Genomic DNA, 64643 nt, shown 5'->3' with positions numbered 1-64643 from the left:
AACCCCACATTAGAACTGAAGGGCAAGTCTGGACCACCCTAGATGACCCTGCCTAGCCACACCTGCAGACCATGGTCCAGATGGAGCTGGAACTTAAAAGGAAGCCACACAGCTCAGAAAGGGGCCTGACAAGGTAGGGAGAGGAAGCTGCCCTGGGAACTCCTTAGAAGGGACTCTGCAGCAGCCTTATCTTGGGAAAGAAGGGTCTGCCTGCTGGGCCCAGACTGACTGAAGGTGCAGTTAGTATTTTTTTCTATTATCATTTCACTACAGGCTGCAAAACTTGGACGATAGAGGGATGGTAAGAAGTGGCCCAACGAGGGCAGCCATAAGGTGCTCTGGGATGCTGGACCTTTGGTAGCCCTTACAGTGCCCTGGGCTGGAGCCTGGTGGAATGGGAAGACCCAGCCTCTCCTACCAATTCCCCTTTTTGCATTCAGAAGGGCTTGATCCACTAGGCAACACTTCCAGCGAGCACCAACCATCACATATCACTCCACTCATGTTTGCCGATGACACAGTGTTTTTATATTTTCTTCCAAATCATTGATAAAAATGTTGAATAGCATGAGGCTTAGAGCAGATCGCTGTGGGTGTCCACTAGAAATACCCCCCTAGAATGATAATTTCCCAGCATGGATTTATCAAGAACAAATCGTGTCAAATTAACTTAATAGCTTTCTTTGACAGGGTAACAAGCTTCATGGATGGGGGAAGTGGTAGATGTGGTATAGCTTGACTTTAATATGGCTTTTGATATTTTCTCACATGACCATCTCATAAACAAACTAGGGAAATACAACCTAGCTGAAGCTACTATATGGTGGGTACATAACTGGTTGGAAAGCCATTCCCAGAGAGTAGTTATCAGTGGTTCATAGTCAAGCTGGAAGGGCATAACGAGTAGGGTCCCGCCAGGATCAGTTCTCAGTCCGATTCTGTTCAATATCTTCATTAATGATTTAGATAATGGGATAGAAAGTACATATAAAGTTTGCAAACGATACCAAGCTGGGAGGTGTTGCAAGTGCTTGGGAGGGTAGGATTAACATTCAAAATGAGCTGGCCAAACTGAAGAAATGGTCTGAAGTAAATAAGATGAAATTCAATAAGGACAAATGCAAAGTACTCCACTTAGGAAGGAACAATCAGCTGCACACAGTGGTGAGTTGGAGCTGGTTCTCACCGGTTCGCGCGAACCGGTTGTTAAATTTTGAAGCCGGTTTAGAACCGGTTGTTAAAAGGTGGGCAAACTCCTGCCCACGGGCCACATCCGGCCCGCAGGACCATCCTGTCTGGCCCACCTGAGCTCCCGGCTGGGGAGGCTCCCCTGGCTGAGAATCCCTTTTTAATTTTTACTCACCCGGCGGCAGGTGCTCTGGGTCTTCGGCAGCACTTCGGCGACGGGTCCTTCAGTGCCACCGAAGACCCGGAGTGAGTGAAGGACCCGCTGCCGAAGACCCGGAGCGACTGAAGGAACCGGTTCTTCAGTTTTTGGCAGCTCATCACTGGTTTCACACATACAAAATGGGAAATGACTGCCAAAGAAGCAATACTGCAGAAAGGCATCTGGGGCCCTGTCATAAAGGGAAGGGTAACTGCCTTTCTGAATAGAGTGCTATAAAATCCCTCCTGGCCAGAGGCAAAACCCTTTTACCTGTAAAGGGTTAAGGAGCTAAGGTAACCTCGCTGGCACCTGACCCAAAACGACCAATGAGGGGACAAAATACTTTCAAATCTGGGGAGGGAGGAACAAAGGGTCTGTGTGTTGCTTTTGCCGGGACCAGATCAGGAGTGCAGCTTTACAACTCCTGTAAAGTTAGTAAATAATCTAGCTAGAACATGCGTTAGATTTTCTTTTGTTTAATGGCTGATAAAATAAGCTGTGTCTTTTTATAATTTAATTGCCTAGAGGGATTCTCTATGTTTTGAATCTGATTACCCTGTAAGGTATTTACCATCCTGATTTTACAGAGGTGATTCTTTTACCTTTTCTTTAATTAAAATTCTTCTTTTAAGATTGATTTTTCATCATTCTTAAGATCCAAGGGTTTAGGTCTGTGTTCACCTGTACCAATTGGTGAGGATTCTTATCAAGCCTTCCCCAGGAAAGGGGGTGTAGGGCTTGGGGGGGAAGACATCTCCAAGTGGGCTCTTTCCCTGTTCTTTGTTTAAAACGCTTGGTGGTGGCAGCATACGGTTCAAAGACAAGGCAAAGATTATACCTTGGGGAAGTTTTTAACCTAAACTGGTAAGAATAAGCTTAGGGGGTCTTTCATGCAGGTCCCCACATCTGTACCTTAGAGTTCAGAGTGGGGAAGGAACCTTGTGGATTACAAGTTAAATATGCGTGAATAATATAATACTGGAAAAAATAGAAAACCTCATTCTGGAACATATTAGCAGGAATGTTGTAAGCAAGACACAAGAAGTAATTCTTCCGCTCTACTCCATGCTACTATGGCCTTAAATGAAGTTCTGTGTCCAGTTCTGGGTGCCACATTTCAGGAAAGATGTGGACAAATTGGAGAAAGTCCAGAGAAGAAAAACAACAACGATTAAAGGTCTAGAAAACATGACCTATGAGGGAAGAATGAAAAATCTATGTTTGTTCAGTCTGGAAAAGAGAACTGCGCGGGGACATAACAGTTTTCAAGTACATAAAAGGTTGTTACAAGGAGGAGAGAGAAAAATTGTTCTCTTTAACCTCTGAGGATAGGACAAGAAGCAATGGGCTCAAATTGCAGAAAGGGTGGTTTAGGTTGGACATTAGGAAAAAGTTCCTAACTGTCAGGATGGCTAACCGCTGGAATAAATTGCCTAAAGAGGTTGTGGAATCTCCATCACTGGAGATTTTTGAGAGCAGGTTAGACAAACACCTGTCAGGAATAGTCTAGATCAAGGGTTCTCAAACTGGGGGTCATGACACCTCAGGGGGTCACAAGGTGCTAACATGGGGTCATGAGCTGTGAACTCTTCGGGGCTGACAGCTTCCAGCCCCCATTAAATTAAATTACCCCTCCCATTTTTAATGTATAAGGGGGGGAGGCGTGTCACACTCAGAAGCTTGCTGTGTGAAAGGGGTCACCAATACAAAAAGTTTGAAAACCATTGGTCTGCCATGAGTGCAGAGGACTGGACTAGATAACCTCTCGAGGTCCCTACCAGTTCTGATTCTACGATTGCAAAGTTCTTATATCAGGTTTGAAGCTGTGATGGAATAAACTGCTAGTTTGCAAAATCTCTCTGGAAATTACCCAAACAGCTTTGGGGTCATCAGTCTTTGTTTAGAGCTTCGTTTTTAGAAATCCAGTTCAGAGAAATGAAGCAGGATATGAAGACAAAATGGAGATGTTTCCAGGGTCTTTTATACCCTCTGCCACGTGGATGGAATTTTACTGTTCCAAACAAAGCCCACAGCATAGTTTGTGGAAAAGTACAGGCACAAGGTGGCGTCCACGGTCACATGAGCAAGTCACATGCACTTACATGGCTTTGATGACTCACAGGAGCAGCCAGTGCCAACTTGGAGGCTAAGGCGACCACAGGAAGACTTTCTGGGTGGGACAAGTTTCTTCTGGGGCCCATTGTGCAAGTAATTTGCCTTTGAGGAACCATCAACACAAAGCTGTCTTGCTTCAATGTAGATTTTTACCTGATGGGTGTTACCCCAGGAACAAACACATTTGGGATACAGATGTGTAGCCAATATTCATAACTTCAGATACATGCATATAAATAGAATAATCACACTTCGCAAATCATAACTTTTCCATTGACGCCTTACATGACATACTTTGTACAAGTTTTGTTGTAATTGTCTAACAGTGGTAGCAATAGTGATGTACACGGTCACATTTCAATCATACAGCATCGCAGTTGTCTGTAGGGTTCCATTGTTGAAGCTGATTTTGGTGTCCACGAAGTTGATACTAGTGTTCCAGAACAAACTTAATGGATGGGTGGTGGTGGTTGAAGTTGTGGTGGAAATCTATGAGGGAGTTTGTTGTCTGTCCAGAGGATGAAAATATCATTGATGTATTACAGGTATATCATTAGTTTTGTGGTGCGTTTGTCCAGAAATTCTTCTTCAAGGTGGCCCATGAAGAGTTGGCTTACTGGTCATCCTAGTTGGTCATCCTAGTATCCAGGGCTGTTCCCATGGTCTGGACAAAGTATTGTTGAATGTAAAATTGTTATGAGTGAGGATGAAAAGGATGAGTGTGGTGATGTGTTTGTGGGGGATGAATTTGTAGAGTTTGTTTTGGGGTTGTTTGGGGAAAGATTTGATGATATCCTCACATTTTCCTGGGTAAATTGTTTTGTGGTGTCATCTTTGAGGTCTTTATAGTAGGTGGTGTCAGAGAGTTGTTGGTTGGCCTCATTAACGTAATCATCACAGTTGAGGACTACAATGGTGCCCCCTTTGTCTGCTGGTTTGATCACTATCATGTAGTCAGACTTCAGGGACTGTATATCTGTCTTCTTGGTGGTGGAGAGATTGTGGTGGATGTGATGTTTAAGGATTTCACAGTCAATCAATGTAATGATTAAGAGTGTGCATTCATCTGCTCTTTGTTGTCCGGTCAGATGATTCTTTCTTCTTATGATTGTTGGTGGGATCGTGGTAGTTGTGAGTGGTGTCATCATTGTTATGAAAGAATTTGTTGAGGCTACACAATCTCTTTCACCTTGTATTTAGCAGTGAAACTCTGAGTTAGTTTCCCAGACCTGAAGAAGAGCTGTGTGTAAGCTCAAAAGCTTGTCTCTCTCACCAGCAGAAGTTGATCCAATAAAAGATATTACCTTACCCACCTCTCTAATATCCTGGAACCAACACAACTACAACAACACTGCAAATATAAAATAAACACACATTATTTAATGGTGAGCTGTAATCCTAAAATGAAATTTGAGTTAAACACAGAAATTTGTTCTATATGCCCCCACCAACCATGGTGTGGGGTCATCATAGAAGGTATCATAGAATATCAGGGTTGGAAGGGACCTCAGGAGGTCATCTAGTCCAACCCCCTGCTCAAAGCATGACCAATCCCCAATTTTTGCCCTATATCCCTAAATGGCCCCCTCAAGGATTGAACTCACAACCCTGGGTTTAGCAGGCCAAAGCTCAAACCACTGAGCTATCATTTAGCAGCTAAGTTTTAACTTACTTTTAAGAAGTTTACTTTCCCATTCTGTGAAATCCTTTTGAACATCCTGGTTTGGGAAATCCATCCTAACATTCATTTTTGCGATCAGAGATTTTACAGCTCTTGTGGGTTGCATGACTTTTCTAGTCCAATGCTGCTGCAGATTGATGCACCTTGGGCAAACTAGAAAGTCTTGGGCAAGCTAAGGAGTATCAGAGGATTTCCTAGGGGCAGAAAAGAATGTTGTAAAAATGTGTAGGCCTTTCTGTGGCCTTGTTACCACAGCATCTTAGCCCCTGACATAAATTCATGAATTTACCGATGTAACATCCTGCATTATTACCATCCCCATTTCTCAGATAAGAAACTGAGGCACAGTCAAGTACCTTTTCCAGGGTCACAAGGAAGTCTGTAGCAGATCCAGGAATATATCTCACACCTCTTGAGCCCCAGTCCAGTGCCTTAACCACAGCTTGTTCAATGCTAAATTTATCCACAGCCCGGTTCAAGTACAGCGTTGGTAGTCAGATGGCCATGAATGCTAATCCTGGCTCTGTCACTGGCTCACTCCGTGGCCTTGGTCAAGTCATGTCCATCTTATTGCTTCAGGTTCCCACTCTGCAAAACAGGGCTGATAACACCTCACTGGAGTGGTGTGAGCAGTGCTTAATTGGTTGTAAAGTGCTTTGAACATGTGAATCTGTGTATAATAAATGTTATTAATTATTTCTAATATTGACTCCATTTTACTGTTAATTTTGCAGTTTGCCTGTAACTGTAGAAGAAACCCTTTCCAGACCACTTCTTGCAGTGACCATCTTACTCACATTCAAGTCAAAATGATAGTATTGAATGGACACATTCTAAATTATGTGGTACTGAAATTTCTTTAACCCACAAACCAGACATGGTCACAAGAAGTCATCTAGCAAAGTAAAAATGTCTGCAGTTTGATGTCTCTTCCCTTCTCATAATAATGTAGTTCATTAATATTGTTACTATGCTGGTTGGATAAAGATTTAGTATTATCCTTCGGGGGGTGGGGTGGGGAGCCTCCAAAATGCTGGTTAAACTGTACCATATGGGACATTGTGATTCTTTTAGAAGTTTTTGATCTGAATTAAATGAGTCCTCCTTTCTCTATTTAAATTTCACCATCACTAGAAGGAAGATGCTACTGATAGTGGAAATAATCACAGTACCTGTGTCTGCTTTACAAGAAATGAATTTCTCGAGATATTTCATAGACCTCTAGGAGCTGAAACACCAGAAACACTATACTCAACTATACATCTGGTTAAGCTATGTGCTGGCGTGGGAAGGAGTGTTGGTAATTTTCCTTAAGAACAAAGACTAGGAAAGTTTAGATTCTTGTGTCAAAAACATCAATGTATGTGAAGATACCAATATTATTTGAGTACATATGTACATTTTAAAAATTTCTGGAAGACCAGCGGACAGGTATTTGAAAAATGTATGCACGTGGGTACATCCATTAATCTTTCTTAAGAATGTAGGTGGCTCCCATCACCATAGTGTGTGAGAACCTCATAATTTTTAATGTACTTATCCTCGCAACACCCCTTTGAGGCATGTTATCCCTATCTTACAAATTGGAAACTGAGGCACAGAGAGACTAAGTGACTTGCCCAAGGCGATACAGGAATATTGTGGCAGGCTAGGGAATTGAACCCACTTCTGCCAAGTTCCAGGCTAGTGCCCAACCCACTGGTGTAGTGTATCTATATGAAATGAGTTTGGTATCTTCAGTCCATTACCCAGTGAACATGGGTTTTGTGGTTTGGATGCACCAGCTGGCACTGATCATCATCATTGTTAGTAATTAAAGCAGAGAGGCCAAGGATCAAATGGGTACGATGGCTGAACTCTACTTCCTGCCAGGGGTGGTCCTGTGAGGGCAGGGTTGGACTAGATGACCTCCTGAGATCTCTTCCAACCCTAATCTTCTATGATTCTATACTGACACGTAAGTAGGGAAACTTGCATTGCCACTGTCTCTGCTGTACCTGCTCTTCATGTCACAAGACGGCTTCAGTCTCCAGGTCAACCTGGCACTTTTCAGAAGTACTAAACTGTCATCCCCACCCCCCAATATCTGGTAGCATTGCCCTAAGGTTCAGCATGTCTGGTCTGAGGTCTCTCAGCATATAAAATAACTAAGGGTGAACTGCCATGGGATACTAGATGTTACTTTTGAGGTTTCCACCACATGAAATCAGTAACAGTGAGGGGAGATCCTTTCTTTCATGTGTATAGGTAGCTGCCCACTATAATACCATAGCAGCATTCTGGGGAAGAAAGAAATCTCCTGAGAATGTGATCTGGCTAAACCAAATAGAGGAGACATTTGCTAAGGAGAAAAATACACAGGGGATCAGGGAGAGAAGTAGTTACATGGTCTGAGCCTTGAGGTGGTTCCTCTAGATCAGGGTGAGGTTCAGCATGGGAATACCTACACTGTCACTGTCTGTGCTGTATGTAAACCCTAAATAAGGTAAAGGCTTCTGTTTCCACAGCTGTCATCCAAGCACCTTTTACCAGCCCCAAACAAAAATACCTGCCCTTCTGCTGCGATGCCCTTTTATTTCATTTCTCCGAGGATGCAGGCAGTCAGGCAGCTACAAAAACACAATCACTCTTATCCCTCTTCTGGAAGCTCTCTGAATCTGAAAGAACACTCTCACCCTGGGGACATACACACTGAAATGAGATCCTGGCCTTCCCCTATAACTATCCCCCCCCTTATTCTTCTGCTATCATCTTCAGCTCGAATTTGATTTGTAGATGAACATGTTGCATTTAAATGATCAAGATCTCTTCCTGATCACTTTTTTATCTTATTACACTGCTCTGATATGGTTTGGGTTAGACATTCCATTCTGCAGGGCAAGTGGTGCCCAGCTTTTATCTGTTATCAGAGCTTTGGGCTGGTCATTTACTAATCTAAGACAAATGCATGTAATAACCTATTTGTCCACAAAGACGGGCACTACCCAGGCAATGTGTTTACATCTGAATTTTGTATACATTTTGAAATAATAAAAAAGCATGTAAGGAAACAGAAAAACCCCAAACAAACTGGCTCATGAATCTTTATTGCTAATCAAATATGAACAAAGACATTGAGACAGTTATAGGAGATTGCAGTATATATCTTAAATATCACTGCATCCAACCAAAGGAATTCATACCAGCAAGTACAATGCCTGTACATCCCTAGGAAAAGGATCAGATGCATTTCATTTTGGTGGAAAAAATTGTTTATTAATTACTATTAATCTATCTTTTTGGAGACCGCCAGGCTGTCAAACACAATTTCCAGTGCTGAAATAATGTATCTGAAACCCATTGGCTAGGCATGGACCCACAACAATATTATTCATATATATATATATATATATATATATATATATATATATATATATATATATATATATATATATATATATATATATATATGTTCTTGTACAGTACTCATTACTGTAGGATCTGCCACAGTGCAGTACTAGACATTGCAGACACTGCATTCCAGCAAAATAACATCACTCATCCTCCATGAGTTCTCAAAGATAACTAGCCGTTCTGAGATTGCTTCAGTTAGTTCCTTAAATACCTTAGGATGAATTTCATCAGGCTCTGCTGACTTTAATACATCTAAAGTAGCTAAATATTCTTTAATCTGTCCCTTGCCTATTTTGGCTTGTATTCCTTTGATCTTGTTGTTAATATTACTTGTGTTGAGTATCTGGACCCCCTTAACCTTTTCAATGATGACAAACAAAATAGGCATTAAACACCTCATCTTTCTCGATGTCAATTGGTTATTAGTTCTCCTTTTCTGCTAGATAGAGGACTTACACTTTCCTTCATCCTTTTCTTGCTCCTAGTGTATTTAAAGAACTCCTGTTTATTGCCTTTCATGTCCTTTGCTAGGTCTAACTCATAAGCATAAGAGTTTAACAAATCTTTTAACTGCAACTGATCAACCTTGGCATGAGACTCCTGCCCCCAGTGCTTTAGCTGTCTTCTCTCTTACTTGCTTGCAGATCATCCACAAAAGAGTGTAACCTGTGAGAACTAAGCCAGAGAAGGGGACACCTCATCAATGGTGGACAAAAAGAGTATTTTAATGTCCTGCCTGACCACTGAGGGAGTAGTCTATCAATAGAACAAAATGCTTCCTCAGAGCTCTCTGGAACCTTTCTAATTCCATTAATCTCCAAGGACGCATCATTAACACGAGTGTTTTGGATCAAACTGTGTTTTTACAGTGCCTAGGACAATAGGATCCTGATCCATGACTGGGGCCAGTTGGTGCTACCACAATACAAATAAATAATTAAACTTAAAAAATGGGGATTAAAATAAAAAACTAAAGAATTATTGCAGGAAAGGGCAGATGGAATATGATATCACTCCTATTAAATGTAGGTTAAGCACAGACACTTGCTCTTGCTTATATGGCTAAGTAAAAATGAGCCTGTATCCAAACACCACTGACTTTTGAGGAAGTTTGGATACAGCTCTGAACTTCACAACTGGTCCTTTTCTCTACAGTGAGCATAACCAAAACCTTGGATCCAAACACTCCTAAGCTTTGAAGATGTTTGGTTGAGAATCAGGTTATGAATCTGATATCTGGATATGAACTTTACTGCTTAGCCTACTTCTAGTTCTGAGTGATTAATGATTATGGCAGATTTAACATTAGGGATTTCAATTCTTTCAATTGCTTCTATGTTGTCTAATGTATCCCGTATGCACGAGGTAAAACATCTCCAGCACTGTGACAGCTATCTGGTATGTCCCTATTGAATGCTGAATATTGTTTCATCAATGTTAAAAATCTCGTAATTTTAAGAAAAGGAGTACTTGTGGCACCTTAGAGACTAACAAATAAATCTGTTAGTCTCGAAGGAGCCATAAGTCCTCCTTTTCTTTTTGCGGATACAAACTAACATGGCTGCTACTCTGAAACCTGTAATTTTAAGAGTAACTCTTTTTTGTGATGATATGAACAAGTATCTAAATTCATGGCAGTTTTCTGGGGCCAGCTCTGTGAACAACAGTATTTGGTAAATAATTAGCTATATGCTTTTCTTTAGTGATGATGTCATGCAGAAAGATAAGGGCATTTCTTAGCAGGGGAATATTAGGGCTGTCTTATTGTTACGAATTACACCTGGTAGGACACGTGCACAAGTGCTGCGAATTACACCTGGTAGGACACGCGCACAAGTGCTACGAATTACACCTGGTAGGACACGCGCACAAGTGCTATGAATTATACCTGATAGGTCACGCACACCAATGCTGCGAATTATACCTGGTAGGACACGCACAGTTTGAATCTAGGCTGAGGCACAGAAATAAAGTCCACAACTGCAGAGTTCCCAAAAAACACTAAATTTATTACGCTCGAGTGTGGTGCCCCCCTGCTAGCCAGGAGGGGACCCTGAATGCAGATTATACAAAGGTTATATACCTTTTAACAAAGCATGTTGCCCTCATGCATCAGAAACCTTAGCCAATAAACAAACCCTTGTCTTATCTACCACCTATCCCTGCTTGGTGCATTCCTCGTGCTATACCAGTATGTTAATTACACAGCATGGTCCTAAAGCCATGCATCAGTAACTTTTATTATCAGGATGGGAGGCCTCACATCAAGGCCAAGAGACAGGGAGTTACAGACTGACAAAAACCAGATACTGGGAGTCAAGGCAGGCTGGAGACAAGGAGGAGGATTTTCACAGGGATTCAGTATTTAAGGATTACTCCTCCTGGTGTATGATGTGCTGGCATTTAAACAATGGTGGGCCCCAAACCAAAATGGAGTCACATGTGCTAACTTTTCCTTAACACTTATCCAATGGGAGAAACAAGTCTGTTGTATATTATATGCAGGCTAAGATCTTGATCCTACAATCTTTGTTCATCCAAAGCTCCCCATGTAGTAATCGGTTTAAAGTAGGGCTGTTGATGAATCGCAGCTAACTCACATGATTATCTCAAAAAAATTACTTGTGATTAAAAATATTAATCATGATTAATCGCAGTTTTAATCGCACTGTTAAACAGTAGAATGCCAATTGAAATTTATTAAATATTTTTGATGTTTTTATATATTTTCATATATATTGTATTTTGTGTTGTAATTTATACCAAAGTGTATATTATTTTTATTACAAATATTTGCACTATAAAAATGATACACAAAACAGTATTTTTCAATTCACCTCATACAAGTACTGTAGTGCAATATCTTTGTCTTGAAATGCAACTTAAAAATACAGGATTTTTTTTTGTTATATAACTGCACTCAAAAACAAAACAATGTAAAACTTTGGAGCCTACAAGTCCACTCAGTCCTACTTCTTGTTCAGCCAATCACTAAGACAAACAAGGTTGCTTACATTTACAGGAGATAATTCTGCCCTCTTCTTATTTACAGTGTCACCAGAAAGTGAGAACAGGTATTTCCATGGTGCTTTTATAGCTGGCATTGCAAGGTTTTTACGTGCCAGATATGCTAAACATTCATATACTCCTTCATGCTTTGGCCACCATTCCAGAGGACATGCTTCCATGCTGATGAAGCTCATTAAAAAAATTTGTTAATTAAATTTGTGACCGAACTCCTTGGGGAAGAATTGTATATCCCCTGTTCTGTTTTACCCACATTCTGCCATATATTTATGTTATAGCAGTCTTGGATGATGACTCAGCACATGTTCATTTTAAGAACACTTTCACTGCAGATTTGACAAAACACAAAGAAGGTCCCAATGTGAGATTTCTAAAGATAGCTACAGTACTCAACCAAAGGTTTAAGAATCTGAAGTGCCTTCCAAAATCTGAGAGGGACCAGGTGTGGAGCACGCTTTCAGAAGTCTTAAAAGAGCAACACTCTGATGTGGAAACTACAGAACCCGAACCACCAAAAAAGAAAATCAACCGTCTGCTGGGGGCATCTGACTCAGATGACGAAAATGAACACGTGTCGGTCTGCACTGCTTTGGATTGTTATTGAGCAGAACCCATCATCAGCATGGATGTGGGTCCCCTGGAATGGTGGTTGAAGCATGAAGGGACATATGAATCTTTAGCGCATCTGGCACATAAATATCTTGCAACGCTGGCTACAACAGTGCCGTGAGAATGTCTGTTCTCACTTTCAGGTGACATTGTAAACAAGAAGCAGGCAGTATTATCTCCTGCAAATGTAAACAAACTTGTTTGTCTGAGTGATTGGCTGAACAAGAAGTAGGTCTGAGTGGACTTGCAGGGTCTAAAATTTTACATTGTTTTATTTTTGAATGCAGCGTTTTTTGTACATAATTCTACATTTGTGAATTCAACTTGCATGATAGAGATTGCACTACAGTACTTGTATTAGGTGAACTGAAAAATACTATTTCTTTTGGTTTTTTTACAGTGCAAATACTTGTAATCAAAGTAAATATAAAGTGAGCACTCTACACTTTGTATTCTATGTTGTAATCGAAATCAATATATTTAAAAATGTAGAAAACATCCAAAAATATTTAAATAAATGGTATTCTATTATTGTTTAACAGTGAGATTAATTGCGCAATTAATTACGATAATTTTTTTTAATCACTTGACAGCCCTAGTTTAAAGTTACAGGAGATCTGTACAGTTCATCCCGAATGAGTTACAGTAAAATCTCTATACCACCTTATGGTACCTTGTATTTTTTGTATCATATTGCAGAAAAGAGTTATTCAAGAACACTTTTTAGTTTTAAAATTATATTGAGACTATTTTTGTACCCTTTGGCCTTTTAAAATCATGTTTCTTAGTTACCATGTGCAATACTCTAAGTGACAGAAGCATTAGAACTGGCATACTCTAAATTGATCATAAGTGTTTTTTTTTTAATAAATCCAGGTGCCACAATATTATGGTATGGTATCTTGTGACCAGCTGGAGTTGAATAGTAGAGGCTTGGGTCCCAACTCCTCTGTGGAGGAAGTGGAAAGCAACCAAATACTAAGAAACATTCTTTTAGAAAATAACTGATTTTTTAGATAAGGGAAGTGCGGTAGATCTAATGTATTTGGATTTCAGTATATCATCTGACACAGTACCACATGGGAAGTTATTAGTTAAATTGGGGAAGACGAGGGTCAGGACAAGCATTGTAAAGGAATTGGTTAAAGGAGAGAAGGCAACGGGTTGTGCTGAAAGGTGAATTATCAGACTGGAAGGAGATTACTAGTGGATTTCCTCAGGGATTGGTCTTAGGACCAATCTTATTCAATATTTTTATTAATGACCTTGGTACCAAAAGTAGGAGTGTACTAATGAAATTGCCTGATGATACAAAGTTGGGAGGCATTGTCAATACAGAGGAGGATCAGAACATTATATAGGAAGATTTGAGTGACCTTGAAGATGGGAGTGACAGAAATTAAATGAAATTCAATTGTACAAAATGCAGTCATTTACTTAGGGTCTAATAATAAGAATTTCTGCTGCCAGCTGGGGAACCATCATTTGGAAGTGACAGAGCAGGAGAGAGAACTGGGTGTCTACGCTGATCACAGGATGAGTATGAGCCACCAATGTGATGTAGTTGTGGAAAAAAAGGCAAATGCGATCCTAGGATGTATTAGAGGTATTTCCAGTAGAGAGAGAGAGAAGTAATAATGCCATTGTACAAGGCACTGGTAAAGACCTCATCTGAAATACTGCATACAATTTTGCTCACCTGTGTTCAAGAAAGATTAATTGAAACTGGAACGGGTACAGAGAAGAGCTACTAGGATGATGGGGGAAAGAAGGGCCTATCTTATGAGAGGAGACTGGCAGAGCTTTGTTTGTTTAGTCTAGCAAAAAGAAGGCTGAAAAGGGATATGATTGCTCTTTATAAATACGTTAGGGGGAGTTAATACTAGGGATGGTAAAGAGCTATTTAAGCCTAAGGACAATGTCAGCACAAGACCAAGTGGATATAAACTGGCCATGAAAAAATTCAGGCTAAAAATTAGAAGGTTTCTAACTATCAGAGAGGTGAGGTTTTGGAACAGCCTCCCAATAGGAGGGGGAGGGGCAAAAAACTTAATTACTTTTAACTGAGAGCTGGACAAATGTATGAGTGTAATTGCATGGTGGGGGTTGCTTGTGATAATAGCGGGGAGGGCTCACTTCAGAGCTCAGGAGGCCAGACTAGATGTGGTGGTCCTCTCTGGCCTTAAACTCTGTGACTGTGTTGTATAACCATTGATGTTTTAAATGATGGACTTAAACAGCAATAATAACGAGCAGTCCTTGTGGCACCTTAGAAACTAACAAATTTATTTGGGCATAAGCTTTCGTGGCTTAGAACCCACTTCATCGGATGCATGGAGTGAAAATACAGGAGCAGGTATAAATACATGAAAGGATGGGGGTTGCTTTACCAAGTGGGAGCAAGTCTAACAGCAATGAAAGACTAGATGTGCAACGTGCAGTGATTTCAATGGGTCCAGGATTTCACCCTAGAGTTTTAGAAACCCTTGTCTAAACAGCATCCATAAAATCTGCATGTATTCCTACTATGCACCGATTTATCCACAGCTGCACCTGCAAAATAGGTCATTCCTTTAAGTCTGCAGAATGGCACAGCTGGTCATTCAGAATTCCCTGCTATATGTTTATAAATGACATGGTTCTTCATACATGGCAAGAGGTGCAATCATGCTAGATGCTCATCTAGCACACCTAGTGGGAGGTATTTAACACTTAAAAAACCCCAACCCCCCTAGCCTTGCTACCTGATCCAATGCACATTGCAAGGGTAGGGTGCAACTGGCAGGTCTTTACTGCCGTTTTAATACAACCCCAAAGAGGGTAGATTGCAGTCAGGTTTGTTTACCAGATAAAACACACAACAATGGTTGATTTCCATTTTCTCAAGCTAAAGCCTAAGCACGTGACCTGGTCCAGGCTAACTGTGCAATATAATTATAGCTTGGGGGGGGGGGGAATTAGCTATCAGAGCAGAAAGCTGCTTCCTCCCCCTGGAGAGTAAATCTTTCCAATCCAGCCATTACTCTGGATCCTCCCCCTCCGGCTAGCAGCACATGCCAGCATGTCCCTTGAGCTCTAGGTGAGTTTTGTCCTTTTCCTGTGACCTTCCCTAGCCCGCGCTGATGGGGAGAGCAGGGCAGCTCTCCGGAAGAGGCTGTCTGTGGGGGGCGGACAGGCAGGGGACAGGAGAGAGGGGTGTGATTTTTACTGCCCCGGTATTTTGGTGCTCCCAGGAGCAATGACATCACCCAGCCTCCTCGATGCGAAGAGACAAAGGCGAGAGGCAGCTGCAGAAGGAGGCGGCTGCTGCAGCGAGCACCACGGAGACCCAGCACCGCTGCTCCATCCCCTCCTGGCCCGCTGCTCAGCTGAGCGGCCCTTGCCCATGCGGACTGCCCCGGCGAGCGGCGGGGGGAAAGGGAGCCGCAGGCAACGCGCAGCATGCACTGGGGTGTTGGCTTTGCCCCCTCCAGGTCCTGTGTGGTTGCGCTGAGCCGGAATCAGAGCCTCACCCTCGGCTGGTGTGCAGGAGCCGAAGAGCACTTCTCCTTTTATGGGGACATCATCGCTTTCCCTTTGCAGGATTACGGTGGGATCATGGCAGGGCTGGGTTCGGATTCGTGGTGGAAGAAAACCCTGTATTTGACTGGGGGAGCCCTGCTCGCTGCCGCGGCGTATCTGCTCCATGAACTCCTGGCAATTAGGTGAGAGAGAGAGAGCGAGCCTGGGGCAGGCTGCAGCAGGGAGGATTTGGAATAGATGCTGCAATGGGAGTAGGAAATAATAAGACAGTACTGACCTGATGGGAATGCATGGTACTCGACCTTCACCCCTTGAGAAACTGACACAATAACAAGGAGCAAGGCAGAAATCGGGAGTCTTTTGTAATTGTTTTTGTTTATTAGGCATTTCAGAGCTTCACCTCTGTAAGGATTAATGTCGCACCAGTAGATACATCGTTCTTAAAACCCAAGTGTCATTGGTACTAGGGGGATCAACCATAGGGCTCTTTTCTGGGATGGATTTAGCCTTATCTGGAAACATCTAACTTGTCTGGCCTGTGTTTTAAGGACAGGGGCTCAGGATTAAACCAGTGGGCTTTAAAACAAGAGCAATCTTCATCATGGACCCATCTTACTCTTAGATCTTGCCATTTTAGATGCTTTGCAAAAAACATTGTTTAATAAATCTTCAGGTAATAACCCACCTCCGCCCAAATGACCAGTATGTTTAAATAAGACAACTCTGCAAAATAAACCTCAGTGTCAAATTGAACACACTGGTCAGTGCTATTTTGGGGTTGCTCAAAAATCTGATATGAAAATGCATATTTAAAATGATGCAGCAGCAACTGGTTATGCAAGAGCTCTTGAAAATAAGAAGAAGCCACAATTGTTTTCAGTGCAGTATTGTGCCTGGTTATGATCTCTAGCTTCATAATGGTGTGAGTAATAGGGAGCGTGAGAGCAGGAATAGACACAGGAGTATGTTTGTCATAGACTGAGATCTGAAGTGAACAGTTGCATATGGTGCTGCAGCTTGTTTACAAGGATAGTAAATCATCTCAGAAAATGGTGGCTTTAACTACTGATTTCCCAGGGATGTACCTGGAAATATAATATCCACAACAGAGGTGATATATTACTAGTACGCTGTTTTAAAGAACTCAGTGAGAACAATCTCAGGGCATTTTATATAAGTATACCATAGAAGTCTGGTGGAGACTAACATTATGAAAATGGAATGGAGATGAACTTCAGATTACTATGGGCCCAAACCTGCACTTCTTACTCAGCTAAGTCGCTCATTGATTTCAGTGAGGACTGCATAATTGGGTCCTAAACGGTTTCTACGATCATTGCATAAGACAGCTGATTGTGTAATATAAACAATGGCAAAATACAGAAGTTATTTCTGGGTACATTTACAGAGAAATAAAGGATCAAAGTAGCCCTGTACTAATGGGCTGCCATGCACAACATAAGGTAAACAAAGATAATGTTGCCATTGATAACCTTTTAATAACACTAGCACTGAGAGATATACTTGCCTTATATATTTTATGCACTTATTTTCATTCAGCTTACAATAAATACCAGTATAAACATAATTCTTGGAAAATACTTGAATTCAGAGATGTTTTTATAATTGAAATGTCATAGATTATCTTGCCTCTATCCTTAGGAGAGATTTACAGAATGAAATTACTTCATGTAGCCATATTGTAAAAGATATTAAATTTTCTGGAGGAATGTGCAGATGTGATTTACAGGCTCAGCAAACACGTGCCACCTCCGCAGGCTCCTAGCAATCTTAAATCTGTGTATGAATGTTTCAATATTAGTATATAATGGGATGCTATAAATGTATTAAATGATTTAAAATCAGACATTTTAAAATGTGTCAAATTTGGCAGTCAAATTGCAATGGCTAGTGGCCGGATTTTAAAAGCAAAGCAAGCTAACATCATCTCTGGCAGTTCAGAGCTCATTTTTGAGAGGTTAAAATCATCATCATCATGCTAACCAAAACTGCATGGGCTGCTCTCTGTGATGTGCAGTGCAACCCTATTCTGTACAGAATCTTTCATGGACAATATATCCCAAATGCTTCACAGACTGAAACTATTCAACACGATGTATTGTATCAAGATAGTGTGTGATGATTCAAGTAAGACCTGGAGTCATAAAGGGGGTGGTTTCCAAAGGCATAAAGAGCCAGTAAGCATCTCACTCCCTTTGACATATGTGCCTATGAAAATCTCCCTTAAACTCAATAACCAAAGGCAGTTCCTGTAAGAGAGGCCTGGGCCTGGGCAAAGAAGAACAGATATGTTTGGAGATAAGATATCAACAGAGATGAAGACTGCATGAGGTGGATGGATACTGAAACACTGTTTGAGATGGTAGAAGCATCAGAGCAGAAGGCACTTACACTAACAGTTGCAAACTTGTGCGAAGGCCCAGATAAGAGGCCAGTGCTAGACAAGTGCCAGAGGTGCAGGAGGGTGCGTAAGAGCCAACGGGCCTTCTTCTTACTCCTTTGACTTGCTGCAGTTTTATACCTGTACAGCTACATTGACCTGAATGGATCTCATGGAGTTTGGGTCAAATTCTACTCTCAGTTACACTAGTGTAAATCCTTTGGAATCCTCTTGATTTACCTCACTGTAATTGAGAGCAAAAGTTTGGTCCCAAGTCCAGGAGGTAGATTGGAGCAAGTCCAGGTGGGCTTTGAGAACCATGAATGGGACATTTTGAACTGGATCCTGAAATGAATGAATAGCCATTGGAGTTGTTTGACAGCAGAGGTGATGTGGCCGTGAGTCTTTGTACATGGGAGAAGGCAAGCAGCAGTCTCTTGGATATTCTGGAGTTAGGATGATAGGGATCTTGAGAGGCCATAGAGATGAGAGTTAAAATAGTTGAGGCGAGAAGGGATGAAGGCTTTGGCAGGGTGGAGTCAAGGCAGTGGTGTATTTGGGCAGCCAAGTGGAGAGGTGACAATGGACACGTACAATGGGAGGTGATACAAAGAACAGAGAACAAGGCCAAAGATAATGACAAGTTTACAGACAGTGGAAGTGAATGGCATTTCTGAGTCTGGAAGTGGGGATCGGAGAGCTGAAACTATGCTTGAGTTGCTCATGTTCTTCAAGAGAGTCTCTTTGTTCTTTAGGGCCCTTAATTGAAGGAAGTAGATTTGCAGGGCCTGATTTTCCATTGCCTCACCCCTTGTGTTGTCATTTATAACTGTGCAGTGTGGCTGAAAAACACTACCACAGCAAAGTCGGAGCATTTTACACTCACTTTGTCTAAGTGCTCCGTGAAAGACATAGACTGAAAACAGAATTCAACTATATATACAGACAATAGATTTCCAAAGGGGCCTGCACCTCTATTCGAAATTTCCAAAGGGGTCTTCACCTCCATTTGAAATTTTTTAGGGGTTCGCAAGTGAAAAAAGGTTGAGAACTCCTGCCTTAGTCCACATGAGCTTGGGTGTCAATTTTAGTGCATACTAGTGTTCTGCACACTAACTGGCTCGTATGAACCCTACTGATATGCACTAAAAGTTCCCCAGTGTATGTTAATGTAGTCCCATTTCAAACAGCAATATGGTACCAAGAACAAGGGAACTTTTAATATGAGCCAGGTTCACACCGGCCAGATAGTGTGCAACATGCTAGTGCACATTAAAAATCACACCTCAGCTAGTGTGGACTAAGGCACCATGTAGACAAGGCATAGGCGCCGACTTCCCCTCTGCTCTGTGGTTGGTCGACCTCCTGGGCCCTCCCATGCCCACCCCTGCATCACCCTCGCCCAGCCCCAATTCCTCCCCATTCCCCCAAGTCCCCACCCCTACCCCTCATCTTTACCGCCTCCTCCTCCTCCCTCCCGGAAAGTCCTAAATGCCACCAAACAGCTGTTAGGCGGCGGGTGGGAAGTGCTGGGAGGGGGAGGAGCAGGGACACGGCACGCTCAGGGGAGGTGGGGGCGGGGGCGGGGGGAGTTTGGTTGCCAGTGGGTGCGGAGCACCTGCTAATTTTTCCCTGTGGATGCTCCAGCCCTGCAGTACCCATGGAGTCGGCGCCTATAAGACAAGCCCTAAGTGACTACATGAGGCACAAGGCAGGGGAGATTCAGGCTTGCTTGCTTATTTATTTTAGTCTATGAGCCTGGGCTTATTACCAAAGGTTTGCAAGATTTTTGGGTCTCTCCAACATAGAATTAACTAAGCTTCCTGTCTGAATTCTGCTCCTGCAATGTAAGTGCTTTTTAGTGATTTCAGACTCGATGAATAAAAAATTACAATAACCCATTAAAGAGAGGACAAAATGTTTTGCCTCAGCCATTCTCGCTCCTTCGTGCACTTAATATATTGATATATGGCACATGCTGCAGTCTGGGTTTCTTTTAATTCTGTTTTGTTTTTGACAGGAAAGAGCAAGAGGTTGATTCCAAAGATGCTATTATACTGCATCAATTTTCAAGGCCTAACAATGGTGTTCCCAGTTTATCTCCTTTTTGTTTGAAAATGGAAACTTATTTAAGGATGGCTGATTTACCCTACCAGGTAAACTTGAGTGTACTGTTTCCCTTTACATTATGGTTAACTATAGAAACACACAATGCTAAGTATGCAAGGGAAATACCTATCTTATCCAAGAGAAGTATATGTGTACACATATAGCTAACTAGATACACACTTATCACAATAGTGAAGTTTTGGTCTGTGATCTTCAAGGTAGGCCTAACAGAAGCTGGTTGGTCTAAACATTCAAGCACTATTCCAGATTTCATTGCTTGATGGCAATTGAAAATTTAATTTTGGGGGAAATGAACTTTTGGAGTGCTTCAGCATTCATATAATGCTACATAATGGACTGGTTTGCTCTAAAATTCAATGTTGTTTAGTTTTATTTAGCCTACCAGGTTTGCTATGTTAATAGATCAAATTTAAGCTGTTGCATTTTTTTTTCTTGTCTTTGAGGGTGTCTCTTCTATGCTCTCCTAGTAGAATAGTGACAAATCCCTCATTTGGCCTTTCATTGCAGACACTGCCCTCCTGGCTGAGGAGGACTGGGCTTGCAGAGCCCATGAATACCCTTTCTTAATAGTGGATGGGTTGCTGTTGAGGCACTGTCTTTCTCCAGGGAATGAATCCCAAAGTAAACCAGAGACTGAGAGACAGGAGACTGGGAAATTTATTCTGATTTTCCCATCTGTTAGAGTCAAGATCTAGCCACCAGACCTCTGGATAAGTTCACACCCCATTGTTGCAATTTTAACAGAGCTGTTTTACATTTTATCATATATATGTTTCTCAGCTCTCTGAGGCAGAGAACATATCTTTTTTCTGCGTGTGTAATGCACTGTGTAAATTTAAGATGGACTATACGAATGCTTAATAATATAAGAATACATGATGGTACAATGTGGTATAAATGTTTGTTTTATTGGCACATGTTTTGGGATGACTACATTATTCACAAGTAGTAGAGCCATGAGTAAGTTGTGTGGTCATCTCAGATGGGTTCCAGTAACACTTTTATATCACACTGTTATGAAAAGTATTTTGTTTTTGCCATGTAGCTGGCAGGGATTTTTTTTTTTAGAAAAGTTATTTAGAGTATTTTTACTTTTTATTGTTGTTTGTATCCACTCCCAATAAAACTAGCCTGCTTTACAGCTATGAATCCACGTGTATGGACATCTGAGGTAAAGAAAAACAATAACTGATATACCTTAGAACCCTTTAAGAGTATCTAAAATAGTTTTTAAAAAAGTCACGTCTGGTTTTAATGTCCATTATCTTGTGATTTTCCAGCACTAGAACCAAGCACAGTATTGTACTGGAAAGGAGGAAATTCCTGGCTTCCCAAGGATAGACGCCTCCCAGGTCCAGCTGGCACAGCTCACAAGATAGTGAACTTTAAACATATCACAGGTGCAGCATGGGCAAAAGCCCCTCCGACATCTCCGACCAATTTGAGGCTGAATTGTAATTTGGGGGTGAAATTGCTGTTTGCAGGGACAAACATATTTTTGGCGGGGTGTCTTTTCTTTGCAATTGGTTGGTTAAGCAGGTTTGGAATGATTAAAATAGCTCTAGTGAAGGTGGAGTAGTGGGCAGAAGGCAGGTGAGGCTGACAAAATTGCAATATAAAAGCAGCTTAGCCCATGGTTCTGCAATTTTTAAAGGAATGTTACTTACCATGTATGGGATACACACACGCACACCCCCTGGACATCTTATTTTAGGAATGAACGTATTGGGGCCCTCTATGCCATAGGAGGTATGTCTAGCAGGCAGGAAGCATCCGTGGTCCTGGCCGCAGTGTGTGATGGATGCTGATAATGACCACTGACAGGGGCACTACCAAATGGGCTGGTTCAGAGTGGAACTGGCGCACCTGCCTTCCACACAGCTGGTGTGTAGATCCGAATAGCTGTTGTGCCCTGGCACTGAATCCTGACCCATGTGGAGTGCATCATCCGTGTACTGAGCACAGGCATTTTTGCAACTGCCCATCGTCAGCGACAACCACACACGTGCGACTCTAAGAGTCTTCCTTTTTGGCAGGAGGCTGTGCTGGGTTGCCCTCTGCCCAGGGTCTGCCAGTGTTGTTTCCAACACATGGACTTTAGAGCACCCTCAACCAGCTTTATTTTGCACTGTCCTTACTCTGGATGTTTACATGCAGTTGGAAGGAAGCATGTGGCACAGTCCTTTATCCTCTGGCCATACAGAGACTTTGCATGATCATGTTTACTTTCCTACCACCACTTGGTACGTCAAGTGTGCGTAAGGCTGTGCTTGTCTCAGCCCCGCACAGAAGCATGTCAGCAGTCTTTACTTGGTGTTCTCCAGTCAGGTCAGTTGAGTACATCATGCACTCTTAGGACATGTCTCCACAGCAATTCAACATCCACGGCTGGCCCATGTCAGCTGACTTGGGCTCGCGGGGCTGTCAAATTGCATTGGAGACATTTGGGCGTGGGCTGGAGCCCAGGTTCTGGGACCATCCCCCCTTGCAGATCCCAGAACTTGAGCTCCAGCCTGAGCCCAAACCTCTACACCACAATCTTACATCCCTGCAGCCTGAGCCCTGTAAGTCCAAGTCAGCAGACCTGGGCCAGCTGTGGGTGTTTAATTGCTGTGTAAACATACCCTAAATCTCCCCTGTGCATTGTGTCTCTGGGCCTTCTGGAAGAGATGTTGATGTAGGGGCTGCAGGTCACTTGGAAACCTAGTTGAAGTCTTTATAAACTTTTAAAAAGTTTAATCAGGAGGAGAAATTTTCTACCATGACACCCAAATTGCTTAATGTTCAGTCCCTGGGGTTGAAGTCTATGGGGCTGCATGGGGTTTAAAGGCAGAATTTATCCCAGTTAAACTGTTGACAGGAAGGGACAAAGACAGAACTTTTTGCTGCTGGCCCTGGAGGCACCTGCCTTCCTTGAGGCAAGGAGTCCTGTGGCACCTTATAGACTAACAGATGTATTGGAAGCTTTCGTGGGTGAGTATTCACCCACGAAAGCTTATGCTCCAATATGTCTGTTAGTCCATAAGGTGCCGCAGGTCTCTTTGCCGCTTTTACAGATCCAGACGAACATGGCTGCCCTTCTGATACCTTCCTTGTATTTCACAAGATGCTGCTTGGGGCAGCTTCCTTATAAATGTAGTCGAAGGGAGCTGTCCAAAAATCTCATTGGCTGAGACAATAGAAATCTGACTGCAGGTATACAAAATTCTATGGGGTTTGAAGATTTAGAGATTTTTGTCTCTCTCTGCGCCCCCCCCCCCCAATTCTAAGCTTTTATTTACAAGGAAAGGAAGTTTCCAGCCCCGCAGGTTTTAGAGGCCCCCTTTCCCAGTGTAAATTAAAGCACTGCTCTTTTCTGATCCCATAAACATTGTAAAACCAGCAGTGCTGGAGGGACCCAGTTAGACCATGGCTGTCTCCTGACATGGTTTGTCATAGTTACAGGGCAAATGTGCCTTAGATGCCTTCTAGTACCTTTTGAGTGTACCCAGTGGGTGACAGGCCTGCCTCCCGGCACCTCACTCTGGTGGAACCATGTAGTCCAACCACTGCTAGATGGAATCTATGGGCGGTAGGCCGCTTTTCCCCACAGTGCTAATCCAACAGGCCCAACTGCATTGGCACCTGCCAGCCTTTTCTTTCTGGGGACCCGTGACCAGCAAGTTGATTAAAGTGACTCAGAATCAGCATCTTCAAAACAAAGCTGTATTTATTCCTTTCCCCAAAGGTAGAAAGCACGTACAGCAAAGGGTACAAAAAATAAAAGGCCTGTATGCCTCGTTCTTACTTATGTCTTAGTCTTTTCTTGCCAACTTTTGTAAATTTCCCTCAGTCCAGCTAATCCCCATCTCTGGCTGGGAGAAACCGATTGCTCACAGCAGGCTTGCTCTCTTTCCTTGCCAGCTCTCACTGACACTTCTTGGGCAGTGTCTGGCCACTCACCCCAGCTCTTTTCTAGGCCCAGGATCCTTTAATATTTGGTATTCTCCTTCTGATCCTAGATTTAGCCTTGGGAAGAATAAACTGTTCTCAGGCTACCTGGTGGAGGTATTCCCTAATAAACAGCTTTTTCCATTGTTTCCTCTAGATCTCCTATCTGTGTCATTGTTTTACCTTCCCTTCTTGGTTCCTCTAACAACCCTTTTTTATCTAACTCCATGGCCAAGTACCCATCATAGAAAAACGCAGAGAGGCATGCACCATATTCATAAAAACCCGCGCTAGCTCTGATCAAACTAGAGTGCTAAAAATAGAGTGTCGCTGCAGCAGCATGAAGAGAGATGAGCTGGGAGAGACGAGCTGCCCAAGTACATACCCTTCTCAGATGGTAGGTTTGTATTCAGGAGAGCTAGCCCCTCCTGTTGCTTGCACCTCTGTAGCTACACTGTAGTCCACTAGCTGGATCAGAGCTAGCGTGGGTATGTCTCCTGAAGCTATGAATCACACCTCCAGCTCCAAGTGTAGACACACCCTCAGAGAAAAGGAGGATTAAAAAAAGATGAAATTAAGCTACTGAGGAACCCTTAGAACTTCTTAGAAACTCCTGTTAGCTGGACAATAGCAGACAGCACAGTTTTGAACTGCATCCTTTGCCGTTCCCTGCAGCACAAATTTTAATGGTCACTGGAGAGTGATTATCTGGTGAATTTATCCAGTGTTTCTTCCCCTCCCTCCAGATATAAATATCACAGAGAAGCAGAAGGTGACATTTACACATCAGTTTTGCTAGCATTTCTTGCATTTAGTATATGTTGGCAGCCGGTGCTGCCTGTGCCCTACGAGTGTATAGACCTTTAAAGGAGAATGTGCCTCTCATTTCTACCCTTCCTTTGTCTTCCGTCAGCACTGTGGCACCTTTCAGGCCACTCAATGTGGCAAGGACATTTCTGAGCCTGCTTGACTTCTGAACCATCAAGAAATTCACTTGTTGCTAGAATGCCTTATCCTTTTTTATGGACCACTGCCAACAAGTCACCATGCTATTTTGATCAGATGTGTTTGCTGTTGAATATAAGCTTTGCTTTGCTTTGCCAGTCCTCCTATCCTAAACATTGCCACAGATTGCTTTCTCTTCCCAAGCCATCTTGATCTGGCCTGATTGCTTTGTTGATGTCTGTGAATGTTACAATGTAGCAAAAGGTTTTTATGCCAGGTGTTGAACTTTGATGATGTTCTCTGTAGAGTCTGGTTTGAAGGAACCAGTTTTGGGTTCAGGGGTTTTCTGTAAAATAGAATTTTTGAAATATATGGATTTTTTTACAGTCTGACAAAGTATAAAGGCAACAGAAATGTTATATTTATATATTTATTAAGAAATAGTTTAAAAATAGATACAAAGGGGCACAACACAAACTGTAGTAATTGGAACTATTAGGCTTAATTCTTCCTGGTTATCACTATAAAAGGGCCCCAAAATGTCTTGTGCAATTCAGTCTGTAAATTCCATCTACCTAAAATGAGCTTCCTATGGGCTCTTGTGACAATTGCTTTGTAGATTACAGTTAAAGTTAACGTACTAGGGCGGATTTATTTGTTTTTATGTACCAATACCAAGGCCACTCACTGTTCTTTGCAGCTGGACTGGTTCTTAAGTGAGAGTTTGGTAAATATTTGATGACATTTAGTAGCAGCTTTAAAGATATAAAGGTTTTGGGCCGAAAGATATCCGCTTCAGACACAGTACAATGTAGTGTAAGAGATTTTGCCCAGGGATGGAGGGCATCTTAAAATATCACAGGATAATGAATAGAAGTCTTATATTCCATTTTGCTTGCTTAATCATATTGCAAGGAAACATTAAAAAAGCAAACCCTAGAAAGCCTAAGATTCAGCAGATTTTACCTGTGTAATACGCTTGTCAACTTTGTTTCTAGGATCTTAACTTTTGCATTTCCTAAGTTTAAAATGTGTAAACGTAATGTTGTGTTAACGTAATTCTTTACACACAAATGCACTCACACACATATTACATAAAATCGTCTTAATTTTTATTAATGCAAGGTATATTGATTTAAACTATTGCAATAAAGAAAATTATGCAAATATATTTTATAAAAGCTAACAGCAAATGACCAAAATTATAAATATTTTGGCATAAGGGGAAAAAACTCTAATGGAACAATCCTATGGAGTTTAACTGAGATTAAACCAACAATACTGTATATCTACTTAATAGGGTCCTAGAGAAACTATTTTAAAATCCTATAGAATATAATAAGAATGAGATTCTTTCTATAGGTTTTTTTAATCAATGTATAGAAGGACTATTAAATTTTATAGGATGATTTAAAAAAATCTATAGAAAGGTTACCAGTTTATTTTAAATTCTGTAGGCCTTTTTTCATAAGGGAAGAGCCTGGACTAAAGAGCATGGAAGAGTTGGTATTCTCCTTTAAGTTTCAAGTCATCTGTTTCTGTAGTCTTTTGCTATGAGCCAGAACACCGTCCATCTTTTCTCCTCACTCATACATTAGACAGATGATTTCCATTCCCTTATTCATTCATTTCTAGATACAAGTCATGACAAATCATATCATTTTATTCTCATATCAGGATATCTGTGTATGGGCAGAAATCCAAGAGTCACTAGAGCCAGAAGACACTGTTCCCAACAATGTTCCCCAATATTTCTTCTAATTTGATCCAGAAGGAAGATGTGTCTGAGAAAGAACATGTATTTATAATGTATCAGACATCCATATTATTAAATATAGCCAGGGTGAAGTGCCATCTAACGAGGATCTCCTGCTGAATCTCCATTGCCACACAGTGTGCTATGTGTTTGTCTATCTTCCACCTTAATGGATTTCTGGAATTTAAATTTTTGAGGCCTAAACAGGTTGACATTGTATTGCCAACTCCAAACCTTCAAAAATCACGAGTCACGCATCCAAAATAGTTGGCCTAAAATCATAACATTTTAAAAAATAATAAATTTGAGTTTTTTTATTTGGCTTCTCATTTTGAGCCTTTAGGGTTCACATTTTTGAGCTTTTCACCACAGACATGAAGGCTAGAAACTTACTCTATCTTTAAACGGAAACTGAGATTTGTATGTAATAACAAGACTCCAGGAGCTGGGTCTTTAAGAAGAACACCAACTATCACGAGACTTGCTGTAAAATCACAAGAATAGTTAACATTGTTGAGTGTCTTTTTAAATAAATAAAAAATAAAAGAACAGGAATACAGCAGCTCATACCTGTGCTTTTAGGAATAAGCAGAGTTGTAATTAAAGAGAGTTATGGTCTAATGATCTAATCACATGACTGGAAACCAGGAATTCCTGCGTTTTACTCCTGACTCATTCCCTGCTTGATCTCTCTGCTTCAGCTTCCCCATCTGTAAAATGGGGATAAATACTTAGATGCAGAGACCTGCTAGCTTTAATGGGACTCCACACAGGTGATGTTCTTGTGGATCTGATTGCAGGAACTTTGGCTGCAGATGACTGAGGTTCGCAGACCAGGAAATGCCAGGATCATAGGCAAAGACATACTTTCCCACTCCAATGAGGGAGTGACATATCATTCCATCGCTTGGGCCTGGCAGCTTGTTGAAGGCCTGAAAGAAGGCAGGAGTACATGCCATTGGGGTTTCCTCATCTGAGCTTGAGGTTGAGTCTAGGTCCTTCTTGTTCCCACTGTATCCACTTTTGGTATAGATTAGTGGGTGTGCAGATTAGCCACATTTGCCTTTCAGGGCTACTGAGACATTTAGTTAGTAAGGTATCAGAGGGGTAGCCGTGTTAGTCTGTACCCACAAAAACAACAAGGAGTCCGGTGGCACCTTAAAGGCTAACAGATTTATTTGGGCATAAGATTTCGTGGGTAAAAGAAAGCTTATGCCCAAATAAATCTGTTAGTTTTTAAGGTGCCACCAGACTCCTCCTTGTTTTTATTAGTTAGGGTTCGTAAGGTGCTTTTAAGATGAAGAATGCTACTGTGAATAAGTACCAAATATTATTGTTATTTTGTCTATGATGCAAAATTGTCCAGAATATTGGGCCTGACCCTGTGGAGTTCTGAGTGCTTCTATCCCCACTGGACTTTAATTAAATAATTAACATTAAAACACACTATAGAAGGCATCAAAGGCACATAACACCTTTCAGGACTGGTCCCATTGCTTTGCATTAAAAAACAAAACAAAAACAATGATGGGTACATTCTTTTGGCTAGGGATTACTTACGCTGGAAATAGGTTTTTGCATTTCCATTTAGAGTAAGGTTGTCGCTCTAGTTTGATAGCTATTTATGGAGGATATTGATTTTATGCTTCGGGTATTGGCACCTTTTAAAAAAAACTTTATACTGATCAAACAGAAGCTGAAGGGTGTTTTTTGTGTGTTTGTTTTTTTGTTTTTGTTTACTTGCTTCTTTTCTTAGAACTATTTTGATGGAAAACTTTCCCCTCAAGGGAAAATGCCCTGGATTGAATACAATCGCAAAAAAGTATCTGGCACTGAGTTCATTATTGACTTTTTGGAAGAGAAACTCGGAGTGAATTTAAATAAAAACCTTGGTCCACATGAAAGAGCTGTTTCCAGAGCAGTGACAAAAATGGTGGAGGAGCACTTCTATTGGTAAGCTTGCATGGTAAAGCTAGTTCTGTTCTGATCTTATCAAACCTGCCGCTGCACGTTTTATCTGGAAATGAATGCTTGCTTTGTCTTTCAAATAACTCAGAACCGAGCTGTCAATTCCACAATTCTTTTCACTCTTGGAGAATTGGTGTCTCTTTCTGTTCTTACTTGTGCCAGTGTGAATCAGGCGTAAACACCACTGGAGGGTGTAAAACCATTGCAAATGAAGTTCAGAATCGGGCCTTTTGCCCACCTGCAAGTTTATAAAAAGGAGCAATCACAGGCTAATACTGCAGTCCTTTCACATGTACCCCTTCAGTGGCACATGAGAAATAACTACAGGATTGGGCTGGTTAATAATAGGCTGAATTTGAGACTGTTTAATAAATTTGTGATTGCCAAAAGGGAGAGAAAAAAATCCAGCTTTTGGGATTAATAGGTGACAGGAATGCAATATTTTGAACTAACTGAAAACTATACATATATTTGCACAGTCCTCTTCATTTAATAGAATTTTGTTGTTATTCTTCCACTATCAGTAATGGGATGCAGTATTGTTGGCTGAGCGAAGCAAGGTCTAACGTTCAACTCAAAGGATTTCTCTCTGTGTCTGTCTGGTAGTAGAATGACCTGAAGTCATTTAAAAGCCCATAAACCATAATATGGGATAGAACCTTACTAAATCTCCTATTGCTAATTGTTACACTCTCACTCACAAAAATGAGAGTCTGCCCACTCACCAGCAAAGATTTAGGACTAGACACAGCAACCCTGACTCATGTAGGATGCTGCTTGTGACATCAGTGAGACTACTGGTTGAGTAAGGCCCTTAAAAGTACAGTGAGGGTTCCCATTATGACTTCATTGCATTAAAATATGTATGCCAGAACACCTATTCGCATTTTGGGGAGCCTTGTCATAAATAATTACAGTTAAACTGCGCTTGTCAAATAAAGGAGCAAAGTACATTTTGTGATGCCTTATTCTTTCTTAAAAAAAAAAAAAGGCCCCATCCTTCCTGGGGCTGAGTGCCTCCTGCTGAGGTGTTCCACTCCTACTGGGCCAACTGCTGAGAGGAGCTGCTGAGCACCTGGAACTCCAGGTGTCTTCATTGGGCGTTGCGCATAGTTGATGCTTCTCAAGATCTGAACTATTGACTTCAATGGCAGTTGAAGGCACTTGGGCCAAGGTTCACCAACATACGTAGGTGTTGTGATACTGAGCGTCCCAATGCCGAACATTTAGATGCTTAGAAAATCACAGGAACACACTGCAAATCACAAAGCCTAAGTTAGGTGCCTAGACTCCAAGACACTGAATGGGGAGAGATAGGCACCTTAGACTGTGATTCCCAAAAGCTAGCAGGCTAGGCAGGGAGCCACCTAAATTAGCCACTAGGAGATGCTGATGAGAGGGGTGTATGTTAGGCCTCTTCTCTCTCACCAAGATAGGCGCCTAACTCTAGGTTATAGGGAAGCGTGTATATCTACTAGAGATTCACATCTGGGAGCGCTATTTGCAGTTAAGCACCTACAGCATTTCCACAAGAAGCTGGGGAAGGAGGAGGACCTCTCTCACAACTTTTAGCTCAGTGGGAGATGTGGGAGACCCCTGGTTCAAGTCCCACCTTCACCTGATGAGAGAGATTTGAACAGAGATCTACCACCTGTCTTCTAGGCTGAGGTCAGATTTAAAGTGGCCTTCAAAAATGGTCTCACTCGGTTGATATGTCCCCTGCTGGAATAGTCAATGTCAATCCAGATTAGATGAAACAAAAGTTACTTTCAAGTTATGGCGCAGCAGAGAAAACAGTCAGAAACTAGGAATTTATACATTAGCTTCTTTACACAGTCTGTTCTCTGGGGGTCTTGCAAAGGTTTCTAATTAAGGGAAAAGAAAGGACTATTACTCATGGCATTCAGAAATTTTAGCTATGAATTACCAATATAGACGTCATGGTTCCTGCTGGGTCTACAGGAGAAGTCTTTTGTCTCTTCAAAATGGAGTCTGTCTCCTTGCTGCTTTTTAAGCGGTAGTCTAGATTAGGAAGAGAGGTTGAGATTAGGTTGGGGTTGGTTAACACATGTTAGGAATGTGTTTGTTTACCCAGAATGATCTCAACTATTTGCCTAAACTAGACAAAATTGAAGGATCAGATCCTCACCTGGTGCAAGCTATCATAGCTCCATCGAGCACCAGTGATGTACACCATCTGAGGACCTGTCCCTAATGGTCTCCTACTTTCTACATGCTAAGGAGCCACCCCCCTACTTCACCTTTGAGAACACCCACCTCTTGCTTTGCATAAGTTCTCAATTAGTTTCTGACAGTAAGGGGGCGCTTCAAGCTAGCCACTTCTGGTGACCCTCTCTGCCTGCTCCCATTACTGACTTATGTATTGAGACTAAGGTAATTACCTATGTCTTTGTTTCAGATATGCTAGTTCCCGGGACCATTCGTATTCAATGGATTATTATTTAATTTATGTCTGAAGATTTGTACAGGAGTGCCTATCTGAGGCACTAGTAAGTTTTCAAAAATACACAGATCACACAAATACTTAAAGCCAGTGTATAACAGTCTAGACCCATGTAACCAAATAAACAACCAGCTGATGACACTACTCACCCCTCTCCCAATGCCTGAGGAAATAGATCATCTTACAGTGTGTCCTAAAGGTCTGGAGTTCAGAGAGGCCTTTTATAAAGGGACTCATGGCCGCGGGGTGAGGGAGGAACTGGCCTTGAGCTATAGTGGTATGATTGCTCCCAGTACTCTCTTAAGCTGGACTCTCCTTAATGATTCTTTTCTGGGTCTTCAGGACATCCACTATTGATCCCTGGTAGTTCTTATGATTGGCCCAACAGGACTATTAGGAGTCAGTGAAATAGTCCGCTTGAGCGACAGTGTGAGCTGAGGCCCGTCTTAGTGCAACAGGCTGGTTTGCTAACATGAAGTGTGAATTAGTGCTCAGCTTTAAGCAAGTTTCACCATTCTAATATTACAGATATAAAATGAATAGATATTGGTAGTAAGTACAGATAAATCAGTTTATCAAGCTGTGTAACAATAATATACTTTGATCAGGCTTGACAAAGCCCTGGCTGGGATGATTTAGTTGGGGATTGGTCCTGCTTTGAGCAGGGGGTTGGACTAGATGACCTCCTGAGGTCCCCTCCAACTCTGATATTCTATGATTCTATGATAAGACCCTGCGTAGGGCCAATTTGCAGTTGCCTTAACCCAGCCTCTAAATTTGTTGGCACACACATTTCTGTGTGCTCAGAATCATGGCTTTGTGTGAACAGATCAGGTAGTTGGCTGTTTAGTTACCTTCTTTGCAGGCCCAAATTTGAGTTTTGGGGCATCTGATCCCCCAAAGCAGCCATACAAAATGTCACAAGTCTGAGGTTGTTCATGAAAATTATGTCTTTAATGGATCATCTGGGTCCACCCCCTTTGTACTTTCACCAGATTAATATCCATATTGGCAATCTTTATTTTGTGGTTGTCCTTTCCTGAACCAACCAGTTCTCAGTACTGCTCCACAACCAGTAAGTGAGGCTCAGGGAAATATTTAATTCCAGTGAGAGTTTAATGGACAGGTATTGGGTGTTGAAGTTGTGGTGGAAATCTATGAGGGAGTTTAAGTCATTTGTCCAGAGGATGGAAATATCATTGATGTATCTCAGGTATATCATTGGTGCATTTGTCCCAAAATTCTTCTCCAAGTGGCCCATTGGGGAGTACCTATGGTTGTTCCCATGGTTTGGACAAAGTGTTTGTTGTTGAATGTAAAATTGTTATGGGTGAGGATGAAATGGATGAGTTTAGCGATGTGTTTGGGGTGGATATCTGAGGGTTGTCATTTGTTTTGTAACTATTTGAAGCAGGCAGCTATCCAGTCATTGTGAGGGATATTGGTGTATAGGGAGGTGACATCCATGGTGGCAAAGAGGGTGTGCTGAGGGAGGTTGTTAATGTTGTGGAATTTGTGGAGGAAGTCAGTTGTGTCCTGGAGGAAGCTGTCCCTTTGTGTGGTGAGTGGGTTGAGGATGGTTTCTATGAGTCCCAATATTCCTTCAGTAAGAGTGCTGTGGCCACATAGGATGGGTCTGCCTGGGTTCCTTGTTTGTGTATCTTGGGAAGCATGTAGAAGGTCCCTGGTTTGGGTTCGTGGGGGATGAGTTTGTAGAGTTTCTCTTGGATTTGTTTGGGAAAGGATTTGATGATATCCTTAAATTTATGGGTAAATTGTGTTGTAGAGGTCTTTTTTGAGTTCCTTATAATAGGTGGTGTCAGAAAGTTGTCAGTTGGCCTTGTTAACATAGTCAGCACTGTTGAGGACTATGATGGCACCCCCTTTGTCCGCTGGTTTGATCATTATTGTGGTTAGATTTTAGGGACTCTGGACAGATGACTTGGGGGGAGGGATAGCTCGGTGGTTTGAGCATTGGCCTGCTAAACCCAGGGTTGTGAGTTCAATCCGTGAGGGGGCCATTTAGGGATTGGGGGCAAAAATTGGGGATTGGTCCTGCTTTGAGCAGGGGGTTGGACTAGATGACCTCCTGAGGTCCCTTCCAACTCTGATATTCTATGATTCTATGATGATAAACTCCCTCATATATTTACACCACAACTTCAGCAACCACCACCCAGCCATTAAACTCTCTTGCGAATACTCCCACACAAGCATCAACTTCCTGGACATCACAATCAGCTTCAGCAATGGAATCTTATAAACAACTATATACAAGAAACCATGGATCATCACATCTGCCTTCATAGATCCAGTGACGATCCCAAAAGACACCAAGAAATCCTATTATCTACAGCTAGACGCTCAGGTACCACAGAATATGCTCTGAGGAGAAAGTCTGGGATACACACTTTAACACACACAAAACTGCTTTCACCAAACAAGGACACTCCACCAGAGAAGTAGATCACATCATGGATCAGGCTACCCAAACACCCTGAGAGGACCTGCTTCAGTACAGCAATAAGACGCCCTTTGACCACACACACCTAGTTAAAAGAAAAGGAATACTTGTGACACCTTAGAGACTAACAAATTTATTTGAGCATAAGCTTTCATGAACTACAGCTCACTTGTCACCGACCACCCCACACTGGAGCCCATATGGGGTATCATCCAAAAACTACAACCCATACTCAATGGGAATCCCACCCTGAAAGAAATCTTTCTTGAATCCCCTCTTCTGGCCTTCAAACAACCCCCCAATCTCTCCCAGCTCATAATCAGAAGCAAGCTCTCCACACACCAGGACACACCAACTCAAAGTGGCACCAGATCCTGCCAGAATACCAGTTGCAAAATCTGCAGACATATCTCCACTACTACAATGATCAACACGCCCCCACAACACATCTTTCAAGATCCATGGATCCTACACATGCTTATCACAACATGTGGTATACCACATCCAGTGCCCTGAATGCCCCTGAACTATGTGGGTGAAACCAGACAATCACTGTGTTCTCGAATGAACTCACAGGAAAATGATAAAAGACAAAAACATCATATCACCTATTGGTGAATGCTTTTCACAGAATGATCACTCTATATCTGACTTCTCAGTCCTCATCCTGAAAGGAAACCTGCAGATCACTTTCAAAAAACAAGGCTAGGAGCTTAAATTCATATCTTTGCTAGATGTTAAAAATCATGGTCTCAATAAAGACACTGGATTTATGGTCCATTTCAACAGTCTATAACTCACTAACTCCCCTTTTTGTCCTATGACTACAGGGTATTAATGGGTCACCTGGGATGGTCCCTTTAGAATATGTATTAATTACTGATGCTAAACTATCTGTTTGATCTTGTATTTAGCTTTGACACTCTTAGTACCTTTCCCAGACCGCAAGAAGAGTTCTGTGTGGCTCAGATGCTTGTCTCTCTTGCCAACAGAAGTTGGCCCAATAAAAGATATGACATCACCCACCTTGTTTCTTTAAAACTGACTTACCTAAATCAATTTCAAATTAAAAAAATTGCCTTGCCTTTAGTAGACCAGCTCTCAGAATACTTAAATATAAATATTAATTCACAGAATTAATTTTAATTTGATTAACTGAAAATGTTTCTAGGTGCTCAGCTTTGAAAGTATTGTATATTTTAGGCTTTTATTACAACTTGCTTGGCTTTTAAGCCAAATATACTCCTTTTACTCTTAGCAAGAAATATCCTTGGTGACTTTTTACCACATGTTAATAGAGTCATTAAAGTGAAGAATTTGTGAGCTGTTGCCTAAAGAGATTAGAAATGGACCCTAGTGAGAAAGTAGGTGTCGTGTCAGGGGAATATTGAACTCTGCTTCTGTCTGTGGTTGCAGACATTTGTGATGATATGAAAGAAAATGTATAGGAGTGCCCAAAAGGATTTTGCTCATTCTCTCTCTTGCATTAGTTAATCAGTATGTACAATGAGGAAATCCCATAGGCTTAGAACTATGTACAATGATAAACTGAAGTCATGTTCAGAACAGGAAAAACTGGGTTCTGGTGGCTTCTGTTGGAAAATCCCAGTACACTGGAACAGTTAATCTGTAGACTGTATTCTACACTGTGTGATATTTCAACTTTTCTGACTAACTGCACTAGGCTGTTGTGCCTCCATCAACCAGCTTTCAAAATGACCAAAAATGTTTCAGCTGATTTTATATTTTCCAGTTTGGAAATTACTAGGAATACCCGGCACAAATTGTCATAAACACCCTGCATTTCCCAGACACCCGAGGCTGCATCTGCTCTTCCCACCTCCTCCTCCAATGGATAACTCTTTTAAACTCCCTGCTCCTGCTCTCTTTGAAGTTGGTGACAATAATCCTATTGCCTTCAATGGGAGTGCTTCACTGTTCAATATTTACTTACGATGACTGTCACTTCCCAAATTAATTGTTCCTTTTTTCACAAGCTTCTTCAGCAAAAAATTGAAATTTCTCTTTAACCCATTGGAAGAGTAATAAAGACCAGCAATTCAAGTGAGAACTGGGAGATTTTGGCTGGCAAAGCAAATATAATGAAGACTCCTTTTAAAAGAATACATCCTCCATTCTACCAAACAAACATATAGATTGAAATACAGCAAAGTCCTTTTGAAAATATATCTCATTCAGGGTAAACCTTCACTTCATAAGAGGATAAAATGCAAAAGAAAACCAACCTGACAAAGCATAAATCTCTTAAATGAATTATTTTTCTGTTTAAACCATAAACCTTAATACATTTCAGAGGAGAGTGGAGGTCTCTGAAACAAATACCTATTACAAGAATCATATTATTAGGTCTCTGAAACAAATACCTATTACAAGAATCATATTATTGCAGCAAAATGATTCATTTGGCAGGCTTCAGCAGCGCATAGAGTCACTTCTTAGACGAAGTAAAAATAAAGCTTAAGACAAAGGGAATGGATAGGTAGGAAAAGTTTGTCTAATGTGTATCAGTCTTTTATTAACACCAGATCTGGTTTGCACAACGCTTTGCTGTGCTAATCTAGGGCTTGGATCTGCAACCCTTATTTCTGTTGAGTAGTACTTACTCCTCGAATCTCACTGATCTCAGTGAGACTACTTGCATGACTAAGTGCTATGCAGTGTGAACAAGTGTTTCAGAACGAGGGCCAACATTTAGTATTCTGGTTGATATTCCACATTCACAGAAAGATGTATATTTTACCACAGAGCTAACTTTCTATCAGGCAAATAATCCTCAGGGCCTCAAGATTTACGCAAGCTCTTCATCAAACCCTTTTGCGGGCTACTTTGTAGCGGTGGTGGGGGGGTCAATATGTTGCACAGTTGTAACTTGTTTTCACCACATTCTAGGACATTAGCTTATTGCCAGTGGGTGGACAATCTCCACGAGACCCAGAAGATGCTTTCGTGCAGTGGCCCCTTTAGTGACCTGCTGAAGTGGATTCTGTGCCACCTAACAAAAGGAATTGTGAAACGAGAAATGTATGGCCATGGCATCGGCCGCTTCTCGGAGGAAGAGATATACAAGCTGATGGAGAAAGACATGCGGTCACTAGCAGGCCTCTTGGGTAATGTACAACCCATTATATTCTGCACAGTCACTTTTTTCATGATTAGATTTACTGGTAATGCTCTCTGCCAGGCTGTTTAAACATTACATTTTGTTTCCAAACTCTATGTACAGACTATCATGGCACTAAAGAAAAGGAGTACTTGTGGCACCTTAGAGACTAACCAATTTATTAGAGCATAAGCTTTCGTGAGCTACAGCTCACTTCATCAGATGCATATCGTGGAAACTGCAGCAGACTTTATATATACAGAGAGAATATGAACACTATGGCACTATCATTCCATGTCTGTCTTCCTAGTTAAGGGGATGTCACTTCTTTTCTTGCTGCCATTGTACATGTATATTGCCAAATTCTGCCACCAGAGGCATACACTCATCTCCTTTTATCTTTGCTGGGAATTGTGTGTGTGTGTGTGTATGTGTGTGTGTGAGGGCAGAATTTGGCCCAGGGCTTTTTAACAGCAAATATTTGTAAAGCTGGTGTTTGAAAATCACTTGAAGGTATTATAGTTGTTTTGATGAGTGGATAATTTGATTGACATTAACACTCTGAGCGAGCTGTTTACTAACAAGTGATAACTGTTATTTGGTTGGCATTCAAACTGGTTGAGCTTCTGGTGAGACATGGGTTTGTACTGTCAGAAGTGATGGTGTAGGACTTGTTTGTTGCAGCAGGTGGACCTTTAGTGACAAAACTGAACCAAATTAGTGACCACTTTAAAAGTTTTTGGTTTCCTCCTTCAAAAGAGCTAGTCTACTCCACTCATCTGTGCTCCCTTCTCCAACCCCCGCCCCCAAGAAATACTGTTCAGCTGACTGCTTGATAGAGCAGTAGTGAAACTCTGTATTAGAAAAGACGAATTTTAGTTCCTTTATATTATCCTTTTCCACTGTCCTCTAATCTTTCCTCTGTTTCATACATGTATGGTAAAGTTAAAGGGGTAAAGCTTGATTCAGAGTTAGCTCATGTCTAGCTGTGTAGGATGAAATCCTGTTGGAGCATTGTTGATGTATGAGGAATTTATTAAATGCATATCTTCTATTTGTTAACAATGCTTTCTCCACTCTTAATTCTGTTTTTCATAACACCTTTTCCAGCTCTTTGCTAGCTTCAGCTACATTGTTCTTTCTCTGGGATTCACAGTGAAATTCATAGAGTTTAAGGCCAGAAGAGACCATTAAGTCATCTAATCTAACCTGTATATTGCAGGCTACTAAATTTCACTCCTGTAGCGGGCCCAATAATTTGTGTGTGACTAAAGCATATTTTCCAGAAATGTACCCAGTCTTGATTTATAAACATCAAGAATCCACCACTTCCCTTTGTAGTTTGTTCCAGTGATTAATCCACCTCACTGTTAAAAATTGGTGCCTAATTTCTGACTTTTGAGCCCTTTAGTACATGGTATTTTCTCCCTGTAAAGGTACTTAAGCTGTGTAATCAAGTCACCTTTCAATCTTTTTGATCTTCTTAAGTCTCTCACTGGTATTTTCTGCAGCCCTCAAATCATTTTTATGGCTCTTTTCTGCACCCTCTACAATTGTACAACATTCTTTTAAAAATGTGGCCACTAGAATTGTATGCAGTATTCCAATTTCATTCTCATCAATGTCCCTACTTCTACTCACTGCTCCCCTGTTTATACATCGAACGATCGCATTAGCCCTTTTTGCCATACCATCGCATTGGGAGTGCATGCTATTTATTATTAATTATTATTATTATTGTTATTATTTGGATGATGATCATGTCTAGGAGCTCCAGTCATGGAACAGGACCCTATTGTATTAGGTTCTGTACAAACAGAGAACAAAGATGGTTCTTGCCCCAAAAGTTTATAATCTAAGTATAAGACAAGAAACAACAGATGTATACAAACTGACCAACAAGGAAGTACAAGGAAAGAGAGAATATTGGCTGGCATAGTAAGCTGTGGTTTCAGCACACCAGCTATTCTAACCCATAAATCCTTTTCAGAGACTCTGCTGTCAGGATACAGACCCCATTCTGTAGGTATGGCCCGCATTCCTTGTACGTAGGCGAGGCTCCTGCATGTGTCCCACTTTTGCTTTTTGCCTTCAAAAGGCAAAAGCTGGACACATGCAGGAGCCTCGCCCCTTTGGGGCCACATCCCTGCTCCTCCTCATCCCTGATGCCCCACTCCCTGCTCCTCCTCTTCCCCAAGACCTCACCCTCTGCTTCTCCTCTTCCCCCTGAGGACCTGCCCTCTTACCAGGCCAGAAGCCTGAGCTGGGCTGTGGTAAGAGCTGCCCAGGGAGCCCAGGCCGCTCTGGGGAGCCCTGGACCCTTCACCTGCCCTGAGCTATGATCATTCCTTGTAACTAGTAGGGCCTCATGGTGAGGGGGGCTAAGGCCCACCTCAACTCCCCCTCCAGGAAGAGGCCGGCACTGCCCCTGAGCTTTGGGCAGCCGCAGAGCAGCACCACAGGTAATCCGGGACAAACATTGTCCTGGAGTCATTCGGACCGGGACTTGAACTCTGTATTTCAGGACTGTCCTGACTAATGTGGTACAGGTGGTCACCATAGTACCTAGATATACAACTTTTCATTTGTCTGTATTAAAACATATTTTGTTTGAATGGGCCCAAGTGATCCACGTCGCTCTGTATGACTGCCCTGTCCTCATCATTATTTACCACTCCTCCAATCTTTGTCATCTACAGATTTTATCAACAGTGATTTTATATTTACTTCCAGGTCATTGATTAAAATGTTGAATAGCATTGGACTTAATCCCAGTCCCTGCAGAACCCCACTAGAAATACCCCTCTTCAGTAATGATTTCCCTTTGATGACTACTTTTTGAGATCTGCCAGTTAGCTAGTTCTTAATCTGCTTAACGTTTGTTTTCTTGATATTAGATAATGCCAATTTTTAATCAGAATGTCAGGTAGTACTAAGCCCAATGCCTTACAGTAGTTTAAACTAATTTTATATAACTATTACTATATCTACATATCTATATTGATATAAGTATGTAACTATATTCGATAACTTTATTGCAGTTATCTTTAGCAACCAAACTTGTAATCTCATCAAAGAACGAAATCAGGGCTATTTTTCATAAACCCTGTTGACGAGCTTTAATTATATTCATATCTTTTAATTCTTTTTCAGTTGAATCCCATATCAGCTTTTCTATTGTTTTGCCTGGGATTTGTGTTAGACTATCTAGCATCTAGTTACCTGGATCATCCTGTTTGCCTTTTTTGAATATTGGCATATTATTAGCACTCTTCCACTCTTATGGAATTTTCCTGGTATTCCAATATTTATTAAAAATTAGCGTCAGCAGTCTAAAGATCTTCTCACCTAGCTCTTTTAGGAAACTTGGGTGCAAGGTTATCTAGGGCCTGCTAATTTTAAAACTTTTATCCCTAGTAGAGGTTGTCTAACAAAGGAAAAAGGGAATTCTGTTTTGTAGAGGATTTCAATATTTTGAAATTTGGTTTAATCCTGATTGGGAAATTTGGTTTCATTCCCTGCCTGAGTTCCATCAGAACTTTGGCAAAATTAGACTGTCTCTGGAAAAGTTCCAATTTTGTTGCATAGGCAAATTCTGACGAAGGATTGTTTTGCTAGTGTTGTGCTGACCAGCTCTACTCCTTAGCTGATAATGGCCTGGAAGTTTGTTCATCGTTGTCATATGATATTAGTATATCATCCTCCTTCTTTCCAAATATAGAACAAAATATTTATTGAGCACTTCTGCCTTTTCTGTGTCATTATTAACAATCTTACCCTTTCCATATAGCAGTGGATCTATACCATTATTAGGATTTCTTTTGTTCCTAATATACTTAACTCCTTTTTATTGTCCTTTGCCCTGTCAGCCCTGGATTTTCCCTGTTGTTTTTAACTTCCCTTATAATTGTTCTGCACCCTATAACTTCTGATTTATATTGATGCTATCTTTCTTCCCTTTCCCCCATTTGTTATATTTTGCTTTTTTATTTCTAGTTGCAGCCTTCACTTTGCCACTGAACTAGGATGGGCTTGTAGCCAAAGTTGTCCTCTTTCTTGATTTTGGAATTATGGCTTTTTGGCCATCTGATGAACTCTTCTTAAAGAGCTCCCAATTTTCATTCACATTTCTGTCTAAATTGTTCTCCCAGTCAATTTTGCCAATAATTTTCCTTTTGAAGCATCATGAGTGTGTATATTTCTGGTTGGAACTGTCCTCTCTTTGCCCATATTGAATGCAATCAGGCCATCTTCACTGGTTCCTAGGCAACTGCCAACTTCCAGTCCAGTGATTAATTTATCATAAAGAAGTCATAAAGAAAATAGTTACCTTATGTCGGATGCAATACTTTTGGTGTTAGAAAAATTATCATCCACAATTTTTCCTACTGGCTATGTGAGATCTCTACCATATGTCTCCCAAACAGTGCTTTTTGGGGTGTAGTAATGGCAATATTACTTCTTTCCAAAGAGTGTGTTTAGAGGAGATCTTAGCAGATGTGTGTTTAGTACTTCTGTGGGACTAGCACTAATTGGAAAGTGAAGTGACCAACAGGGATCTCCTACAATATTCTGCATTCCTTCCAACAGCTGGACCACTATGTAAAGATACTTTGGGCCTTATTTGCAGAGCTGCGCAGCTCCAGCAGCTGATATTGAAGACAACTGCACTTCTGAACATCAGGCCACATGTAAATTCAATTAATACGTAAATTAGAATTGGTTGAACTATCCATTTTGAATTTAGCTCTTGTTGGGTAGCTAATCAGTTGTAAACTCATCCCAACTTTCTGGGAATTAATTCATTATTTGTAAGTAGAGGAAAGATGGGTCAGTGGCTAGCTGAGGATTTGGGAGAGTATCACTGGGCTCTTTGTTTGTGAACTAGTTGATAGGATTCATTTAGTTTTTCTAAAATGGCTTTAATTTGTTTAGCAGTTTTGCGGTTTTATAAAATAAAGCAGTGTCTCCTTCTACTTCCCCCAGTTTCAAAAGGCTGTTGGGTCATTCTCTACAATGGAATGGCTTTACTTTCCACATTGTCTTGTCATATATCTGAGAATGATACATTTTATAATATGCCTAGGCACAGTGTGCTGAATTAAGTGCTCGTCCTTATTTCCTCGTGTATATAGATTGAAATCAGACCCATAATCAAGCAATAAGACTTTACAGACACTTCTCCTAGTTTATTATTGCAGATCTCGGGTAATGTAATAAGTAAGGCATCAGACAGAAGCGCATGTGAATAGCTGCTTGAGAAGCACAATAATCCTTGGAAGTGCAATGTAAATAAAAGTTTATTTATAAATAAAAATGAGGCAAAATGAATTTATAAATAAAAACCAGTCAGAGCTTGACATTATGATGACATCTGGGTAGCCAATTAGAAAACTCTGTTTATAATCTAATCTTCTCTCCTAAAACTGGTTGATCACCTTTTTTGTTTGTTTCATTAAAATGTCAGGTTAACAGCATGATAGCAGAACACGGTGAATGTTTTTAGGACACTGGCAGTCTGCATGAAATTTGTATACTTAATAATGAACAGAGTGTGACCCTGGGTGCCTGTGGCAGCCCTCACTGAAAATACCAAGGTCAGGGCAGGCTACAAAAGGGAGAGCAGATATTCCCAAAACTGGTGGTTAACACTGAAGTTAAACTCACCAATGAGACACAAACTGTACCTCTGAGCCCCCACACTGGTTATCAAGAAGCAAAAAAAAGAAAGAAATTACACAGCCCCCTTTATTGCATTCTGGTTTTCTGGCTCCCAATCATCACATAGGTCCAGTACAGTGAGAAGTTATTTAAAAACTCTGCTCACTATACACAATGTTCTTCTGACCCCAAAGAGTCAGCCACGTTACCAGGTCAATATTAGTTTTGATCTTATCCAAAATACCACGCTGCCAGCCAATTGTTTAGTGTCTCAAACTAAAGGTTTAACATTAAAAAAAAAAAAAAAGAACAAGAAGAGAGTTGTTAAATGATAAAGCACTCAGATACATACAGAGACTTCACAGTCTATATGTCAGGTTCTTAGCAGTATTGGTGAGTTTGCTGGCTTGAAATTCTCTCTGGAATATATGCACAGCTCTTGGATGGGTCTGTCAGCTCTTTGTTCAGAGCTTCAGTTTGTCGCAAAGTTACTTCAGCAGTAAAAAGCAGGAATGAAGACAAAATGGAGATGATGCAGCTGCCCTTTATATTCCTTTTGCCATGTGGCTTGTACTTCCTATGTCCCAAATGCAAGCTTCACAGCACATGGCATGGAAAAGCCTCAGAGTTCTCTGCTCACACGCATACCACATGCCTTGCAGACTCATAAGGTGTAGTCCCTGGCCTTTCAGTGGGTTCATTGTACAGCTGATGACCCATCAAACAAGCTAGGTAGTGCTGATGCCAATCTGTCTAGGGGGGCACCCAGAAACACAGCACAAGTTTGGAAACATAGATATACCCTACATATCTATAACTCACAATACAAAGGTGATACAAACAAGATTATCATATTTAGTGAATTGTAACTTTTCCATGGATGCCTTACATGGTATATCTGGTAAGATTCATTGCACTTTTATAATATTGGTATCAACAATATCATAAAGTGTCTCCCATATTCCATACAGTGTCACACAGAGAAACACAGAAATTTACATAGTACATCTCTACCCCGATATAACACGACCCGATATAACATGGGTTCACATACAACGCGGTAAAGCTCCGACATGCTGCTCTGAGCAGTGTGTTAAGGGTGCCGGGCTGGGCCGGGGCCGAGGGGTTGGATAAGGGGCAGAGAGTCTTGGGGGCAGTCAGGGGCTCCCCCCCAGGGTCTGGGAGGCAGGAGCTGTGGGCGGGCACTTTTGGGGGCCCCGCAGTCCCAGAGTATTCTGGGAGATTAGCAGGGGGCCGGGAGCCGCCTGTTCTGCTTCCCTCGTCCCAGCCCTCGCCCCAGCCGTGTCGCTCAGGAGAGGGAGCTTGGGGGAAGAGATCCCCCCTGCATTCACCCCAGCCCCAGCCTGCTCCACTCCACCAGCTCCCAGCCGTGGCGCTCCGCTTCCCACTGCAGGTGAGTACGGGGGGCGTCCCTTCCCCAACCTCCCCACACTCACTGGTGGCGGGAAGTGGAGCACTGTGACTGGGAGGTGGCGGAGTGGAGTGGGCTGGGGCCATGTTGCTCCACTTCCCGCCGTTGCCGGTGAATGCCTGTCAGGGGGCGGGGGTGTGGATAGGGGTTGGAGCAGTCAGGGGACAGGAAGCAGGGGGGTTGGGTAGGGGGTGGGGTCCTGGGGGTGATTAGGGACAGGGGTCTCTGGAGGGGGCGGTCAGGGAACAAGGAACGGTGGGGGGGGGCAAAGCAAGTTCGGTATAACGCGGTCTCACCTATAACGTGGTGAGATTTTTTATCTCGCAAGGACCGCGTTATATCGGGGTAGAGGTGTAGTTAAAGAGCAACATAAAATACTTCATTGGAATAGTCTAATATCACTGCGTCAAATTTTGCCCCCTCTCCCCCCCCCCCCGTTGTATTGAATAGTATCTTGCTCCCAAGGTGTTACTCCCACTAATTTTAATGCAATTATTTGTGGCCCTCGTCAATGATAGGGTGTCAGAATCTGGCCCTTTGTCTTTACAAAATGATTCTCCCTGTGATTGACAAACCCTGTTTGGGCTTAATTTTTTCAGCTGATCCAAGTGTCATTCAGGCACTACAGCACGGGGAGCCGTATAAGCACGTAGACAGATAAATAGCAACTGCTGCAAGAGTTCTCCTTCGTGTGTGGATATCTTGACATAATCACCTGGGCTGGGATTTTTAAATGTGCATGTTGGAGTTAGATGTCCAGCTCCTAGGAAATTCAATGGCAGCTGCTGGGTACCTAACTCCCGGCTGCTGCCACAGCTACTGCTTCCATGGGGCTCTGGCGGTAATTTAGAGGGCCCGGGCTCCCAGCTACCGCAGTCGGGGTATTTAAAGGCCCTGCTCCATCTGGTTGAGGCCCCACCACCCCTGCTTAGGACCCCAGCCCTGTGTACCAGTAAGTCCCTTAAGTTACTTTCACCCCTGAGCATAATGCCACGGCATGATAGGGGTGCAATTGCCCTGACCCTTACAATTAAATAAAAAGCTCTTCTGGATTTCCCATCTATCTTCTCCCTTCCATGAGTTTTCCCATAGGAGGGGGCAATTGGTTCTTGGTTCTTAATTAGAAAAACCCAGGGCAACAGTAGGAGGATTCAAGTTCTGTCTAAATCCTAATGCAAAGTGGCTGCTTATCTTGAGTTGATTTGGAGACTGTTACAGATCAGATTACTTTGGAGCCCCTTTTGCACCATGACAAACACACACTGGAGCAACAATATTTATTTTTAGCTCCAAAAATAGTTTCCGTAAAGGAATAACTTGGCAGCTGTCCAGTCTCTCTATGTGGAAGGGGTGGAAATATTTACCTTGCTTGGTTTGAAGCTGAGCTTTACTCCTCACCTGGTGGTGGTAGAGTACTATTGCAACGTTCTGAAGCAGACTTTAACATGTATATGGTGTCAGTAAGTGCATGCATAGAATAGTGTAGAAGTAGAATTTTATATAGCACCTCTCATACTCAAGATATCCCAGAAGGCCTGGCAAAACAGCAGATTAGTAAGCATAACAACAGTTCATGCTTAACTTTGGACACCAAGGACCAGATCGTTAATGGGTGTAAATCAACAGCGAGAGATCTATTTACACCAGGTTAAGATGTGGGCTAGGAGCTTTTTAGTCAATTTTTCTTATCAGAATTTTCTTCTACAGTTTTCAGAAAGTACCACTAAGGTCTTCTACTTCCACACAGATTACTGCCAGAGATGCTACCTTTATCAGAAAGGTGGTGTAGTTTGTACTCTGCTGTATTGTCTATATATCTTAGGTATTTAAATGGCCCACATTATCAAACTATTTTAGCACTGATCTTTAATGAATATACCCTCACAAAACCCTGGGAAAAATATGGAAATAATATTAGTCCCATTTTACAGATAGGGAACTGAAGCACAGAGGGCTCAATGGTGGGATCCACACAGGGACTTCAGTAGGTTTCTATGATTTCTTTTACAATTGCAAATGAACAAGAGATTTTAATGAATCTGTTAACTGGCCACCCAGCTGTTCTCAGCTAGCAGTTTACCACAGGCATCATGGCCGAGGCGGATTCTGAGTAGGCACTTGAGGAAAGACAGGGCACTGGCTTTGAGTCAGCACAGGGAGCGCATTTAATGCTTTTTGTGCACTGGCGATTGTGGGAGGTGAGCACTCTGAGAGATGCAGTTTAAATTACCTTTGTGGGGCAGGATGGTCTCTCCTTTTATTGCACTTGTCATCCCTGTGGAGAATTCTGTTTCTTTTCTTTTTAATTATCTAAAATCCTAAAGGAGAAGTTCTCCGGGAAATTCTGATGGTCAAGAATCAGCTTTCTTGCCATCTCTTGGGGCAAGATTGTGAATTAGGTACAGCTCAGAGCAAGGAGTCCTGTGAGAGTGTTGCCACCCCACGAGGGGCCCTAGGAGGTATGCCTACGATATAATTTGATGCTTGCTTATATCAGTAGTCCATGTCTACACTGCTAGCTAGGGGTTGTGATGCTGAGCTCACTCACACATGCTTATGCTAGCTTGATGAAAGCTAGTGTGAGTATATTGTAGTGCAGCTGTGATAGCATGGGGAATGCTGGCATGGCTCAGCCGTGCCAAATATGTACTCACGGGGTTCAGGTGGGTTCGCACTTGGCACGGCTATGTTGTGCTGCAGCTGCTTGTGTGACTGTGGCTACACTATTTCATACCTATGCTAGGTCTCAGTGAGCTAGCCTGAGTGTGTGTACGTGGACTGTGAATTGCCCCAAGCTTGTAGTGTAGATGGGGCCTCAGTGATGACTTGCCTCATGGCTCTGCTGTAACGAAGGCATGTTGGGAGTGCCTGCCTATGCCTGAATCCAGAGTCCAAGTAGCCCATGCAGAAGTGTCGGGGACTGGTTTTACTCCCCTTTAATCCCTTCCTCGGGCATTTAGTCCTAGTCACAGTCTTGTTTGCATTTGTTTTTAGGGATCTGAGAAGAAAATTTCAGAAGAATGAGGTTGGGAACCCTCTTTCTCTTCTCACATGTCTGGTATTATGCTTTAACTGTCTGAAGAGTTCCACTGAGATTTTCTGTCTGCCCTCCCTCCCCCCGCAGCTAGGCGTGCTGCAGGTGTGAGAGGAGGCCACTGGCAGGAGAGGAGGTGAATATAACAGTCACTACCTTCCCTGGCTGTACCAACATCATCATGCAGCAAGGTGGATTGATTTAAATCAAGGTGATTTAAAGGATGATTTAAGCCAGCAACCAGGAAACCTTGATTTAACTCATCTTGTTTTGCATTTGTACTTTTGTTATTTTCCTAAAGAAAGGTTGATTCTTGTCACGGTTCCTCCCCCACTCTGAACTCTAGGGTACAGATGTGGGGACCTGCATGAAAAACCTCCTAAGCTTATCTTTACCAGCTTAGGTCAAAACTTCCCCAAGGTAACAAATATTACCCCCGTTATCCTTGGAATGGCCGCTACCACCACCAAACTGATACTGGTTACTGGGGAAGAGCTGTTTGGACGCGTCCTTCCCCCCAAAATACTTCCCAAAACCTTGCACCCCACTTCCTGGACAAGGTTTGGTAAAAAGCCTCACCAATTTGTCTAGGTGACTACAGACCCAGACCCTTGGATCTTAAGAACAATGAACAATCCTCCCAACACTTGCACCCCCCCCTTTCCTGGGAAATGTTGGATAAAAAGCCTCACCAATTTGCATAGGTGACCACAAACCCAAACCCTTGGATCTGAGAACAATGAAAAAGCATTCAGTGTTTTACAAGAAGACTTTTAATAAAAAAATAGAAGTAAATAGAAATAAAGAAATCCCCCCTGTAAAATCAGGATGGTATATATCTTACAGGGTAATTAGATTCAAAAACATAGAGAACCCCTCTAGGCAAAACCTTAAGTTACAAAAAAGATACACAGACAGAAATAGTTATTCTATTCAGCACAATTCTTTTCTCAGCCATTTAAAGAAATCATAATCTAACACATACCTAGCTAGATTACTTACTAAAAGTTCTAAGACTCCATTCCTGTTCTGTCCCCGGCCAAGACGACTACAGACAGACCCTTTGTTTCTCTCCCTCCTCCCAGCTTTTGAAAGTATCTTGTCTCCTCATTGGTCATTTTGGTCAGGTGCCAGCGAGGTTACCTTTAGCTTCTTAACCCTTTACAGGTGAGAGGAGCTTTCCCCTGGCCAGGAGGGATTTCAAAGGGGTTTACCCTTCCCTTTATATTTATGACACGCCCCCCAAATCTCAGCTAGGGTGAAACACTGGCTGGGATTTCTTCCTGGAGCTCTAGGAAAACAGAGTTAATAAGACACATGCATCTCTAAATATACTACCAAGTACATAAAGACTAACAATATTTTCCACATCTCAAGGACGATTTTAACCAGTTGATTCTGGGAAACTTTCACGGGAGAGTGCATCAGCCACTTTGTTAGAAGCTCCTGAGATGTGTTGGATGTCGAAATCAAAATCCTGGAGAGCTAAACTCCACCGAAGAAGTTTTTTGTTAGTTTCTTTGACGGTGTGAAGCCACTTTAGTGCAGCATGGTCGGTTTGCAGGTGGAAACGCCGTCCCCAAACATATGGGCGTAGCTTTTCCAGAGCGTAGACAATGGCATAACATTCTTTTTCAGTGACTGACCAGTTGCTTTCCCTCTCAGACAGTTTTTTGCTGAGAAACACTACAGGGTGGAATTCTTGATCAGGTCCTTTCTGCATTAAAACTGCTCCCACACCACGCTCGGATGCATCTGTGGTTACTAGGAACGGTTTGTCAAAGTCTGGGGCCCTTAGTACAGGGTCAGACATGAGTGTCGCTTTAAGCTTGTTAAAGGCCTTCTGACACTTTCCGGTCCACTGAACAGCATTTGGCTGTTTCTTTTTGGTTAGGTCTGTCAGTGGGGCAGCGATTTGGCTGTAGTGCGGTACAAATCGTCTGTAATAACCGGCCAAGCCTAAGAAGGATTGAACCTGTTTCTTTGACTTTGGGACAGGCCACTTTTGGATAGCATCCACTTTGGCCTGTAGGGGGCTGATAGTTCCTTGACCCACCTGGTGTCCAAGGTAAGTCACTCTGTTTAGGCCTATTTGACACTTCTTAGCCTTAACAGTTAGTCCTGCCTCCCTTATGCGCTCAAGGACTTTTTGTAGATCTTCCAGGTGGTCTGCCCAGGAATCCGAAAATATGGCCACATCGTCAAGGTAGGCGACTGCATATTCTCCTAATCCCGCTAGGAGACCATCTACAAGTCTTTGGAAAGTGGCGGGTGCATTTCGCAGCCCGAAAGGGAGTACATTAAATTCATACAGCCCGAGATGTGTGATGAAGGCTGACCTTTCCTTGGCAGATTCATCTAGCGGTACCTGCCAGTACCCCTTGGTTAAGTCCAAGGTAGAGATGAACTGGGCCCTTCCCAGTTTCTCTAATAGTTCATCTGTGCGTGGCATGGGATAGTTGTCTGGGCGAGTTACAGCATTTAGCTTACGGTAGTCCACGCAAAAACGTATTTCCCCATCTGGTTTGGGAACTAGAACCACTGGAGATGCCCATGCACTTTCAGAGGGGCGGATTACACCCATCTGTAACATATCCTGGATCTCCCGTTCTATAGCAGTTTTAGCTTGAGGAGACACCCGGTAAGGTTGGACCCTAATTGGGTGAGCATTACCTGTGTCAATGGAGTGGTATGCCCGTTCAGTCAGTCCTGGGGTGGCTGAGAACGTTGGCGCGTAGCTAGTGCACAGCTCCTGGATCTGCTGTCGCTGCATACGCCCAAGGGTCATGGAGAGGTTCACCTCTTCCACACCACCAGCACATTTCCCTTCGTAGTAAACACCTTCAGGCCACTCAGCGTCGTCTCCTCCCTGGGCTGTAAACTGACAAACCTTTAATTCTCTGGAATAAAAGGGCTTTAGAGAATTAATATGATACACCTTAGGCTTTCGGTTGGAGGTGGGGAATGCTATGAGATAATTAACAGCTCCCAGGCGCTCCTGGACCACGAATGGCCCTTCCCACGATGCTTCCATTTTATGGGCCTGGAGCGCCTTTAAGACCATGACCTGGTCTCCTACTTTGAAGGAACGCTCTCTGGCATGTTTATCATACCAGGCTTTTTGCTCTTTTTGAGCATCCTGTAAGTTTTCTCTAGCAAGGGCTAAAGAGGTTCGGAGGGTGTTTTGTAGGTTGGTTACAAAGTCCAGAATGTTAGTTCCTGGAGAAGGTGTAAATCCCTCCCATTGCTGCTTCACCAACTGCAATGGCCCCTTAACCTCACGGCCATATACAAGTTCAAATGGGGAAAACCCTAAACTGGGATGTGGTACAGCTCTGTAGGCAAAGAGCAACTGCTGCAATACTAGGTCCCAATCATTGGAGTGCTCATTTACGAATTTACGTATCATGGCCCCCAAAGTTCCATTAAACTTCTCCACCGTGCCATTTGTTTGATGATGGTAAGGAGTGGCAACCAAGTGATTTACCCCATGAGCTTCCCAAAGGTTTTTCATAGTTCCTGCCAGGAAATTAGTCCCTGCATCTGTGAGGATGTCGGAGGGCCAACCTACCCTGGCAAAAATGTCTGCTAGTGCCTGGCACACACTTTTAGCCCTGGTGTTGCTTAGAGCTACTGCTTCCGGCCATCGGGTGGCAAAATCCATGAAAGTCAGTATGTACTGCTTTCCTCTGGGTGTCTTTTTCGGAAAAGGACCCAGAATATCCACAGCTACTCGCTGAAATGGAACTTCAATGATGGGGAGTGGCTGGAGAGGAGCTTTGACCTGGTCTTGGGGTTTTCCCACTCTTTGGCACACCTCACAAGACTGGACATAGGTAGAAACATCCTTGCCCATTCCCTCCCAGTGGAATGACCCCCCCAAACGGTCTTTGGTCCTGTTCACCCCAGCATGGCCACTAGGGTGATCATGGGCTAAGCTCAAGAGCTTGGCCCGGTATTTAGTTGGAACTACCAACTGTCTCTGAGGATGCCAGTCTTCCTGGTGTCCCCCAGAAAGAGTTTCCTTGTATAAAAGTCCTCTTTCTACAACAAACCTGGATCGATTAGAAGAGCTGAGAGGCGGTGGGTTGCTCCGTGCCGCCGTCCAAGCTCTCTGGAGGCTTTCATCTGCTTCCTGTTCGGTCTGGAACTGTTCCCTTGATGCTGGAGACATCAGTTCCTCATGGGATTGTGGACCTAGGCTTGGTCCCTCTGGAAGCGATATAGGGGATGGAGCTGTTTCTGTTGACTGTGAACCGCTCTCCGCTGGTGCACTATGTTGGGATTCAGGCTCCGGCTGAGCCTCTTGTGTAGGGTTATCGGCTGCTGCCAGTTCAGGTTCGGTGGGGCCCTCTGGTGTTGAGGTTGCAAGTACTGGATTCAGTGCTGACACGGGGTCTGGTGTTGGTTGTTTGGCTGGTTCCGGTTCTGGGACTGGTTCCGTCTGGGTCTCTGGGACTGGATCTACTACTGCTGTTGCAGACATTGGCCTGGGGTCCAGGTCCATCACCTCTGACTGGGTCCTGATAGAAGTTTCCGGAACAGAGCTAGGCCTCACGGCTTGTTTAGCCTGGTTGCGGATGACCATTCCCACCCTCTTGGCCTGCTTCACATGATTGGCCAAGTCTTCCCCCAACAGCATGGGGATGGGATAATCATCATAGACTGCAAAAGTCCACATTCCTGACCAGCCCTTGTACTGGACAGGCAACTTGGCTGTAGGCAAATTGAAAGAGTTGGACTTGAAGGGTTGAATCGTCACTTGGATCTCTGGGTTGATTAAATTGGGGTCCACTAAGGAAGCATGGATAGCTGACACTTGTGCTCCGGTGTCCCTCCACGCGGTGACCTTCTTCCCGCCCACACTCACAGTTTCCCTCCGCTCCAAGGGTATCTGGGAGGTATCTGGGCCTGTGGACCTCTGGTGTGATTCCGGTGCAATGAACTGTAATCTGTTGGGGTTCTTGGGGCAGTTGGCCTTTACATGCCCCAGCTCGTTACATTTAAAACATCGTCCAGCTGACGGGTCACCGGGGCGAGGTGGGTTGCTGGAGAACGGGGTGGTGGGACGATAAGGGGTCTGGAGGGTTCTTTGGGAGGTAGGTGGGGCTTTGGGCGGCCCCCGGTAATAGGGTGTGGTCTGGGGTGGTCCCTTCTGGTCTCCGCTCCAACTGCGACCAGTTTTCTTCTTCTCTGCCACCTCCACCCATCTGGCTCCAATCTCTCCTGCCTCAATTACAGTTTTGGGTTTCCCATCTAGGATGTATCTTTCTATTTCCTCAGGAACACCCTCTAAGAATTGTTCCATTTGCATTAGGAAGGGCAAATTTACTGGAGATTCAACACTTGCTCCTGATATCCAGGCATCCCAATGTTTTACAATGTGGTAGGCATGTCGGGTAAATGACATGTCTGGTTTCCACCTTAGGGCTCTGAACCTCCGACGAGACTGCTCGGGTGTTATCCCCATTCTGACTCTCGCCTTGGATTTAAACAGTTCATACTTGTTCATGTGTTCTTTAGGCATTTCAGCTGCCACCTCAGCTAAGGGTCCACTGAGCTGCGGCCTCAGCTCTACCATGTATTGGTCAGTAGAGATGTTGTACCCAAGGCAGGCCCTTTCGAAGTTTTCTAAGAAGGCCTCAGTATCATCACCTGCCTTGTAGGTGGGGAACTTTCTGGGATGGGAAGTGGTACCTGGAGAAGGATTGCTAGGGTTTGTTGGTATATTCTGCTGGGCCTTTATCCTCTCCATCTCCTCCACATGCTTCCTCTCTTTTTCCTTCTCCTCCTCCTTCAGCCGCATGAGTTCTATCTGTCTTTCATGTTCCCTTTGTTTTTCCTCAGCCTGAAATTTGGCTAATTCCAGCTGTAGTCGAGCTGAGGATTTGGCCATTCTAACCTCTCTGTTTTTAACTAACTTTACACCCGAGGTTTAGAAATAAACAAACAAAACTTGGCTGTAAAATTTTGCTGTGCTGGAATAGAATACCTATTCTCTGATAGTGATTGTCAGCCTACAGAAAAAGACAATTCCCTTGTCTCTGCTCTGGGCCCAAATTAAAGCAAAAAACCTCCAACTACTTGGAAAACTGCTTACCCAGCCCAAAGAAAAAAAAAATTTCTTTTCAAACCTGTGCTCCTTGTAAAACAAAACAAAAAAATCAAAATCCTAAAAAAAAACCCTGCCACTTTTGTCTCCAGGCAAATGGGTAGAGCACACACCCCCTATTTACTTTTAGGAAGAAAAGAAAAAAAAAAACAAACCTCTGGGTTGGAAGACTGTGAATTTCCCTGCAGGAGTTAAGTACCCTGCCTCTAGGCAAAGAAAACCTGCAATTCACAAGATAATCCCCTTTTGTCTCTGCTTGGCCACAAAGCAGAGAGAAACCAAGCTGCTTTCAGTTTCAAAGCTGCCTTCTGGACTTCCTAAAAATTCCTTTTTAAAATCTGTATTTCTAGTTCAAAAAATCTCAACTGGATCTCAAAATGATTTCAGGTTAATCCCACCACTGTGCCACCATGTCACGGTTCCTCCCCCACTCTGAACTCTAGGGTACAGATGTGGGGACCTGCATGAAAAACCTCCTAAGCTTATCTTTACCAGCTTAGGTCAAAACTTCCCCAAGGTAACAAATATTACCCCCGTTATCCTTGGAATGGCCGCTACCACCACCAAACTGATACTGGTTACTGGGGAAGAGCTGTTTGGACGCGTCCTTCCCCCCAAAATACTTCCCAAAACCTTGCACCCCACTTCCTGGACAAGGTTTGGTAAAAAGCCTCACCAATTTGTCTAGGTGACTACAGACCCAGACCCTTGGATCTTAAGAACAATGAACAATCCTCCCAACACTTGCACCCCCCCCTTTCCTGGGAAATGTTGGATAAAAAGCCTCACCAATTTGCATAGGTGACCACAAACCCAAACCCTTGGATCTGAGAACAATGAAAAAGCATTCAGTGTTTTACAAGAAGACTTTTAATAAAAAAATAGAAGTAAATAGAAATAAAGAAATCCCCCCTGTAAAATCAGGATGGTATATATCTTACAGGGTAATTAGATTCAAAAACATAGAGAACCCCTCTAGGCAAAACCTTAAGTTACAAAAAAGATACACAGACAGAAATAGTTATTCTATTCAGCACAATTCTTTTCTCAGCCATTTAAAGAAATCATAATCTAACACATACCTAGCTAGATTACTTACTAAAAGTTCTAAGACTCCATTCCTGTTCTGTCCCCGGCCAAGACGACTACAGACAGACCCTTTGTTTCTCTCCCTCCTCCCAGCTTTTGAAAGTATCTTGTCTCCTCATTGGTCATTTTGGTCAGGTGCCAGCGAGGTTACCTTTAGCTTCTTAACCCTTTACAGGTGAGAGGAGCTTTCCCCTGGCCAGGAGGGATTTCAAAGGGGTTTACCCTTCCCTTTATATTTATGACAATTCTCATTGATCTGTAACAAGTAAAACATGTTGATTTGCAACTAAATGTAGCCTTTAGACTAAATTTGGTACTCTCTTTTGTTAACCACGAGGATGCACTATATCTGTACACATTTACTTAATAAATTATATAGCTTAACACACATTAATTCAGATTCTTAATTTTTGCGTCCTTATCGTGTTAGAAAATAGTGAATGGTGCATTTCTTATTTACTGGATGATGTTGAAATTTTTACTCGTGACTTGTGTCAAGCTGCATTTGGACAGAAATTGGAATTAAATTAATAATGTGCAAAACCAACATTTAATAGTTTTTATTAATTAAATAAGTACCTTAAATGTGCTGGATATTTAAGAAAAAATAAGTAAGTTTATCACAATATGTTTTGCATTTAAAACTAACTGATTTAGTAAACAAAGCAAAGCAAGTATTATCTATAGTTAGTGCATTGAACTGATTGTTTCTTGTCACAATGTCCTTCAAGGTTTCAGGCTTTGTCTACACTCGCACTTCTGTTGGTAATACTTTTGTCAGTCAAGGATGTGAAAAACACACACAAAAGTTTCACCGACAAAAGCAGGGGATGCTCTCCCACCAACATAGCTACCACCGCTTGTTAAGGGTGGTTTAATTGTGCCAGAGGGAGAGCTCTCTCCCACCAGAATAGAGCAGCTACCCGGGAGACCTTACAGCAGCGCAGCTGGAGCAGGACATCTGTGCCACTGTAAAGTCCGTAGTATAGACAAAGCCTTAGAATTAGTAAATCTCATCCTCTCACATCTAGTTTTTATTCATAGATTGGAAGAAGAAAACAAGCTTTCCTGGTTTTTCAACTCCCTGTTGTTTTCTTACATTTGAATGAACTCATTATTGAACTGAATTGAACTGATTGAATAAATTGAAATGAAGAAAATATTCACTCTGCCCTTGCAGAAGAGGCTACTGTTGTAAAAAGCTGGCTTAGCACTTCAGCAACACTAGCTGCTGGGATGCTTAGCCAGTGACTTTCACTAATCCACTGGTATGACTTTCTTTAAAACTTCAGCAGCAAACATGATTGGCTTAATATTATTTTTTATTTAAATGATTTTAATACATTATGGTAAGCTTAGGCCTTAAGAGAGGCTGTCATAATTTCAAATTTAATTTTAAATAGATTTATTTTTGAAAATAAAATATGTTTAAATGAACATAATCAATTTTAAATGAATAAATTCTGATGTTTTTTAAAAAAATAGTTTTTTAAAAATAATAGATTTTTAAAAATCCACTCCAAAATGCAGTGTTACTTCCCAGCATGACACTTAGAGCATGAAGCACAGTTAAATTGTGTTAAATTCCTCGCAGCAGGTAAAATGGGATTTTAGCTCAAAGTATGTAACTGTGGTGTTGGGAACAACTTTTGAGATTTGTACAAGATGGTTCAAGACTAGACACAATGTAACTACCACAAAGACATTTGCTGCATTTCCTGCTGCCAGAGGGATTGTTTACCTGAATGTTCTATTTAGACAATGGACTTATGTAGTAGCTGGTCTTTTCACAGGGAAAAAGTGTTCAATTTTAATATTCTGTTTGACTTCATAGAGGAAGTCGTCATTCTCGGTTATTCACAAAGCTGCATTGCTACAATGTAGGATGCTTGAGTAGTAGACTGTGTAGTACTTTGGAATACACTGCGTTGCACTGCTGTACAGTTTTGCTTAAAGTTGTTTTATAAACCTAAAGCTAGTAACCCCAACAAACCAGAGCAGTGTAAACCAAACTGAGGAAGACTATCACTCAGAAGTGGGATGAATAGATTTGGATGATTCAGATCCATACAGTATTGGATGTGCCTTTGCTGATGATGATCCTGAATTGCTTTTCAAAAGAATCTTCTTTCATACCTTACTGTGTGATGATTATAATTATTTATTTGTATTGTAGCGCCTAGGAGCCCCAGTCATAGACCAGGATCTTTTGTGCGAGACGCTGTACAAACAGAACGAAAAGACAGTTCTGCCCTGCAGACCTTACAGTCCAAGGAATGTGACTTTTACATGTGACTGACATTTCAGTTCCATAAAGAAATGTATGACAAAATGCCATTACTTAGGGCTAGCTCCTGCTAGTTAGGTACAGCCTGGGGAAGGGAGCAGAGCATTACAGCACCCCCCCAGCAGTCCACCCCCGCAGCAGTCCACATAGAACTGCTCTTTAGAGGCTTGGGTGAAATGACTTAGTGATCTCAGTTTCATTTCTAATGAACTAGTGTCCCCATCGTACTGTTGTGCCATCGTTGGCAATCTCAGCAGAAGGGCCAAGTGACCGAGTAGGACTGTGAATAAAATAACCTATTACTCCCTCTGGGTTTGAAGTCCAGATCGTAGGGCATTTCTGGGAAGCGTAGGGAAGCTTGCTCTGCTCCTTCCCATGTTGTGCCTGGTCTGTGGATAAGCAGAAGAATTCAGACACCACAACTGTCATTCTGGTACCCTTCACAAGCAGTTTAAATTGCTGTAAAACTTGTCGCTGAAATGGGGAGGTGGTTCTGAGATCTAACAGTACGGGTTAGAGCTGGGCATTGTGTGAGTAGAAATTTTGCAAACTTCCTCACCAATCCAGGGGCATGCACTAGCCTGGAACTGCGACACACTTAACTATTCCAGCACTAGGCCTCTTTTGAGCAGAAGTTGCCAGTCGTACCGAATGGGGTGATGGTTTGGATTTGGACAAATATTAAGTAAGTACTCAGTTGAAGTCACCCACTCTCATTTTCACTTGCAATCTGAGAAAGGACCTGAAACCAGATCTGCACTGGTGAAAGACTAGTGCAGGATACCCATGGGCTGCCAGCTCCTTTCAGCAAATATGTTAATCACAGGCCAGCTTTGATTTTTCCTGACAGGAGGAAATCATACATTCAACCACTACTGATAGCATAGAAAGCTCTGAATGTAGCAAAACCGACTCAGTGTGTATTCTCTGCATGCCATGGTAGATTCTGCTGCTCAGTGCTTAGGGCGTGACAGAAAGAAGGGGAGCAGAAGGGCTGGTGGTTCTGTAACACTATAGATCAATTAGCCAACTGACTTGCACAGGATTACATAGCAGTAATGGAGTCCATCCCTGGGAACCTTCTCTGTGCCCAGGCCAAAATTTGGCCCATATGCAGTTGCTAAAGCATAGATCCCAGAACCGGATATTTTTGGGGAGCATACGGGTTGCCAGTCAAATCGTTTCAGTAAGACACATGTTAAAAGATGCAATCCATATTTATAGTTGGGAGAGGTACCTGCAGGTCCATAACTGTTCACCATTTTACCATTTACAGGTGACAAGAAGTACATCATGGGACCAAAGCTTTCCACTCTCGATGCCACTGTCTTTGGGCACCTGGCTCAAGCAATGTGGACATTACCAGGGACTAGACCTGAGAGACTAATCAAAGGTAAGACAATCTTAGAGATTTGGACATCTCTTTTGGTAGCATTCTCTGCTTGTAGGACTAGGGCAGGCTTTCAGGGGGATCTCATTATAATATGCAGGAAAACACTGTCAGGATCATATGACATTTGAAGACAGAATGAGCCTAGAAGTTCAGCTAGAGTGTCCTGTCTTTTGATGTACTCTGTACTTTTGATGTTTTTCTGTCCAAAGGTGCCTTCATTTCCCCCCATGAAATTCTTCACATTAGTTGCTCCTATTGCTGTACTTGGTAGCTTACACACTACAGCACTCTGTTTAAATAAATTTGGCCTTTGCTCTGTTAATTAATTAATGTTCGCAAAGTGTTTGATAATGAAATCACTATGGGCTAGATTATGCCTCTCTTGCTTACACTGAGTAGTATCATACTCTGCAAGTAGTCCCAGTGAAATCAGAACCTTAATGGCTACTGCAGATACAGGGAAAGGAAGGAGCCCATCTTCACTTTTGGATCCCAAGGTAAGTTTGCAGAACTAGCAGTTAGAAAAAAACCCACCCTTTTACTGGTAAGCTGAGCACATTTGATCTGGAGTCATAGATGCATGATAAATATGAAGGTTCCCGCCCCGAGCCATTGATGAAAAACACTGCATATAAGAGCTGGGTGTTGTTGTTGTTATTGTTATATGCTTCTCTTCTATGACTTTGATCTCTGAAGGATCTCAGGGAAAATCTTAGGGGACCCATGAATTTCAAGAATTAGCCTTATGTTGATTGAAACCCATCTGCCCTACCAAAATAATCAGATGGACACACCCATTCCCTACAATACAGTACTCTCCAGTCTGACTCCCCCTAACCAGACAGCTGCTCATGCTATGAAATACTGCACACACGTGTTTTTCCTGGATGTACTGTTGTGTTTTGTCCTTCACTGAGGTTTTTATAATATCTTCATAAATGTATAAGAAAAATACTTTCATTCCATCCCTAATGTGTACAATACCTAAGGGTGTGCTACAGTGACCATGTAAAAATTCTGTGTGTCAAATGCCAAATTTATCTTGCGAACAGTACTGCCATCTTGTGGTCCAAAACCAAAATTTGCCTCCAATTGCACGACATTCATTTAATAAGTACATAGAATATGTATGGCCAAATTCTGTCTTTGGATGCCAGGTTTGTACAAAATGCATAACAATTTTATTGTGACAGATTTATAAAATCAGTAATCTTTTTCTTTTGAGTCACATTCATGAAGATTAATTCTAATTGCTTAACTTTATAGCTACGCTCATACATAATCCTTTCATTTTGACCCTGCTTACCACAGGTATGTTAATCAAGTCACAACCATTTGCATTTTTCATTTGATTGAACTCGTAAACAGTACCGTTACTATGTTTGATCGCATCTTAGCCTTTTGGAAAGAGGTCTCTAATGCCTCCCTGGAAACAAGCCAGGAAGATTTCTTTGAAGACCACTCCTGTGAATTTTCTTTGCAGTAAACATTGTCACAGGATTAATGATTAGGAGTATTTACACTGGCTTATTTTACTGTGTTGCAGGTGAACTGATTAACCTTGCTATGTACTGTGAAAGAATAAGGAGGAAATTCTGGCCAGAGTGGCACCAGGACGACGATAACACCTTTTACGAATCTGAGGAAAGTAGTGAAGCTAGCAAGACTCACACCCCATTGCAGGACTTCAGCTTTTATTCAAGGACAGAAACATTTGATGAGGAGGGGACAGAGAACAGTATTTCCCAAACTCCTGACACAGATTATACTGGACACTCGCTCTTCGATTCTGATGTGGACATGGATGACTATACAGATCACGCACAATGCAAGTAATGTATCCAAGCACCTCTCCATTTGTATCAGAAATGCCACTTCTTGGGACGAGTCCAACTTTCCCATGTTCATGCCAGTGTGGAAGAGATCATTGTGCTTGACACATTTCACATGGTACCTGGACTATTTCAGCCTTATTTCATTTTGTAAATCCATTCAGATGGAGCTTAGGTTAAACAATTAGAACAAGGCAAACAAGAGATCCAGAAGGTAGGAGGATCTTAGGCCTACACATTGCTCCCACTGAAAACAGATTCCAAAATCATGCGAGCAAACCGACCAGAGGTGGAACAGAGAGGTCACGAGAGCTGCTGTGTGTTGAGTTTCTCATCTTCACAGCAAGGGGTTGACAGAAAGGGAAAAGTGTTTATTGGAATTCCCCTCTCCCCTCTTGGTAAGCAGTGATTTCACTGTATTAATGCAACAGGATGCCAGGGCAACTTTACTCAACAGCTTCTTGCACTCTGGGTGTGTACGTTATGTGTATAAGAGAGGAGTAGGGGTTTGGTCTCCAGTGCACAGACTGTCAATCAATAAAGGCAAGAAGAAAATGTGCTCATGAAAAAAGCAACATTTTATAATTCCTATTCTGTACAATAGCTTGAAATCTTTCAGTTTTATAACTTTTTTAGTTGAAAGGGAGACTTCAGAGTATTTTAAATTATTACCTAATAATCCCTCAGAAGATTGTTTAGGAGTCTTGGCTAAACCCCATCTCAGGTATATATATATACTCTGCCCATCCAAATTCCCCTTGCAGTTTCGATTATATCAAGTGTTCTTTCCACTTCCTGGTGAAAACTGTTGTGTGGTATTGTTAGATACTGTTAAGTTAAACACCTAAAGTGCACCACCCCGGAGTCAACTGCATTGCAGTGCTGGACACTTCAGTCTCTCTAGTTTTTGTGTATCAGTTGGAAAAGTTTGCGAAGCACTGTGGAGTGCTGCCGGGTATAAGATGCTATGTAAATTCAAAATACCAGATCCTCAGAAGTGCCAGAGCAGAACTCAACATGCCTTAGGGTGAAGGCTAGGTAGGTCATCTATATTGGGTCTAGAGCCCCTGACGCACTCCCTATAACCAGGTGGGTGGGAATGTGTAGAAGGGAACTTGCTGGCTATGCCAGTTCTGTAGCCTGTGTGGATTTCCCCATGCCAGACTGGATGCTGACACTGATTGACTGATTTCAGGCAGAGAAAAAGCATATGAGGAATTAAAGTATGTCAAGATGTTTGTAAATATATTTAAGAAAAATCAGATTTTGGGTCCACAAATCTTGATGGTGTCCCTCAAAATGTTTTAAGCATGGCTTTCGTGGTTTAGGAAAAAAGTTGTTACGTGAACAGGACCACTTTGCAACATTATTAATCATGCAGCTGATAAATAACTTGTTCCTGTATCTTGTATTCTGGGAAGCTAAGGGTAAAAGGGGCAGTTGAGGACTCTTCTCATGATTGTTACTGCTTCTCCCAATACTGAGAATTCAAAATAAATGGAGGAGTTTCCCAAAGCTTTAAAAGAAATCTTTTCACTAATTGTGAAGACCCCCTTCCAGCTCGGAGTCCTTTGATTGTTCCAGGGAATCACAGAGCTGGCTGTGGATCTGGAATGGGAGAGTCACAGTTCACACGTGGCGATCCACAACCAGCCTGGTGGCTGCTCCTTGTGTTTAGGTGGGAACAGCTATTATGAAGACAGCAGATGGCTTGCGTAGTGTGGGATGCATAGTTTTGTGTTTGTTTCTTAAAATAGGCCAGACATTCCTTTGAAGTCATGCGTCTATCAAACATTTCCAATCTCATGGATGAGTACTATTCATGAAGTGAATCTGAGCTATAGTTGACTTGCAGATGATGGAGAGGAAGGTGCAAACCAAGCATTTAGGAACCTTGTCAGCAAACTAAGTACAAAACACAGGACACAAAGGGTAAAGCCTTGGGACTAAAAGGACAGACACGCTTGGTCAGAAATGCCTTTGAAACCCCACAGATCATTCAACCTAGGTGTTACACCTGAAGAAATTCAGATGTTGAAATCTGACCACAAGAATCACATTGGACAGGGGAATTTTGTTCTTTAAAAACGTCAGATATGACCCTGGTTTATATCTGTTTTGTTTGTTTTGTTTATATATTGATTTAACTTTCAAAGCTCTTTATTTGAAGTCAGTGGTTTTTTCAACTTTTTGATGTTAGGAGCTTGAGTTTCAGGTCTGGAGTCCACTGCTGAAATGGATGTGTCACAGCAATAAGATACTGTAGCTAAAAGATTAACCTGAGTTATAAGGCACTTGCATCTTCCCCAGATGCAGAGGCTGACAAATCTGCCTGTGACTGTGGTCCGTCATAAAGGGAAAGGACCCAATCTGACCAGAATTCTAAAGGTTAACTTTCCCCCTCTAAATTCATGGGGTCTGATTCTGATGCCACATTGCTGTAAACAGCAGTAACCACTGAGATGAGTGAAGTTAGACTGATGTAAAAGCAGTGAGAGAGCAGCATTCTGTCCATCATGTTCTTAGGTATCCAAATTCTTTCTAATTCCAGACCTCAAGCCTATCTGAACAGAATCTCCCTTATAACTGTATGATATATTCTCTACCTTCATACAGTACTAGACTCATTTTCACTCAGAATGGCAAATAAAAACCTAGTTAGAGGATATGATTATTGGTGTCTTCCCATCTCTGGGGAGAGTGAAAAATAAAAGCACTCTGGAGACTTTCGCTACAAATGACTAGAATGCTAACAAGGTTCCCTGCCCCCACTGTTGTGCAATCTCATGCATTTTGATGCTTCCATACATACACCTTGGAGAGAGGTGGCTGGAGCAAAATCATTAAAAATCTGTGTCATGTCTTGTGACAAACACTTGCTGGAGGTGGCTTTTAGATATTAGAAACCCCACACAACAGCAGGAATGGAAGAGGGAAGGGGATTGAACTTAGATGGCCTATTCTGGGTATCTCCAGTACTTAGAATTCTGTATTACAGAGGCAGGCAAACAGCGTGGGGAGAAAATTCATATTCATGTGAGTAAAACTTACTTATGCAAGTTTTCCCATTGAAGTCACAGAAACAGTGCCTCCAGTTAGAACAGTGTAAACCTGGAACACCTTCCTGGATTGAAACTGGTCTAATAATGTCGGGCAATATTTGGACCAATGGTCTGCTGTATCAACAGGTTCATGTGAAATCAATAGGACCACTTGAATAAAAATTGCTACTCTTAGAATTGCACATTTAGTCCCTAAAGAAGGAGGAAGTGTACTTTAGATAGAAGTATCTCCCACTGAAATTGAGGTTGGAAAAATAAGTTGTGCAACAGTCACTTTATGAGCTAAGATTTTTATTTTTATTTTTATTCTGAATATCCACAAATTTTCCAGTGAAGGCTTAACTTGAAACTAACAAGTGCAGTAACACATTTTGTCTTAGGAAAGTAACATTTAAAAAAAATTTGTAAGGATCCAAAGAGACAACAAATGCAGCAGCCCTTGCCAGTATCAGCTGCAATTTTCTAGCTGCACTGATCTATGTATTGATCAGTTGTGTGAATGTATTTACAACACATGCCATGCCTTTTGTTTCTTAGGAGCAACTCAGGTTTTTTAAAGGAGGAGGTTAGTAACATTTTCCTCATCATGGGTACCCTGGAAAAGTGTGCATTTTTGTTTTGATTTAAAATTTAGAAGAAATTTCAGAAACAATGTATGTATGTTAAATATACATGTATGTTGTATTTTCAAGGCATAACAGGAAATTTTTACCCTAATTTAACCTGTCCAGAAACAAATATCAGCTGTTTTTCCTGCTAGAACTGGTCAAAAAATATTTTGTTCACACTTTTTTTCAGTGGAAAATGCCTTTTGGCTAAAACAAATGCCTCTTCACAATAAATACATAAAAATAGTTTTGGTTCAAATCTTTAGTTTTCTGACAAACAAATTAGAAATTAAACATTGCATTTTTACTTTCCTGCTTCTTTTTACAATGGCAAAAAAGTGAGAGAAAAAGGCCACCCACCCCCTGAAATTCTTTTTTGGCAATTTTTGATTTTTTTGGTCAGAAATGCAAAATTTTCATTTCCTTCAAATTGTTTCAGGGAAAATACCTACGTCTTTTGACCAGCTCTCTGATGAAATATATCGAGTTGAAAACTGTCAAAGGGGCATTCCCCCCCCCCCTTCTGTGTTCTATACAGTTAATCTCCATTCTGTCACCTGATTTATTATCCTTGCCCTCACTATTACCAGTGACTCTTGTTCTTTGGCTGAGGAAGCCTGGCAAAGATTTTCTGTGGAGCCTCTCAGCAAAGAGACACACGGAATGGGTCTAAGGGCCTTCAAGTCACTCTGGAAACAGTCACTATCTTGCAGGATGAGACACTACATGCACTGCCTGCATAGCAGTCATAGTCCATGCTGGCTCAGTGCAAGAGATTGGCCCTGGGAATCTCTAGGTCTGTAATGTAGGATACTGAAACTGGGGCATCCAGAGTATTCTTTACTAGAGGAGTATAATGGATTAGAATGTTGGATTACTCATTAATGAATCAGTATCAGTCCCTCTGAATTTGATTGTGGCCCAGATTGTGCCCCCTCCCTCCCGGTCCATATATGGAAGAATCTTCCATACGTCAATCTCCCCTTTTCTTTACAGAAAGGAGGCTCACATAGGTGCCTCTCTTGCTCCACGCATCTCTTCCCTGGCTGCTGTAGAAGGATCTTTATGCTGCATGGGCTCTGCACAGGAGGAGAGGGCGGAATTGTGTGGCATTTACTTCCCCAGCTCTTACCATGGAAAGAAACCATCTGAGCCTCTGATCTCATACCATTTGATGTGAGTTAACTCCATTGACTTCTCTGGAGTCACTCCTGATTTAT

At 42.1% G+C, this 64643-nt stretch overlaps 1 protein-coding gene across 4 annotated transcripts; it reads left to right on the top strand.

Moving 5' to 3' along the window:
• The first annotated feature begins 15171 nt into the window (after positions 1–15171).
• Positions 15172–63542, top strand: FAXC (failed axon connections homolog, metaxin like GST domain containing). Of its 4 annotated transcripts, none has more exons than XM_084624789.1 (7): positions 15172–15291; positions 15795–15916; positions 20156–20291; positions 28653–28849; positions 36703–36920; positions 57805–57921; positions 59468–63537. In XM_084624789.1, the coding sequence occupies exons 2-7, from the start codon at positions 15810–15812 to the stop codon at positions 59755–59757; spliced, it is 1065 nt and encodes a 354-aa protein (XP_084480915.1). In that variant the 5' UTR covers positions 15172–15291; positions 15795–15809; the 3' UTR covers positions 59758–63537. The 4 variants fall into 4 exon arrangements, with proteins under 4 accessions (XP_084480915.1, XP_084480916.1, XP_084480914.1 ...); XM_084624788.1 differs by having other exon boundaries at positions 15255–15291; positions 15686–15916; XM_084624790.1 differs by lacking the exon at positions 15795–15916 and having other exon boundaries at positions 15216–15291; positions 59468–63536.
• Positions 63543–64643: the final 1101 nt, after the last annotated feature.

Source organism: Lepidochelys olivacea (genome assembly GCF_965140295.1).
Source record: "Lepidochelys olivacea isolate rLepOli2 genome assembly, chromosome: 3".
Classification (NCBI taxonomy): domain Eukaryota; kingdom Metazoa; phylum Chordata; order Testudines; family Cheloniidae; genus Lepidochelys; species Lepidochelys olivacea.
Note: the sequence above shows the minus strand (reverse complement) of the source record. Positions and strands in the feature narration are given on the sequence as shown.

Coding starts and splice junctions, on each gene's coding strand:
- FAXC (XM_084624791.1), top strand. CDS start 15,654: ATGCACTGGGGTGTTGGCTTTGCCCCCTCCAGGTCCTGTGTGGTTGCG. Junction 15,917..20,155: donor CATGAACTCCTGGCAATTAG/GTGAGAGAGAGA, acceptor TGTTTTTGACAG/GAAAGAGCAAGAGGTTGATT. Junction 36,921..57,804: donor GTCACTAGCAGGCCTCTTGG/GTAATGTACAAC, acceptor TACCATTTACAG/GTGACAAGAAGTACATCATG.